This window comes from Limanda limanda, chromosome 5 (genome assembly GCF_963576545.1).
Source record: "Limanda limanda chromosome 5, fLimLim1.1, whole genome shotgun sequence".
Lineage (NCBI taxonomy): Eukaryota > Metazoa > Chordata > Actinopteri > Pleuronectiformes > Pleuronectidae > Limanda > Limanda limanda.
The window spans coordinates 20192199-20256445 of NC_083640.1; the positions used below are offsets into that span (position 1 = coordinate 20192199).

The 64247-nt window shown below is 41.2% G+C and overlaps 7 protein-coding genes across 8 annotated transcripts; 2 read left to right on the top strand and 5 right to left on the bottom strand.

Annotated features, from left to right (window-relative positions):
- Positions 1–5750: 5750 nt before the first annotated feature.
- Positions 5751–7568, bottom strand: ptger4a (prostaglandin E receptor 4 (subtype EP4) a). Its single transcript, XM_061071849.1, has 2 exons — positions 6786–7568; positions 5751–6296 (listed from the first exon to the last, which is right to left on the bottom strand). Exons 1-2 carry the CDS (start codon positions 7566–7568, stop codon positions 5751–5753), a joined length of 1329 nt encoding a protein of 442 aa, XP_060927832.1.
- Positions 7569–18609: 11041 nt separating this feature from the next.
- On the bottom strand, positions 18610–27760 carry mrps27 (mitochondrial ribosomal protein S27). Its single transcript, XM_061071810.1, has 11 exons — positions 27688–27760; positions 27466–27543; positions 25642–25712; positions 25481–25539; positions 24618–24732; positions 24007–24085; positions 22803–22918; positions 22425–22527; positions 22158–22300; positions 20404–20565; positions 18610–19097 (listed from the first exon to the last, which is right to left on the bottom strand). The coding sequence occupies exons 1-11, from the start codon at positions 27758–27760 to the stop codon at positions 18849–18851; spliced, it is 1248 nt and encodes a 415-aa protein (XP_060927793.1). The 3' UTR covers positions 18610–18848.
- A 3797-nt stretch (positions 27761–31557) lies between these two features.
- Positions 31558–40966, bottom strand: znf366 (zinc finger protein 366). Its single transcript, XM_061071416.1, has 7 exons — positions 40851–40966; positions 37341–38369; positions 37082–37249; positions 36265–36415; positions 35460–35651; positions 32901–33075; positions 31558–32822 (listed from the first exon to the last, which is right to left on the bottom strand). The coding sequence occupies exons 2-7, from the start codon at positions 38360–38362 to the stop codon at positions 32146–32148; spliced, it is 2385 nt and encodes a 794-aa protein (XP_060927399.1). The 5' UTR covers positions 38363–38369; positions 40851–40966; the 3' UTR covers positions 31558–32145.
- Positions 40967–42854: 1888 nt separating this feature from the next.
- Positions 42855–44867, top strand: LOC133001743 (isotocin-neurophysin IT 1-like). The gene is made up of 3 exons (XM_061071417.1): positions 42855–42974; positions 43668–43872; positions 44722–44867. Exons 1-3 carry the CDS (start codon positions 42855–42857, stop codon positions 44865–44867), a joined length of 471 nt encoding a protein of 156 aa, XP_060927400.1.
- Positions 44868–46868: 2001 nt separating this feature from the next.
- Positions 46869–47834, top strand: LOC133001679 (fatty acid-binding protein, liver-type-like). The gene is made up of 4 exons (XM_061071312.1): positions 46869–47088; positions 47271–47443; positions 47560–47655; positions 47749–47834. The coding sequence occupies exons 1-4, from the start codon at positions 47022–47024 to the stop codon at positions 47797–47799; spliced, it is 387 nt and encodes a 128-aa protein (XP_060927295.1). The 5' UTR covers positions 46869–47021; the 3' UTR covers positions 47800–47834.
- Positions 47835–49889: 2055 nt separating this feature from the next.
- On the bottom strand, positions 49890–57324 carry smyd1b (SET and MYND domain containing 1b). 2 transcript variants are annotated; one of them, XM_061072163.1, is made up of 10 exons: positions 56993–57324; positions 55640–55816; positions 54953–55166; positions 54090–54220; positions 53838–53876; positions 52292–52487; positions 51260–51352; positions 50989–51152; positions 50695–50863; positions 49890–50054 (listed from the first exon to the last, which is right to left on the bottom strand). In XM_061072163.1, the coding sequence occupies exons 1-10, from the start codon at positions 57112–57114 to the stop codon at positions 49890–49892; spliced, it is 1470 nt and encodes a 489-aa protein (XP_060928146.1). In that variant the 5' UTR covers positions 57115–57324. The 2 variants fall into 2 exon arrangements, with proteins under 2 accessions (XP_060928146.1, XP_060928144.1); XM_061072161.1 differs by lacking the exon at positions 53838–53876 and having other exon boundaries at positions 56993–57114.
- A 1355-nt stretch (positions 57325–58679) lies between these two features.
- Positions 58680–59769, bottom strand: LOC133002506 (sepiapterin reductase-like). The gene is made up of 4 exons (XM_061072336.1): positions 59695–59769; positions 59379–59607; positions 58980–59267; positions 58680–58834 (listed from the first exon to the last, which is right to left on the bottom strand). The coding sequence occupies exons 1-4, from the start codon at positions 59767–59769 to the stop codon at positions 58680–58682; spliced, it is 747 nt and encodes a 248-aa protein (XP_060928319.1).
- Between the last annotated feature and the right edge of the window lie 4478 nt (positions 59770–64247).

The following is a 64247-nucleotide window of genomic DNA, read 5'->3' on the forward strand; positions in this document are numbered from 1 at the left end:
AAGCTGCTGTGTGCTGTTCTTTAATGAAGGTGGGGTTAACCAGACGTACATTTGCCAAACCAACCACTTGATTTGTCTCCATTGAAGTCTCCCCCCACCGGAAAATTTGAAATCTGTTTGATAAAACTTAATTTGTTCCTTTTGTGTCACAAAGGTTTTTGTTTTTTAACGTGGAATTATCTCAATATTGTCAGTTTTTGTGGTCGACATCTGACAAATCTTAAATCGGCCCAGCCTCAGGGGGCAGTAATGAGTCCATTAGAGCATAAGCCACGTTCCATTTAACCTCAGAATTTCGACTTTGAAGGTAAGAGGAACCTCACCACCCCTGACTTCGAAATCCAAGATGGCGCGTCCGTATATCAACTGTTGTGAAATCTGTCGTTTTTACTGCTTCTTGTTAAGCACTTCATAAATGTGTCGTACACATAGTACTGCCCATGTCTGCGGACATTTTACTACAGTGTTAGTATGTGTGAAATGCCTTACCTGTGCTGTGCAATTCCTGTGCTGTTCCAATTGTTCCTGTGCAACTGGAATGCTACCAAGTCAGGTTATTTGGGAGTGACTTCATTCAAATCGAAAGTTGTATCGGCAAAGGAACGTCTGAAAAAACAATGCACAGCTACTTCGCTGTGCAGGACGCAACTTTGTCTTTCTATATTATTTATTCATTCTGACTAACTCGTGATGGTACTGTCTACTTTATTAGCTCACATTACCCACATGCAGCTGGCGGTTGTCTTTTCAACACTTTTGTCTAAAACACTCAACTTTTAGGTTAAGGCCATAGACTAATTAAAGCCAAGAACATGAACACGCTCATATATATCAGTCGGATAAGAACTGCCCAAAATGTGTTTGCTATGTAGGCCAACTTTGTGTGTGCAGGTTCTGAGAAGGACGAGTTGAGATTTATGAGCTATACTGTAGCCAGCCACCAGGGGGTGACTGAGATCTTTTGGCTTCACTTTTGGGGAGCTTTCATATCATCCATCTTTATTTAAAGAAAAAGCACTTGAGGTTGAAACTGGAGACAGATCGTGATTTTTATTGAATTTCAATAAACACACGGTCTTCGTCCTGTCGGCTTGTGCAGGATGGCGCCTCCTATTGGTGGTAGAGATTATATGACGTGCCACAGTGATGCAGTTCAAGTGTTTTCAGCTTTAGCGACTGCAGATGGTTGTAGGCGTGCCGTGCATTTTCTTGTAGCACCAAACCTGATGCATGTCTTATATCTTCTTACCATTTCTGCTTCTGTGTGCATTTGTGTGTGATTTCTTGTTGCTTTTTGTCATTTGTAATTCCTGAGATGAAGACATACAACTGATGTCACTGGTTTGATCTTGACCCAGAGCGTGGGAGGTGCACAGCAAGTAATAACAGATCATTTCGGCCGTTAATCTTTCAGCTGGACGCTTAGCAGTCAATTTCCTCGGCAACATGTAGTTTGTGCAAGTAATATGAATTTTCCTGGGAGGTCTGTGTGTGATACGAATTGGAAATATATGGATATTTCTTGCTCCGAAACCCACTGAAATGACCCACTGTGCATTGTGGAGAACACTTGGAAAGTATGAAAAATGTGACCCTGGTGTATACACCCACACACACACACACATGCAGTGACACACACACACACATATCTGCACTATTAACACACGCTATAATGCTTTCATTGCTTTTGAACGTTTGTCTGTCCGCTTTAAACTTGTCCCAGGAAAAAACCCATAATCAGATATGTAAATATCCTATTTCCTTCCACTCGGAGGTCTGAGCACAATAAGGTTTTTATTTTGCTGGAAACTGTTTCACTTCCCATTTACAGGAACAAATTGATCTACAAATACTTTACAAGGTGTAAAACAAAACCTTGTAAAAATCTAGATTTCTGTGTTTTCTGTGGCTTGTTGGTGGTTCACGTCATGTGGCTCAGTTTTTCCTGTTTGCATGAGTGTTATATAACAATGGAGATCAAAGTTATCCAATTAGTTTCATGGGAACTTGCTGGTGTTCATAATTCTGCTTTAAAGGCTTTGAATTAAGTGGCTCTACATAGTGTATATTTGTGTGGGATTTTCCAGAGTCAGGAGGGCGAGCTATTCCTTCCCTGGAGCTGCTCACATCGCTGTAGCTGAACACAAAGTACCAGCATATATGAAGCTGGGATTCTAACCCCTTTAACCCCCCCCCAAACCCCCAAAGGCAAAAAATGTAATTGACTTTTTCTTGTCATCTCTTGTTGGTGTTTCGTTTGTTTTGTCTAAGACTCTTTGCAGAAAATCGGATCTGATCTAGTGACAAATTATATCAAGGTTAATCTGATATTTACAAATATATTGCTTCGAAAATAAATTTGATATGAAATAGTTGCTATTAACTTTAATTAAATATATATATATGTATTTCCAAGAAATAATGTGTCCATTGCATGGAATATATTGTTTTGTACATTTAGGAACAACATTAAAACAATTCTGTATATTTATTTTTTTATATTAACTTCTCTTGACCTTCAATGATCCAAGTGTGTGTTTATTTGTATATATATATATATATATATATAAATCTGAACAAGAAAACAGGCTGGTCTTCTCACGAATTTAAGAGAAAATGCAAACTCCATGTCATACCTATTTTTTCCCTCATAGAGAGAAGCTCAGGCTCTTATAACATTCAATTATCACTTTGTGAATCTGTTCTACTTCAGCTCTGACACATTTCTGGACCGGGATTGTTTCGTGTCCTTTTCAATGGAGGGTGATGGCAGACGTCGTAGAGCAGCAGGTGTCCTCTGCTGTGTATCAATGGGCCCGGAGGTGACAGAGTGCCGTGCGTCACTGAACGACCCCGTTGATGTAAAGCAGCTCCGCAGGTTTGTAATAACATTTGTTCAAAGTTGTAGATCACTTATCCACTTAGGATTTTACCCAAGTATCACCGCTTCCCACCCAAATACATCCAAAAGTATACTCACCTCTTGGACTGTGAGTAAGAGACATTTAGAGGAGACGCTGAAACCTGAGGTCAGGGAGATTAGTCTATGCAGCTCATTTGTATGGAGTGTGAATGTACACCTGTTCACGCAGATGGTGAACATCAGCCTCATTGCTTGTCCATTTATACATTTAATTAGGTGAGGGAGAGCAAAGAGGATCAAATTGCGGAGAAGTGGGAGGCCTGTCGTAGCGTCTCACTGTCGTACGATCCCATTTTCACAGTTTAATTAAATTAATGTGTGTCGTTCCCAGAGTCTGGAGGCCGCTCTGCCACTCTGTCTTAGGCGTCTCTGCGATGTGTTTACCTTAGCCACTGCATTGCTTGTTTAAGCTTAATTGCAATGAATTGAAGCCTCAGATTCTGTTTATTGTTTCAGGGGAGAAGCTCTCTCGGCCAGGTCTACTTCCTGAGGTCCTGTTTTCCTTTTATTTTCCATTAAACTAACACGCTCGGTTTTCCTCCCCTTCTCTGTATGTCTAGCGTTAGCCATTTGACACATTACCAAGATCCAGAGGCTTTTTTCTGAGCTTTCAGGATTCTTCATTTCAAGTGTTATGCTTTTGTTTGTTTGTCTGTAGACTCTGGAAAAGCAGTAGCCGGCTCTTCTCAGTGCCATTTGCCTGCACTAATGGGGTCATGGGATGATATCACCAAACCTACCCAGGGTTAAGGAAGTATGAGAAACTTGATCATAATAGCAACTTCTGCTTTAGGTTGACAACATATGACGACATGTGAAAGGCCATGTAAGCTGTGTAAATGTAGTGTAGAAATGTACAGTGGCATTATACGTATTTTTATACCTGAATTATCTGTAATCTTTGCTTAGTTTTGACACACATAAAAATATTATGAATTTAAATCAAAAAAACATGCTGACCTACTGTAAATGTAGACTTCATTCTCAAAAACAAATTATAAAAAAATTGCATAAATCAAAATGTATTAAGAAACCTAATATAGTTGGTCACTTTGATGGCAAACGTTGCTTTTAACGAAATATCGTTGTACTGTGAAACGCCAGAGGGTCGTGTTACTCAGCATTTATATGCACATGTATATAAATATATAATCAATGGTAACATAAGAGACGAGAATGGCAGAACGTAATCCACGACATTAGGCAACAATCTGGAGTCAATTTAAAAAAATGGAAAAGGAGGCGGCGAGCGATTTTCAAAGCTGCTGAAACTGCAAACATAAAGCTCATTTGAGTGGAAAAACTCAGACGAACACGAGTTCAAAAGTTCAGTCTATTATATGTCGGTAAGACGGGAGCAGACGGTGTCAATTGACTGACATTATAGCACATTAAAGGAGGGAACATTGCCACTGTTAAAAATGCAGCTTCGCACAGAAGGGGATTTAATGGATACTAGAGCTGAACATAGCAACTGTTCTGTGTCTTTTCAAACAAAATACCAAACATTTGCGGGTGTTGACGCAAGAAATTCAAGTTTTTTGTGATTTTCTCTGTTTTATATCATTGGAAACTGAATATTTGTGGCTCTGCACTGACCTTTGTTGGAAATAATAAACAGTTCACAGCTCAGACTTTTCCTCGGGTTCCTGGAAGGTGCATGTGATGGGTCATTTTCACAATTTTCATAAAATTACCCAATTATGTGAGACAGTCACTGGCAGAATGACTGTTGGTGGGAGACCGAACGGAAACACAACATCCAAAAATGTTCTTTAAATATCTTTTGAGTTCTTTGACAGACACGACAAAGGTTAAAAGACATAGAATATAATTTATGTGGAGAAATACATCTGTAGACATTGTGATTTATTAACTAGAACCTTCTCTTAGAGAAGAATAATTTTATTACAGACAACATTTGACACAACATGGATCATTTAGAACATTGCACTTCAAAGTGACAGCTGTGTCGAAAAGTGCTCCTCTTAATACTCCGCACCAACCAACATCTGTCCACCGCCTTACACCACATCTTCTGTAGCTGCGGAAAAATTGTCCAACATTACCATCAGTCAGATTCAAATTGGTTTGGTGTTAATAATTATGGCACAGGAATCTTTGTCCCCTTCCAACGTATGATGGAAAACAATGTTTTCTTAATTTGAGATGACATATTTGTGTGTATTCCAGGACAGAGGAACAGAAACACTGGTATTCACCACATTATAATACTGCACTGTACATTAGTCATAGAACTAACACGACACCTCCTTCAAAAAGCACTTTACAATGGAGTTTGTTAAACAACCCGACCCTTACAATGGCAGCACATGTGCCAGTGATTACTCATAAGGATCACATTCAGCACTGTTTTCATTTACCATATCGACCACAAGCTTGTGACTCAATTATTCTAAATTACTGGCCCCATCCACTTTACTGTAATGGTTTCCACAACGATTGAACAAAGTAGCTGAAATTAAGAGGGATAGCTTTTCACCCGCGGATACTTGAGCCATGAAGAAGTGGGTCATCTCTGCTTTGATAACTGCTGTTTTGGGCAAAATGACCAAATCTGTTCCCACAGTCACAGATAGCCATCCCTGAGGTAGCTGGGTGCAGAAAGGAGATGACAAAGCTCACAGCACTTCAAGTTTCTCCGTCTCTTTCTCGCAGCATGTGTCCGACTTCATGCGAGGAGTCATTCATTATTTTTATGTGCCAACCCCATACTTCAGGGCTTTCAAAGTTAATTTACTGAGGAGTAATTCAATAGATGATCTACCTGTGAGCGATCTGAGAACTTTCTCCTGATTCAGTTAGATCAGATGCATTTCTCCTCCACTGTCTCAGACTTCAGTGACATCTGGATTGCAGGATCTTTTGGACACGGCAAGGCTGAACGGTCCCTGATTACATCTGTCCCTTCTCTGCTCTGAGCTTCAATGCTGCCCTGCTCAGAGGATAAAGAAGCTTGTGAGTTTCTGCCCGAGGAAGGTCGAGAGCCAGAGAGTCTGTCTGTTTTATGACAGCTTCCAGGGTACACCTCACATCCCCCTGGCAAGTAGAGGAAGGTCTGGGAGGTGCTGTTGACATCTCGCATAGAGCTTCGGTTGGAGAGCGAGGAGAGCTGATGAGCATCAATGCAGGGGAAGTTTCCCTGTCTCTGTTGCCCCCTCTCTTCCATTTTGCAAAACAGACACTTGATTTTCTCAATGAGTTTGAGGAGAACAGCCTTGCGCAGCAGGATGTAGATCCAGGGGTCCAGGATTGGGTTGAAGGAGGCGAAGCGGATCGCTCTCAGATCTGGGTTTTTCTCCAAGTTCATCTCAACTGGAGTTTTGTAGAGCTGGTTCAAAAACACCTGCGCCTACAAGGACAACAAGAATAGTTGCTGAGTAGATGTATGAATGCTTTAAATTGTTTGCAAGTGTGTGTTTTTCAAAGGAAGAGTGGAAATGTGGATGAGTAGCCAAAGAGAAGAGTCACCAAGAGCAAGACAAGAGGATATTAAAAATAAACAAGAATATGGTTGAACTTTCCTCCCTAATTACCCTCGTGGACTTGTATCAAACTCCATGAACAGATTGTTCCATGTTCAAATGGTACATTTCCCCTGAAGAGAGCCGTGCGTAAAACGTGCACAGTGGAAATAGGAAAAGACGAGAGTAATGGCTTATAAGGGGGAATAAAAAGTTGTTTATTATCATATTTTAAATGTATTGTCTTACAACACACAGTTATGTGTCAAATTGCTTGACTAAACAGTTCTAAAAAATGTTTTAAACCTAAAAGAGCCATGCGTAAAACGTGCGTAATGGTTAGAATTAACACAGTGAGCGGAGAAAAGGGAACTTACAACAAGGGGAATGGAGCAGATGAGCACCACTGCCGATGTGCCTATTAGCAGAATGACCATCTGAATCTCTGCACCGGCCAGACGCCCGAAGCTGCGTCCTCTCCTCAGCGGATCCACGTTGCGCCCCATGTCGGTCCCCAGCGACATCCTGCGCACATAGCGCCGATGCATCCTTATCAACGCCACACACACCAGCACGTTGCAGATGACAGTGGCGAGAATCAGGATCGAGCTGAAACCTGCATACATGTAGGAGTAGGCTGCATCGCTGGTCTTGTTGCTCCTCCACTCCAGAAAACACCAGGTTTGCGGGTATTGTTTCTTCACCTGTCCGAAGCCCATGATCGGCAGAGCGCAGAAGAGCGCGTTGGAGATGTAGATCGTGAGCAGAGTCAGACCCGCCAGTCTCTGGTCCACATAATCATTGTAGAAGTACGCATGGTTTATAGCGATGTATCTCTCCACCGACATGGCACAGATGATGCTGAGTCCCGCCAGAGAGAAGAACAGCATGGTGAATCCAAAGTACTGGCACAGCGGGTCGTCCCCGGGCCACGAGCCCTTCACATAGATGGCGATGGTGACCGGACTGGCCAGCAGCGTGCCCAGCAGGTCCGTGACGGCCAGTCCACACACCAGCGTGTAGAAGGTGGTTTCCTTCTGCTCTTTGCGTGTCTTGCAGAGAACCACGATGGCGATGACATTCCCAACCACCCCGAAGATAAACATAACAGACGGAATGGTCGGCACCATGGTCCTCCCGGTCATCGACTGGTTATTCATTGTTCTGCCCTCTACACGCAGCTCAAGACGAGGGAAACAACTTTTTCTTAGCGCCAGTATTTCCAGTCTAAAGCTTGAAACTCATATGTACTGTGCCTGAGTGCCATTGTCAAATAAAATAAAAAAACACCTTGCAACTTATCTCAGAAGACAAACTTTAAAAAAGAAGCCTGCGCGCCTCTGAGCATCCTCTGTCTGCTGCTGCTGCTGCTGCTGTGGTCAGCGACGTGTCAGTGGTGATTTGCTATATGTGACTCAAAGATGTGCAAGACAGGAGTTCACTCACCAGCACAGAGAGATACAAAGCAGGCAACACACACAAGTGACTTCATTGAACTGAGGCTCTGCCTTCAAGCTTCCTGCTGGGTTCGGTCCCTCCCCTTCACTTCACTTCAACCCTCATCAGCTGTTCAGCCCGGTCGGGAGAGGCCTCGGATATATTGTGTAACACCATCACACAGAGTTTCAGCAGCACTCACTGCAAATGTGCAACAACAATGGTGTATATATTATTAAGTAAAGAAATAGGTCGTCTGAAAAACTGAATTTTTTGCTGTTAAAATAAGTATGAAGACAAATTATATTGAAATTTACATTTTGATAAACGAGATGAGTCTTGTATCCACTTGGAACTTATGATTCATTCAATGCAGAATAAATTAATCATAAATCGAAATATTCAGTTTAAAGACTGCTGTGAGAAGTTACACTTCCTAGAAAAGTAGCAGACATGAGATTTGATTTAATGATTTTACCTCATCACAGATTAAAATTTTAACATTTGATCACACAGCCATCAATATAATGTTTGTATTTCTCAAACTATTTAAAACAGTGTATTTATGGCAGTTATCTATTAAGCAGTTTTTCTTTTGCAACTGAAAAAAAGTTAATAACAGAGCTACAGAAACTTTGTTTTGTCTTTAGTACAAAATAATTACGACTCAACAACTTGTCGAGTGTATTACTGAGGATACTGCAAGTGCCAATGATAGAAGAATCCCACGTCAGTATTGTTGCAATACACCCTCCAACCACGCGTGGGAGCATAGAGCTGCTGTGCAGAACTCTTGCGCCATTGTTAAATTTGCAGGACTTTTGTATTGAAATATGTTTTTAAGTGGTTTACAATAAATTAATGGTTTTTAGTGTTTCATATTATTATTATTATTTAAAGTATTTTGTCCTGATAAGTTTGCAAAAGCATCTTCCCTTGTTTAGTGTGTCCAAATTTTAGTAACTAAAATGTTAGTTTTCCGTATTATTTCTGTGCTTTTTAACATTTATTTGCCAACATGTTTGCCTAACCAGCTTATCTCTACTGATGATGTCAGCAGTGGGCGGGGCAGACCAGTGTCTGGAGCTCCTCTGAATGTTGTCTTGACCCTGAACTAGCTGTCAGCTGCATGAGAAGTGATAAATCACCACTGACATCCACATCATCCAGCAGGAGGATGTTGACCTTTTGAACAACACAAATAAGAACTGATTCTTGAATAAACCCGGAGCTGCACGAGACAAAACCCAGTTTCCCCCCTTGTCTAGTTTACGACTGCTTTCAGAGAAAAAGCTGAACCCTGTGACCTTGAGCCCTGATGCCTGACGTCACCTCGTCAGACTGACCCTGTGTGCTTGGGAAACACACTTGTTGTTTTCTCTATTGCATTCATTTAAACAGAGAACAGGAAGAAGCCCTTTGAGATCAAAGGCACGTGTATAGCCTTGAAAAAACAATATATATTTAAGTATACCAATCAAACATAGACTGTATAAATAACACATGTGTCCTTAACATGTCAACCCTTTGACAAACACGGCTGTTATGCAATGTGTTGTTGTGTGTATGTGCCACTCTGTGTGGGCAGATTACAATATGATTTCAGCACCCTGTTGTGTTCTCCTCTGTGTGTGCGTCTGGTTCCCAAAGACATGCAGAATATGCTGTAAGTAGATTTGAAAGATTATGCTTCTCATGAATGTGCTTTTCCTGGATTTGTTTGTTGAAGTCAGATAACCTGCAGCGTGATTGCACTGTAAACTCAGAGTAATGACCACCAGCGCTGCCGAGAGAATCCATTCTCCTGTGAATACCACCCGGGCTCGTGTTCTGCAGATGGACAATCGCGCGGCCGAGTGTGGGTCTTTCTGTGTGTATGTTTGTTTTGTATGTTTTGTTTTGCTGAGCAAAGAGAAATCAACGTCCCAAACACACCATTTCTTCCAGGGCTTTAATTCCTGGAATTTCAGCATTGTGTCATGGAAAGGTTTTGTTGGCTCTAAAGACCCCTGTAACCCCAAAGTGCTGTCAATTGGTGGAAAACACTCTTTACTTTTTCTTCTGTGGTAGCTGGCACGGGTTTAGCTCTGTTTCTATGAACAAGAGAGAAAATTACACTGAGGGACAAGAGCTAGATATACAAGTACAGATGTGTGGCACACTGCACTGTATTTGTCACCACGTTCAGGAATACCTCTGGATTAGTTCCCTCACAACGTTGCATCTGTTTCGCTTTAACGCCACTGCTGTTTCGCTCAGATTAGGGTTTGCCACAGGCCTTTTGGTTTGGTTAAACAACTTCCCTGTGGAGTAGGACATGGTCTCTGTGGACAGGTACAGACACACCAAGGAAAACCATCTTCGTATCGAGGGTGGGGATGTGCAGAACGTGTGCAGGGAGGGACATGCCACTTATACACACACACAATTCACAAGCGACATAATAACAATCTACATTTTTGTGAATGGAATCCCTCGGATACAGGCAGGTATTTAAAACTTTGACAACCAGAACGACACTCGGCAGAACACATTCCTCCTCCAAAGCCAGACAGTCCTGTTCAATTCAAACAAGCTGCACCAAATTTAGCCAATTCATGTTTATCAATCCTCTAAATGTGCAAGATTTTTTTCCACCAAGATCCACAAGTTATTCCGTGGGGAAATGGTGAAAATTTTGAAAAAGACTCCAGGTTCTTGGATCCATGCACTGATCTGGACCCACACCAAGATGTAATGTGTTCTTTCCTGACCCACACCACATCCTTCCACCTGGTGGTAATCTGTTCAGTAGTTTTAAACCCTGACTTACTGACGAACAGATGAAGTGGGGTAATAATTAAAGCAGCCATGGAAATCACTGTGAGGTCCATTTAAAAGCCGTTTGAGCTTTTGACTGTGTCACATGGTCATCATCGGCTTAGGGATTTCACACTTTATGGCACATGTTCAAATGTATAGTTTTAGCTTAACTCTTTCAATACTTCTCGTGTTTGTTAGTTTCCAGTAATAGTTAGAATATAGGCTGCCTATTAATGAAAAGCAGATGATAAAAATAATGTTATTTGATTGTTCAATTACTTCTGACAGTAGCAGCTCTGCACAGGGACAGGAACCAGGGCTGGAATAGATAACTTGTCTCTGTCCAAAGCAGATAAAATCCACCTACCATCACTTAAAGATCAATAATGTTTAACAGGTCACATCTTTATTTGTGTTCTGCACTAAAATTAGAATCTTGGATGGGAGACTGCAGGAAGATACTGGCTCCAGCTTCACATTCACAAAGACTATTATTATCAACGATTTCACTCTGGGCATAAAAGGAATATTTCCCCAAATGTTTCAAGCTGTTTAAACTGTTATTCATACTGTAGTGACATAAATGGAAACGCCTAGCTAACTGGAAGGGTGCTAAGAAACATATAGCCTGTTAATAAGAACAACAAAGCAACAAAGAGTTTTGACCGTCAAGCCTGATATTTCTTTTATTTCAAGCACGGAACTGGTATTTTTTCAAATAGAGTTGTTTAAAGTTATTTGAAATCAAACCGTCTAATCTCTGGACTTTATTCCCAGCGTCTCTGAGAATAAGTCCAGGTGGACGGGTTGTTGCCCCCGAGGACTCCCCGTCCGCAGCTTGTTTTTAAATGTAGAGTTTAGAGAGAGTTTGGATGTTTATTCTGGGCTCTGCTAGATTTGTAGATAACATCCGTGTGCAATCCCGCTCAACATAACAAAGCCGCAGCGCCGAGAATCAGATGTAAACTGTTTGAACTGGCACCGTCACTGGCATGTGATGCCAACATGAAGACAGAAACAATCTGTCTGCTTTTTGAGGTTATTTGCAGCAAGCGTCCTATCGAACTGTGCCATCCACTTGCTTAGACAGTCCATTCGGTCATCACATTCAAAAGGATCTATTAACCTTGAGTGATCTGAGCATAAACCATACATCTAATGTCAACATTGCTCTTCATACAATTGTTGAGATTCCCGTCTGGCACACGTTAAACCCAGAGAGGACAGTTTGTGCTTCAGGCTGCAACAATAAAAACATGTGGCGTTTGCTCATTCAAGTCAAAATGACAAAGAACGCTCTCATGCACTTTACTCCTAACATTAGCTTCACAGAGAAACTTCCCTGATGTTCTTCTCTGACAGTTTATCCATCAAGAGGGCCTGTTGCTCATCATGGCAACGTTCAAGTAACAGCCACAAAATGGGAAGTTGCTTTAAACATCCAAATTCATCCAAACAACTCAGATTCCTCGGAAAAAAACGTCCCTCACAAGTTCACCAGTGGCTGGAGACGTTACGGTGGGAATCATTAACAGGGAGCGAGAGTCAAAGCTCCATTAGGAATGCTTTCTGCTAATCTTTGCAAAACCAGAGGACCTCAGCTGCCCATTAGAGCACAATGGAAAAATAATAAAAAGGCTGCAGGATGTTCTTCTGCATATGATGCATAAATTAAAGAAAATGGTGTAAAGCGACTGGCAAAGAACCAAAACAACTGAGAGAAATGCGACCGACGCTGCATCTCATTTCATCTGCTCATTTATATTCTATCTACTCAGTTTGTTTGGACACAGTGTTTGTGATATCCTACTGGGTCACTAATGGGAACATTGGGTTCCATTCCATTCGTAACTTATACGTCAACAACAAGGACGCAAACATTTATAACATTTATACATATTCAAATTTTCCAGATGTTACAGACTTTTTCTCTCGTATGAGACCAAAGTCTGAACCAAGGTTTGTGTGTTCGTCACATTGTAAACATCTGTTCCAGTTAGTTTTGGTTTCACCTCCTAATTTAAGGAGTGAACTAAAGACCTTCGGGTGAAATGCATCCTGTTGTCATTACCTACGTGGGTTGCGTCCACCTGTACTTGACATTGTTTGGTTTGTAGATGAGCTTGTGTCTGGCTGCTGCAGGATGTTGTTAGTGATACTACTTCCAGCATCACGTTCTTAGGCAAAGACTGCAGCAATCCTGCAAACTACCTCTGCTTCTTTATCGTCTTCTCTGGTTTAAAGGGATGATTCACCCCAAAATGAAAAATTCACTCATTATCTACTCACCACTATGTCGATGGAGGGGTGGGTGAAGTGTTTGAGTCCATACTTCTCCTGTGGTGTCATTCAAGTATCCACAAGCCCCAAAATTCAACTAGAAACGGTGTCATTTAAAACAGGATTTTAGCCTAAACGTCCTCTGCTATCCTCCCCCTATGCAAATAAGTATTTTCACACTCCATTTAATGCAGAACATGGTTCAGTTTGATCCGGACTGAGTCCACCTGTTTTTTGTCGGACTGATCTTTGGTCCTCTGGTTTAGACCATGGTCCAACGTGCCTTTCACACATGTTAGTTACAGTCGGACTTAACTGGAATGAAATCATGAAGTCTGGACCAAACAAAATTGGTGAGAAATTGCCCTGTGAAACATCTTCTTATAATCCACTCTGACACTAACAGGTGGTTCCAGTTGATTATTCTGTTGCCAGATAAATCTTTTTACTATTTTGAGTGCATGACGCAGCATTCGTGCTCTAGCACCCGACAGTGGCCGGGCCTGAGTTGTTTCTGGTGCAGTTGTCAAAACCACAACAACCAGGTCCCACTTGGGACATGCAACAACAGCTGGCTTTCATGCTGAAATGCAACAGGATAGAAACCTCAAAGCCAGATGAACACGTGGGTTCACCAACTGCTGCTGCCTCCTCTCAACATCCTCATTTTGACATTTGACGGCAGACAGGATCTAGGACCTGTGCTTGTTATTAGCATATATTCAATTCAATTGGCTGGTGCCTGAGCTTTTGTGTTGGAAACACAAAAAGAACACCAAAGAAATTTGTGGAAACACAACGCGCCTCCTACAATGTATGACGTCACATCAGCCAACTCAAAGCGCATAAACAGCATTTCCAGTGAGGCCTCCAACCCAGTGACTGCTGTGTAAGTCAATGGTAAATGGACTGTATGATACTTCATATACAAATGGGGAAGACTGGAATCAAACGGCCAACCTTCCGACTGGAGGACGACCGCTCTACCCCCTCAACCCCAGCCGCCCCAGTGTGTTAATACTGACAGATATGAACATGCTGTACCCTGTGAGTGTGTTACCTAGCAGGAGAGGGACCACAACCTATTTTCAAACTCGACATATTAGAGTTCATACTAGGGCAGAGGAAGTGCTGATGTTCCAAAAGGCGCTGAATTTCGACGTCACAAGCAACAGGGTCACACAAGCAGATTCATATACAGTCAAGTAAATGTTTGAGTAAAGTGCGGAAACAAGTCTGCTGATATTTCCAGCTTCTCCTCAGTGTCCTGCCTCATGGAGCTACAGCATCAGGCCAGTGTGACAGCTGAGATAAGTCCTGCCAGAACGTGAAGTCATCACTAAACACTCAGACACGTGTTTTAACCACATGTTGGGTCAATACTCTTTGACGAGGCTGCGTAGATAAGTGTTATGGCGTCGTCTGGTCAGAGGTTGAGAGAGTACACAAGATGTTTATTGGTTGCAGAGCATTGAGTTAGTTCAAGGAGCCGCCTGTTGATCCGTCATGTTGATGTCCGACTGTCCACATTGCACCATGTGGTCCGATGGAGCTGCAGAGTCATCTTCAGATTTCATATCACAGCAAGTATCAGATGCCAAACGGATCAGTACAATTTTACCGAAGTGGCTGTCAAATGGTTGAACACACACACACACACAGACACACACACACACACACACACCTTTCCATCCTCGAATTTCCACGATTTTTGTAACTTTCTGAAACTGAAATTGAGACTCTTGCAGGTTTGTGGAGGGTATACATTTTGCACTTTTTAAAAATGTTTCCAAAATGTCTTCATATTGCTTTAGTTGATTTCCCCTAGAATTGTACAATTTGGTGACTCTTGATTGAACTTAGAGGAGCTGTCGGGCCTTGGTGGAGGTCGAACACTCTATCGAGGGCCGCTCTAGTTTTAATAGACTGTCTATATTTGCACGAACTTCATTCTGACACTCTTCAAGTGTTCAACTGAACGCAACATTACAACATTTGTTTTAGCAACCGTTGTCCAAACGCGTGTGCTCTCATCCCCATTTTTACCAATAATTACATCTTTTCACTTCTCTTTCCGCTCCACCTTCATGTGAGGCCATGAGCAACAGCTGTAAACACTTTTTGTCACTGACAGATGTGTTGCATCATGGTGAGCGGGTTGACAGGTTTGGATTGGGGCCAGGATTTGTGTAATTCCCCCATTTCAACTTCACACTCTTGCAACCGACCAGAAGAAAAAAAAAAACTCACATTTGAATTGATAAGTGGTTTCACATGTCAGCTTTAATAAAGTCCTGACAACATGTGGCTAAGGAGATATGTTAACCAGTTGTACCAAAAACACCTGAAGTCACGTTGATACGACAAACAGAGAAAATGTGTTGTCCATGGATACAGATTGACGGCTCCACAAAAGTGAAGCCAAACCATCTTGATCGTCCCCTAGTGGCAGGCTGCACTGTAAGACGTAAACCACGCCCCCCCCACATTATTGGATAGGACATGGACCAAAACAAATGTTACAGTACATGTTAAATCCATTTTTCCCAGATGGTTTTCTGCCATTTAAGGGAGTTCACGTTTAAAAACAAACAAATTTGGTTTTGATTAGTTAGTTGATGCTGTTATAACGAGATGAGACAGCTGATGAGATGAGAAGACTGACAGCTGAGACTGACTCATGATTGGTCGAGGGTATATATCGGTGGGAATATGAGACTGTGGCTCCAAACCACTATCACTACTGCACAGACTCTAGCAACAAATTAAGTCAAAGATGCAAGATAGTCTAAATTTTTTTCGTTATTTTTGTACAACATTGGGAAGTTGACAAACAAAACAAATTCAAAATAGTTTGAAACTACTCACTTAACAAAACATTCATCTGTTAATAATGCGAACTTCTAAAAACTCCACTTTCACAAGTCGACTCAAACATTTCAACTGTTTAATAACGTGTACACTCATCAGCTGCCGTTGACAAAATAACAGACAAATGAATCCGACAGCACATAAATCCCTTGTCTAATTAGCGCTGAGCGTCTGTCTAATTTATAACAGTTTAATATGTGAGCAGCGCACCGTGTGTCAGGACACATAAAAGCCACATATATCCTCAGAGCAAACAGACAGACAAATTAAACGTTATTAGTTTTTCACTTATCTGTTCGAAATGTTAAGATATGAGGCGGCCGACCTTGATGAGTAATGAAAGATTAATAAACATGTTTCTCTGGAGACTCTGCTGCTGTGGGCACGTCGGCCAAGAGCAACACAACCAGCACGCATTTCATCCTGCAATCTGCTCCACAGAGCGGGAGACAGATACTCTGCGGTCTGCCATCTCTGATATAAATCACTGTTGCGAATCAGAAATAGGAACCGAATCCTGTTGACCTACGTTAAAAGAGATGGAAAACAGCATAGTTTGTGTTTGAATGACAAGGAGAAACTGCAGCCATGGGAAAGTTAAATCTAGGGGTACAAAAAAACATGAACATACTGTTCAGTGTGGATACAGAACACACTTAGCACAGAACGTCAGATGAGGATGTGCTGCCTTGGTTTTATCTGCTCTAACCAGCTGAAGTTCTTATTCTGCAAGGCTCTGTGGTGGAGATAAATTGTTGATATAGCAGCAGGTGTTCTGCGTCCACGCTCCAATGCATCAACCACTTTCTTTTTCAGATTCTACACAACTGAAAAACCCATGAATACCCACACGCAGACACACACAAAGAGCTATTAAAACACTTACAGGGCTCTGGGCAGCTGATGACCAGTGACGTGGACGTCAAACTTCCTGACACCTCACCTGACTGAGTTCATCACCAGTGTTAACATACCTGTCCTCGAAATGGCGGCCAAAACCCAGACGACAGCAGGAAATGTAAACAGCCCTTTTACTTTCAAACCAGTGATTTTAAATTGAGAACAAGGACCGAATGACCCTGTTTTATTATTTCAGATTCGTCATTTAAAGCGTATCAGTGCGAGATAAAGATAACACACACAAAACAAGGCCTAGGCATTTGCAGCCTGTGGAGCAAAGCTGCTATTAAATAAAAAGTACTTGTGGTACTTTTATTCATGGTATTAGCGGTTGTGCGATGCCTGTGTAGACTCAAAATCCAATATTCAATATTTTCCCTTTTCTGCCATAAAACAACTAACACTTTAAAGGTCAAGTCTGGAAGTATTCTCTATTTTTCTTGAATCAATATTGTCTCATTGGCTTTGATTTCTCTGTGCAAATAGAGCTCCAATAACAACACACAGGGAATCACATAATGCACTGGGTTTCATGGTCCTTCAAAATAACCAACTCACATAGAGTAATTAATCCTGCACACATTGTACTGCTGCAGTAATATTCAGTTGAGTATTTGAATTAATCCGCACCTGAAAATAGTCCTCACACCAATGTATGATTTACTCTTGTTCGGTTACTGCCTAAAAAACTGCGCTGACCTGATTTGTAATGTAAAATATAACTTTACGACCTATTTTTCAAGATTTACGTCTTCAGCATGAGCAAATCACTTCAGGGATGTTCGGTCAGGTTACGTCAGAGAGTGAGTAACACATCTTTGGAAATTTTTTTATGGGATTTGACCTGAGCCTGACAAAACGGCTTCCCTTTAATGTCATAATTAGACCGTGCTCTTTAACATGTAAACAGGATTATGAAAAGAATATAGTATTAGCAACTCGTGTAAATAATTAAAATGACAGCTTAAGATACTCAGTCAATAGTTGGATGAATTGGGTGAATGTAGTAAATTACTCTTGTATTTTTAGAATCCATTTGAAGCGAGGTAGTTCCTGGTTTACTGTGACATCTGATAAATCTGGGACTGTTTCACTAAACTTGTTTCACCTGCTTTTCCTGCGTTGACTTTTAAAAACATCTGCTGTGGAAGATAAAAAAAAAAAGCTCTCCACACATCACAGTGGCGAGGAAACTTTGGTCGATCACAGCAGCCAGGACGGAGCCTCGGGTTCACAATGGTTCTTGTTTCAGGATTTTGTGCCATTCATTCAAACTGGACTGCATACCAGGCTGTTTCCCAAGATCATGTTCTGAATACTGAATAGCGAGTGGATTGAATGCATTATGTCCAAAACCACAACAGCATTTTCTTCTCCAAAGTTCTATTATCTTATCTTTCCTGCAGACTCTAAACAACACAGGCTTTTGTCCATTGGCCGTGTGCTGTTTTTACTGATGAGTGCTGGACGTGCATCAGCTGACATGTCAATATTTTAACTTCTTCTCTCACTTTGCGTGTTTACCTGGATCTGCACTGCATGATGCAAGTTTTCCTTTGTGAATGGAAATGTTTCTGGTCACGAATGCATTCCTCTCGTTCCATGCACAGAGTTTGGGTTTTCTCTAGACGGGTGATCAGCAAACGTCTCTTGTGTGCAATACCCTTTATTCCCAGAGATGCTTTTGATTGACAGAGACACACACAGTGCGGGCAGAGAGGAAAAAGGGGGGCGGGGGGGCGGATGTGTCGCGGAGAGCTTTCCCCAGCTTCTCCTTTTTTTTTGATTACATGAGGTCACCACAACCACCGGGCTTAACAATTGATGGGAGCGTGTGATCCAATAATGATATCATCCCATAGTCCTGGACAGAAATACAATAAAAGAGAGAAAGAGTGTTTCTGTAACAACTTAAAATGGAAATAATTTTTATTGTGACATTATTCATACGTTTAATTAGCCTGATTCAACTTTATTAAAACGGAACAATATTTATCAGATAAGAAAAACAAGAATTGACCATTTCCATCAGTAACTAGTGAAACGACCAGATGAAATATGTCACAATTTTATTTGTTATCTCCGACGTATAAACAACTTTTCTGTACATGCTCTGAGGACAGATCTGTGACGAGGGTTCAGCTCCGTCTTCATGCCTGCTGAGCCGCAGCCTTTGCAGCCAACCTCTCCTCTCTCTCCTGGTTGGCCTTCTCCCTCTGCTCCTTCTCTCTCTGGATCAGCTGCCTCTTCTCGGCCTCCCAGGCCTGCAACCGGCTCTCGTACTGCTCCAAGTCGGGTTTCTCTGCGGCAGCCAGGTTCTGCTGGGCAAACGTGCTCACCAGATCCTGGAGGGAGGCAGAGTCCACTTTACCCCGAGTCTCCAGCTGGCAGCTCAGTTCCTGGGGAGGCGGAGAAAGAAGAAAAAGGTGGAAGGCGTCAAACAGTGACCTCATTACATTATTTAAATAACTTTGGTGAAACTCCCCAAAGCCAATAAACTCTATTTAATACATTTCAAATGCTCCAGCTTCGACATTCCTGAACCCCACAAAAAGAGACAGATTTCCTTAAGTCTATAAATACGTTAAGGATTTGGATATTCACATAAAGACACATTTCAATTTAGAAATCAGTTTGAATAAAACAGAAAGGTTTTTTTGACATTTTCACCAATTTCTCAGAGAATAACTCGTAGATTTTTAAGGAAAGAAAATCTGTCACATTTAGGACTGATATCTACAAGTGTGTATAATCTGATGCAGCCTGATTGAATTTAATGGAATTTGGCCTTGTCACATGAGCTCTAATCTCTGTGTTCTCTCTGTGATCAAGACAATCCAGCCAACACTCTCACATTAAACACATGTCACAATTTAATGATTAACACATCAATATCTCAAATAAGGCAGGGAAGAAGAAAAGAGAGAAAGCTAATAAACAAGGATAAAACTGCATCACAGGGAAGGACATCTGTCCACAACATGCATCAGATCTTCAGAACAAATAAAATGCATCTGAGTGGGTGCAACACTGAATGCAATTAGAAAAATTCCTAGGAAGAGTGTGGTAAAAACACTTTGGCAGCTCCCTTAAATAGCTTTATTTCAATGAATTGGAGAGATGTGATGAAAAATGTCTCTTAATCTAATCATTTAAAAAAAATCATCCCTCTGGATTTGACAATAGAAACAAAGCAGGATAGAATCTTACAGTGATGAAGCTTCATCTTTGCCTGCAAATCACTTTCTAAATATAATCATGGACGTTTTATCATCATAATCAGCTCAGATTGAATCTTTTTCTTGATTGTGTGTTTTTTCATCCATGATATATACAGCTTCTCCTTTAAGGGTAGTGGGGGGGTGGAGCTGGAGCCAGCCCCAGCTGAGACTGGGCGAGAGGCCGGGTACATCCTGGACAGGTCACCAATGTATTACAGGGCTGATGTACAGAGACAGACCTAACCCCAACCTGCAGGTCACAGGGAGAACTGCAGACTCCACACAGTAAGAACTAAGAACCTTCTTACTCTGAGGCGACAGTGTAAACCACCGATGTGCCGCCCGTGTGTGGTTGTTATACTAATGCTACAAGAAAAACAACCATATGATGCTATGTAATACGATTCTACTGAAAAATCTTAAGTTAGCACCCCACTTATGACAGGAAACAGAGAACCCCCTGCAGTGAGGGACAAACACCCACCTTGAATCTGGTGATGTACTGAGGAAGCTTAGCCTTCTCGGCCAAATCATCTTCATCTCCAGCTTCTTCTTTCTTGTCCTCCTCTCCTCCTGACTCCTCTCCAGAGGAATCAGAGTCTGAGCTGGAAGACAACTCCTGCAGCAACTCTCCCATGTGGTCCAGCTGAAAATAAATTTAAATGAAAGTTAGGATGCTCTGTTTTCAGTGCAGTTTGAAATCTTCAGAAATAGATTTAATAGTAATAATCAGTTAGTGCCAGAAGCCTTTTCCTGTGTTATCAAATTACCTGAGCATCTGATATTTTGCCTTATTTGACTGGTGACGGAACAGGCATACAATGATGAAAGAGGGTGAACACTCTACATGACAAGTCGCCTCTTCTTCTCAGAGAAAAGGTAAGATTAGCGCTGACCTGAGGCGGCAGTCGCCAGTCGCCAGCACCTTCATTTCAGATGTAATATTTCCTCTGTGTGCTGTGCCGTTATCTGCTTCGTCTACATTATTACCGTGCCGCCATCTCGCTGGCTGAATTAATTCCTGACGCGGTAATTCTCACAGACATGCTTGGCGCTCCAGGCCCCTCAGAATCTCATTAGACGGGAACAAAGCTCAGCTATTGAACTGGACAGCGCCGGGCGGATTAGAGGCGCTACAGCCGGTCGCATGTGCGTGCATACATGTAAAAATAACAGCAAAATGACAGCATGTGTGTTCCATCTCAGTGGATGAAGACTGTCACACACCACACCTGGAGAGTCACAGAGGCCTGTCTCTTCACATGATGTTGTGCAGAACCACGATCACTCTTTGAGTCTATGCAGCATTTTCACTCATTGGTGTGACGATCTCTCACCAATAATCAAACACTTTGGGAAATGTGTTTGTTTGCTGTCAAAGCCACAGTCTGAGGAGCAGATCAATAACAAAAGTCCAATGAGCACCGGCTGTGATGCTGTGTGGCAGCGTGTTTGTTGATCTGTGCTTGTATGAGCCATGTTTGTGTGTTATGATGCACTGTTTGTACTGTGTTATTCTCTTCTGCCTGTAAGATAAACCCTGTATGATGTCACTGATATTAGGAGTTATGTGTGAACTACTCAGAAATAAGCCAACTTCCCGACACTGCATACACACACACACTGTTTTTTTCATTCATTGTTGTTGACGTGTTTAGCTAAGCTTAGCACAAAAAGTGTAAACTGCTGACCTACTTATATTAGAAAACAAAAATATGGTTTCCACCTACTCCAAAGCCTCCACTTTTTCTTGTTATTTTTTATCCTAGTGCAGTGGCAGGGATATGTCTGTTTGGATGGGGGTGTTTGCTTCTGCTGTGGTGATTTTCTTTCTGAATCTGTAAAATAGAGCTGCAGTAATTGAGCCACGTCAAAGTAAAGACAGACTGCTGGACTCAGTCCACAGAACCCTGAAGCTGCTGCACATTGAGCTGTTCTCCTGTTTATTCAAAGTTCAGTGAAGACCGACTCAGAACAAAGGACCTCAACCTGGGGAATCAGTTGTTATTGGCGTTTTCGTGAATATTTGCATTTATAAGTCTCAGCCTCCACTGCTACAGATCCCTGGTCACATGCATTCCACATACAGATGGACAGAGAATTCTGATATTGCACCATGCAACTATTGCAGCTGCATTGATTTAGTGTCCTTATCATACACTGTGTTAGCCCTCCAAAACAAATAAAACTAAACATAATCAACTTTGAGATCAATTATTTAAATGTCTATGTCCTTACCGTGTCTTTGGACAGCTTGATGTCATCAGAAGCAGCAGCTACTCGCTCCATGACAGCCAGCGCTCGGTAAAGATAGCCACGACCCCAGAAGAGAGGCATGCCTCGAAACACGGCGTGAATGCCCCCTAAAATCTCTACTTTGCCTGGATGGGAACATAAGATGAGAATTAATGAGACATGGAGCATAATGAAAGCATGTTGGACCAATCAAACATTGCAAAAATACAAATAAACAAGGTAATAGTGGGGGGAAACTTCCATACACACCTAGGAGAGCATTTCCAAGTAGCTGAGCGCTTAGGCCAACAGTGTTGTCCTGCTTCAGTCCAGAAATGAGCAGCGACGCCCCCATCGCCCGATCCTCTGACATCTGAACACAGCGAGGAACAAGTGCACACATTTCATCTGGAGGCAGATCGGTTGGTTCTGCTACAAACATTCAAACACTAATGACTTTCAGGAATCCATTTTTCCAAAATGAATAAAGCCCTCATACATCACTCTGAGCATCAGCAGTCATTCAACATGTCGTTGATGACTTTACCGGAGGAGTAATGCACTGCATTCCCGCCAAGAGTAAGAATATTCTGCTATCATTTATTTTCATAACGCCGTCCATGTTGCTGCGGCTGCAGTTTCACTCACAGTGAGTTGTGGTCTGGCTGCGAAGTAAGAGCCCAGAGCGTAAAGAGACAGAATCTGAGTGGAGGGAAGGTCGAAGGCCTCCTGGAGCATCACCTCTTCAACCACAGAGCAGGCACCTGTACCACAGAAACATCATGTCAGGGTCATTCCTATTGTTTTCTAGGGTTGTTGTCATGGATTTTCTTTATTTCTTTCTGTCAGGCTGCTGTACTGGATAATGTTTCCATCTAAAATAACATTTCAGTAATTATTCCTAACCTAACTGTAGCTAACATTACAATGTTTTTTAGGGCAAGAGGAGGTAAGATTCAGTTTAACCCTGGTCAAGTTAAAGTGATACTGAAACCTTGTGTTCTTGATGAAACACTTACTGGCTTTAATATCACCTGTATTATCAAATTTATAAGTAAAATAATCAACATTTATGGTTTAAACATGGCTCATAATGCTACCTAGTATTTCAAAAAGTCTGAACCTTGCAGGGCCAATGCTTCGCTAGAGTTTATGCAAAAATGTGTGTGAAAAAGGTAACACCCTCCAATCTGAGGAGGGCGGCCCCCAGAGACCGCTTGTGTGTGTGAATCTGGAAAGCTTTCCTGGGAGAGGAACTTCAGCCAAAACTTAGGGATGAAGTTACACAGGATAAAACGACTGTTATTCTATAGTTTTCTTATAATCGAGAAACACTCAAGCCAAGTTCCCCTTGTAATTTTAAACAACTTATAGGAATATAAGCAAAAGGAAATGCAGATAAAAGTATGTTTCAAGCATTACTGTTGAGTGAATATTAGGAGTAAGTTCATTGTCAGGTGACATCTAACTACCTTAGAGGAGGAGGACAAGAAGAGATGATCTACCAACAGTATGGATTTTGTGTGTAATCTTGACTGAAATAAAAAAAACTACAGTGCCCACACACCTGGAAACTATGTGATGGAACTATGTGCCTTCATTAGTGGAAAGACGACCCTGTTTACTGTCTAATGTCAGAAGTAATCAGGCTTCTCCTTTACCTCTGTCTTTTACAAACAAGGAAAGAAATGTTTGAAATATGATTTTAGTGATTTGACAGGCGGCTCCCACTCCTGGCAATATTCACAGTCAACAACAGAGTGTTTGGAAAGCCGCAGCGGCTTGTACTTCATTTCAGCCGCCTGTCTGGTTTTTTCCCCCCTTAATCTTTCATGGGAAAAATGTTACTTACTTTTAAAGTCTCCATCCTTAATGTAAGGATCTATGAGTAGATTGAAGGTGAAATCATCTGGAAATATTCCATACTGAACCTACACACACACACACACACACACACACATTGAATATTCACGCCACATGTACAACAACTCGATCTTTTACATTATTTATCCTTCAACATTGTTTACTCCACATGATTTGGTAAAGACGGTGTATATCATGCACAACAATAACAACTGCAGATTCCTACAGCATCACCGACACTGACACCAATCAAAACAACAGGCGGCCATAACAGAGTATACGCCGCTTTACCTCACTGTAAACACATCAGCGGCCAGTTGACGTCTCTGCCTTTGGAATAATGCAGCGATTCCCAGATAGTACGACTCATTCAAGAACAGTACACAAGCTTGGGAAACGTCAAACACGTTTGATGTTATTTGTGCTGCTCAGATCAGTTTGAAAATGCATCTGGGTTGTTAAGATGGGATCTATAATCGCTCATCCTGGAAGATAACCGCAGCTGTCAGCCCTGATCAGAGCCGCTGATTACATTTCCTCTCTGGTTTTGACGATGAGCCTCTTCTAAATAACAGAGGGAATAGAATGTGATGCGTGTACCTTGTTTTTAAGCGTGTACAGGGACTTATCCCTGGCCCCGTATTTTAGACACTGCCTGACCCAGCTGTGAACAGACCAGTCTCGCAGGTACCAACAGTTTGGACTGTGACGAAACCTGGAGGAATAAAAAATACATATATAAACACATATATGTACGTGAATGGCACTCAGTCAAGCACATTCCTCCGCCAAACCCCAACATTCCCCTGAATCCAGTCAAACTGCACCAAATCTCCCACACTCACAGATATCAGTTCCAAAAATGTGCCTGATTTTTTCCCCATGAATTATTCCCTGCATCCGCACAAAATTTTAATGGGTTCTCTGACCGACTTGCTTAGAAACAAACAAACAAACCAGCAAACACATAAAAAGGGCTGAAAACACAGAAATCTGCTCACAGTTAACAGGAAAGATGTGAAAAAGAAAAGAAGTGACATGCAGCTGTAATCAAACGTCACAAATGTTTAATAAACCATTTAGCTGCAGAAGCACCCGACTTCATCCGGAAATATTAACAATGTTTGAAAAACCAAACGCAGTTCAATGTGTTTTTTACTACGAACTTCCCATAGTGGAGAAGTTGTTGTTCAATTCTTACTCAATTATGAAAATGTATGTGCCGCGAACAAGGGTGCGATTGGGAAATATCCTAAATCTCGTAATCAGAAGAATGGGTGCAGATTCCAGAGGAGGGAGTAAACAGGAAAGTCTGGAGTTGCCCCGAACAAAGAAAAGCATGTGACCGAACATAAACCAAAACAGACAAACCAAACAGACAATTCATTCCAAAATAAGCTCACAAGTTGGTACAGTGACAAAGACCTGCAGACGCAGAAAGAGTCAAAAGTAATTCCTCTTACTTGTAGAGGTAATACTCTGCTTGTTCTACTTCCTCCCGAGATGATATGTTGTCAACGAACTGAAACGCAAACAGCAAATATGAATCGTTACTGAAAATTCAAACACATTTGTTGGTTAAACAACAATTTAAACAGTACGTTTCCAGGTGGACGCAGCTTACCCGTGACACGCTCAGAGAGCTAACTGGGAGATTCTTGTCGTATGTCCTGTCCATCGTAACAGCCAGTTGAGCTGTGAAACAACACACAACACTATTATTACACAGTTTAACATGTAAGAAACAAGCAATAATCTAAATATTAAGAATATAAAGTATCCGTATGGAAAACACCTGCTTGAACAGATTTTTAAAAGAAGGATGGGACACGAGCCACGAAGGAAACCATTACATTTTGCCGTGGATCTGGACAAAGGGGCGGTTCCAGGAAATGTTTGTCTCTTTCTTAAACATTGTGAGATTCAGTGTTTTATTTCACATTTTCACCAATTTGCCAGGGAATAACTTGTGGATCCTGATGATTAAATTGGGCATATTTAGAGCTATTTAAGTAGCTTTAGTTAGTGTGTGGAATTTGGTGCAGATCCAAATAAAAATCTAGAGCCAGCAGATGGGATTTCATTGGGGGGGGCCCTTTTCAGTGTTGACTGTACAGTAACAAATACAGCTGTAAATCTGTAACTCAACTAATGTGTAGTTGAGATAATGTGGATTCAGAAGGGATCAACAGTTTGTATGTATCTTCAAACACCTACCACTTCACATTAGATCTGCCCCGTCATTAACACACTTTAGATCACTACTAAAAACACACCTGTTCTCCCAGGCTTTCTCCTCGAGTACGTTTCATCGCAGCTGATTTTATTTAACTTATCATATATCTCATATTCTGTTTTATTAATATACATTAAGAATTGTTACAATTGTGTTTGAATTACTTGCACTATGATGTATTAGGTCGTTTTAGTGTCCTTTTATTGTACCATTACACCTGTAAAGCACTTTGGTCAACCAAGTTCTTCTTAATGTGCTTTATAAATAAAATTGACCTTGACATTGACAGATTTAGTGAGGTATTAAACTGTTTAGCCTTTGCAGACACAGACTCTTTACTTTATGCCACTCTGGTTTAATATGTCATGGAATGCTTCATCATCAGTTCATCTCGATTGAAAGAAATTAAAATCTTAATTTAAAGTTAATTTGATATGGGCCATGACGGGCTGTGATAATCATATGTGCTGAAGGCTTATTAATCAGTGAAGCGTGCTGCTGCAGTGTTACACTGCCATCCTGTGTTGATCACACGCACACACAGTACAAGCTCCACTACAGCACAGAGTCAGTCAAGCAACATTGGATGTGTACTTAAAACGTAATTTAACCAACAATAAGCTGCACTCTTAAAATGTTACTTACAGCTTATTTATTTATTGAATAACGAAATATGTGATTGAAGAGGAAAATGCAGTTAGGAATCTGACTGGTCTTTAAATTACTATTTTTCTTTTCACTTTGCATTTAAGCCTGTACCGAAAAAATGAAAAAGGTTGGATATCCAATCAAAGATTAACGTTCTATTCATTTAGTGGCAGCTTCCTTCACTGACCTTCTAGACTAGAAACATCCTCTGTAACACATGTCCTGCTCCAGGATTCTTTCTGTGTACACACTTATCCCCCACATGAGCTTACGCAGGCTGTCTATCACCCTGTGTCTCTGATCTGGACAGAAATCCCCCCCTCTGTGGGAGGACACCCATTCAGGGACAGAACCCCTGTGGGACTTTAAGACAGAGAACCAGTGAGGACGATAAAGCCAAGATCAGGAGAATGTGAAGGTGATAGAACACATGTGCTGTGGACATGTCAACATGGAGCAGGACCACAAAGGAAACAATAGAGACAGGTGGTGTTCCTAATAAAGTGCTCAGTGGGTGATGGGTGAGGGGGTGGGCTCCCCCCCTCCCTCAGGTGGATCTCTTACCCAGGTTGTGAGGGTCCTTCTCCCGCGCCTCCCACAGGCTGGTGTCGGTGTAAGCTGCGGAGAGCAACCATCTTCTGACTGCAACACACAAACACCATCAGGTCACACACACACACAGACACACACAGGCCCCGCGGGGTGGCGGACAGGCTGTGTAAGAGCGGGAGGACATGCACTGAGGGAAGAGCCTCAGCTTCACGGGGGGAGGGAGAAGAGTCTGACCTGAGAGAGCCGGAGAGAAACGCTTCACTTTGACAGCAGCAGTCACACAGCGGCTCAACACGGAGGACGCCATCTTTGGACGGTACTATGTCTGAGGCCGGGGGGTGGAGCGCGGCGTGTTTCTGTTTCCTCAAAAGTGACGTCACAGGGTCATACCAAGTTGGAAACGCGACGCAGAAAAAGCATTTTATCAAAACTTTATTGAAGACGGTGGTGATGGTGGTTGAATATACTGTTATTTGATTTCAAAATGTTTGTGCGTTTACCATCAAATTAAATGAAGAAACTAAAATGATTCACATTTAAAAAACAGATATAAACTTACCCTGAATGAGTGAAGTTGGATATCTTGACTTCAGCTTCTTTATCATATGAAATTCACTACATTCATTTTCATTTGACTTATAAAACTCTTCTATACTCTCAAAACTCTCAAACTTCTACAGGTTCGCTTTCTTATACTTAATTGTTAGTAGAATCCAATGTATGTATATATATGTGTATGTATGTTTGTATGTATGTATGTTTGTTTGAACTGTCAATGTCATGGAACTTTAAAAAAAAATCTACTAAAGACATATTTTTCACACAAGTGGACAGTAACAGTTTTTCCATTATTCTACCCCTTTTCTCTCTTTTCATTATTTTTCTTTATGTTGCATTTGTGGAGCTACTGCAAAGTAATATTCTTTGTATGCGTTCACACTTGGCTGATAGAAAACGGACAATAGAGGGTGCTGTTTATTTAAGGAGGAGGCCGAGCAGATAAGACAGAAGAGAAAGGGAAGGAGGTTCACTTTGAAAACCCTAGAAAAGTGCCAATATTAGAATCCCAGCAAACCGAGGCTAAATATGTCTAAAGGTGTCTGTGAATAGCAGGGCCGCTGACCTGATGTGTCCCCTCACCTCTCTGTCAGTGAGCCAGGGTTTTGTTCTGTGTACAGGAGGACGGTCGTCTGCTGGGATTACAGTCCGTTCCCTGGCTGCAGGTCAAAGGAGGTAACAGGTTAAGTCTGGGGTGGGACAGTTTAATGAAACAAAACATGGAAGAAATTTCAGCTCCATCTCCTTTTTCTCACTGACCAGCAAAACAGGAAGCTCTTACCTGAGGAAGTGGATTGTTCTAAACAAACAAACAAGGGCTAAGGCCGTCTTTTCAAGAATAAAGCACCAATGGAGGCGTATATACCCTTGATGCAATTTTATTACTTGGACATTTAATGTTATTGCAAGGAGCAAAACATGTTCAAACTCTTCCACTCATCTAAAAAGGTGTTTGTGAAAGTGGTTCAATGAAGTGAAGTGAAAGATTTATTTCAGTCCCCTAACTTCTTCCCTTTTTATTTCACCTCCATCGTGTTGTATAGCCTTTTTGTATCTGAGTAGATAACTGAGACAGAAAGGAATGTGATGCTGTGAAAATGTATTATACATTATGAGAAATGTCCAGCGAAACATTTGATGGGATTTTAATTAGTGACTTTTCCGACAGCAAGACTTTCCCTCTTGAATTGGCATATGAGCTAAAATGTTCCTTAATGGATCAACAGAATATGCCTGTCTTAAGTCTTCAGTGTTTTGAATTTGATCTTTAGCCCAGCTGCTGTATCTCAAAAGGAATGTGTAGTAGTTATTCTGATTGCATAACATCTCAGTACATTTTGAAGGGAATGAAACAGGATGTTCCACCCTGAAATATACAAACCGATTTCCCATTGTTTAATATATAAGGAAACATTAATTAATACTTCACTCGGAGTAACTGGGGTTCATGACAACAATTTCTAAAACTGAAAACATTGACTTTCTGTATCATTACACTCTGGATGATCAGGTCAGGGTGGGGCTATAAACACATAAAGTGTGTCCATTAACAATTTATTTGTCACAAAGTGTAAGGAAATTGTATAAAATGTCTATAATTATATTGCAGAATAGTCCCAAAATCTATATATATTCAAATTCTAGTGATGTGAAACAAAGGAGTTTAGATTAAAATCAGATAAGATTATTTTCCTTTCAATTAACAAATCGAAAGATAATCTGATCAGCGCTTAATCAATAGATATTGAAAGCTAAATCCTCTATATGATAAGAAAATAAATAAATAAGGTTTTCAGCTGCATCAGATAGCTTAATAATAACAAGATTGTAATTTTAACTTAATAGAAAAGTTATAATTACATAACTATTAATAGAAAAATTAGTTTTTTCAAGAAATGTTGTTCCTGCCTCTTAAAACGAATTACACATTTTTTTTCATCCCAGTGAACCAAATACCTTTAGACTCAGTCTGTTGCTTGAGCAAAATAAGAAACATGAAGACGTCACATTAGACTCAGAGAAACCGACAGCTTCAGTTTATCAAGAAATCTACAAAGTAATCAGCAGATTAAAGGATAATACAAATATAATTATTATTTGCTGCCTTCCTGTAATTAAAAGCTCCTCGATGCTCAAATCATGAGGTTTGGATGATATGAATTAATTTCTTTCCTAATCCGACATTTTCTTGTCATTGTGTCGACATCATTTTGTCATGGTAATATCTTCCATGTTGGTTTTCATTGCAAAGCAGAACCGTTGTGTCTTACCGCAGAGTTCATTTTTTCCATCCCTTCAGTATCTACCTGTTCAACTGTGGATTCTCATGAGCGCTAAAGTTTCACTTCATTAAAAACACACAAACCAATAAAATCAACATCTGAAACATCATCTTTCACTGTATCTCTGTGCTTGGGTCAGTTTTCCACATTATTCAGATAAGATAATCCAACGTCAATGAAAAATAAACACCAGTAAAATACTAATAAGTAGCATGCAATACTTATATTGTTAGGAGACCGATATATAAAATATAAATGAAGTAAAAACGAATATATACAGTGTGAACAGAATATGTGCAGTTTAATGATTTGCACTTAGCCATTGTATTTCACCAACAGAGAGAGTATTGCACAGTTGAAAAGTCCATTAAATGTGCACGTGGTCCACGGTGGACTCAACACGGTGCTCAGCAGAAGAGCTGATTCTAGAGAAGAGACGTTGATAAAAAAAAAAAAAAAACACATTTATTCACTCTGTGCGGTTCCTCTCTGAGCGAGAAGCAGGGATTGACATGTGAAGGTGAGGAGAGGAAAGGAAAGGAGAGGAGGATGTGAGAACTTCCTCAAACTGTTTGCAGTTTCGCCCTTTAGGACACGGTGGTCGTCACCAGTAGAAATGGAGAAGCTGCTGTTCTGCATTTCATCTGACAAGAAATGACTCTTTCACCTGAACCCGCGGTTCAACAGTGACAAGAGACATATACCATGATACCAAAATGAGCCTGGTTTTATATCCCTTGATAGAAACACAGCAAATCATACTTTAAAGTATACGTTTTCCTAAATACCTGAAAGTTATATGTGACATTGATGAACTGTAGGATAATGTTTGTTATTCTACTGTGTTATAAAACGTTTTTTACATTCCACTTCTATTTGCAGTGGGGGCTTCTGCATTGAGCAGAAACAATGCTTTATTCTGACTCATAGACATATGAAGCTTTTGTCTGAGACACCTACTGTGTCCGTCACTGCCGTTTGATCACAACCTAAAAGAGAGAAGGGGAGAGGTGTTTTCTCTTCCTCTTCCTCTGCTTTGAAAGAGAAGCAGGAGGAGAAAAGCACGTTTTTTTTTTTAAACTCACAGCAATCATGTCGGGTTTGCTGAAGAATGTGCGAGACAGTGAGAATTGAGATTTTATATCTGGGCAGAGAAAAAAAGAACAGACGCAGGGAGGTTTATAAACATCTGAAGACACAAACAGAAGACTCACTGCACAGGTTCATTTATTTAAGCATTTATTTTTCTCTTTATTTAGCCGAATAATCACTTATCATCACTGTCGTACATTAAAAACACAGCCATTCTCAAAAACTAGCAAAGTTATGTAGAAAAAAAATCTAAACGTTAGACATAAAATAAAATCACAGTTTATTTCATCAACCTTTGTCATATAGAATGTGATGAGTTCATTTCCCCCCAAATAAACCTAGTCGTTAGATTTTAGTATCTCATATTTACATACAAATTAAGTTAAAGTTTAATCAAAATTGCGTATTTGTGTTAACACTGCAAAAATATTTGTAAAAAACAACAATATTAAATATCTTAATGCGTTTTATTCATTGAAAGCTACGTCCTAATCACAAGGTTCCACTCAACCTTCTGCTACGTGATATGTTCTCTACATGCAGTTTGATTCACAGCTTTTGTATTTCACTTATTTTCTCTGTTAATAAACATGATATGTTCACATTTCCCTTCCAGTTCAGAGCTTTATTTTTTGAGGTTATATTAAGAGACCTACTCACTTTCCTCTCTCTCTATGGGGAGTGTCTCCTAAACATCCTGTCTAAAACATCAGCGTCCCTCAAAACCTGCATCTTCCTCTAATTCTTCCTCTTCTTTTCCTCATTCTCTCTGCTCCTCTTCATCCTCTGCGCTTATAAATTCACCTGCCTTCACACTGCTCTGGTTTCTCTCTGCCACATTGAACTGTTGTTTTCTTTGCTCTGGCTCATCTAACTCTTGGTGAAGATCTTCCATCTCTGAGTCATACGACTGTCTGTGGCGTGCGTCATGGTGGTACGCCTCCACCTCCTCCTCCTCCTCCTCCTCCTCCTCCTCCTCCTCCTCCTCCTCCTCCTCCTCCTCCTCTTCACCTGGCTCTGAATCAGAGTCTAAGGAGGTTTCTGACTGCAGGAGTCGGACCTGGCCACCTCTGGGATCCACAGATGCTTCTTGTTCTTCTGCTGCAGCCCCAGTGTCATGAGTCAAACTTTGCTGATATGTCTTTTTCTCGTCTGGAGATCCCTCTCCTCTCTCCTCCAGCTTAGGGCTGTACTGCTCCTCGCCTGCAGCCTCGTGTTGGTGCACCTCCGGGCTGTACTGGCTCCTTCTGTACAAGCTATCTTCATCCTCCTCCTCCTGACACGAGCTCCCCGGGACGCTCTCGCCATCAGACTGGGCGAGACGGAGGCTGGGAAGGCCCGGCGGCTTCTGGGAAAGGTCAAACGGCTCCTCTTGGCTGAGGTGGGTGAGGAGGCCCATCGGAGCGGTCAGGCAGAAACGGCCCCTTTGCCTAAACACTGAAACACGAGAAAAGGTGATTACATAAAACATGTTGCACGTCATAAACGGTGAAGTGCAGATGTGAGGATCCTTACATCTTTCATTCAGCCCTCTGTCCATGACGCCATGTTTGACCTTCATGTGTCTGGTGAGGTTTCCCTTCAGCGTGAACTTGCTCGGGCAGTAAAGGCATTTAAAGGGTTTGCTGTCTGAGTGCAGATGCATGTGGCCCATCAGATTATGCATCCTGTTGAACTCCTTTCCACAAAGCTGGGAGAAAAAAGTGTAAGACCAGGTTTTGTTTTTAACATTTAAACACAGTTATAACAGAAAGAGTGTTGTTTGTATACTGAATGGTTGCAACTTAACAAGATTGCAGGTCCATGCTTGAAGAAACATTTCAAGATTTTTTATAAATATGATAATTTGTTAGAGGATCAATACCAATCTCATGCATGAATATGAAATATGAGGCTGGAGCCAACAGCCAGTTAGCGTAGCGTAGCATGACAACTGAAAGCAGAGAGAACTAGAATGGAACTCAGAGCACATACCTCCGCCAAGGCCTAACTGTTTCCTTATTAAACCACATTTAAATTCACAACAACCAAATCAGTCCCCTAAAAAATGTTTTCATCATGATCCATGAATTATTCTCTTATTAATAATTGTTCTCTCCTGACTCATACCACATCCTTTCACCAAGTTTCATGTGAATCAGTAAATTATGTTTTTTTTTATCATGCTATGAACAAAAGAAAATGAAAAACAACCTTCTAGGCAAAGGAAGAAGCCACATTCAGGTTCACTATATATTATTATGTGTGTAAGATTCTTTGTCACTATGCATTTACATATAAGCATTGTACTGTTGTAGTGAGATAAGATGCCGTTCAGGGTACAACTCAAACATTTCTCCATGAAACGCACTAGAGTCAAATCAAAATGTCTGTAATACTCAAGTAGAGTACTTTTACCTCAAAACTGTGCTTACAGAGTATACCTCTGGAGTTACTGTACTCAGTTACTAACAACCTGTAGTAAACACTTTTTAAGAATTCAAGAGAAATACGCCACAACCATCTATCTATTATCTATTATTGTTCATTCTCTGCAAAATCTCCTTTGTTAGATGACTAATACTTTCAGAATGCACAGCTACACGTTACTTATCATGAATGAATGTGCAGGCACACACACACACACACACACACACACACACACGCACACACTCTTTCCCTCTATCTTTGTTTTCCTCTTTTCCTCTACGTCTTCCTCTCTCGCTCTCTCTTTCTCTGTCTCCTTGACGCACAAGAAAAACAGAGAGAGGAGAGAGAGAGAGAGAGAGAGAGAGAGAGAGAGAGAGAGAGAGAGAGAGAGAGAGAGAGAGGAAGCAACACGGAGACAGAGCCAGGAGGAGAACAGGGAAGGGCAACTCCTGCGCTGTCCTTCCTCTGCATTCTTTTTTATTAGGGTGGTCCTTTCCTTCAGGAGGAGAGAGGGACTGTAAACTGTCCAAGAGGACCGTGAGAAAACAGGAAGCTCCCTCCAGCAGCAGAGAAAGCGAGATGAAATCTATTTGCGGGCCCCATCCTCCGGGGAGGCTGGGGGGCCATTGTTAGAGAGGCAGTTTGTGCGGCGATATCCTTCCTATGGACAAGGAGGCTCCCACTGCCAAAAGCCTCTCTGCTATCTGGTCATCGTCTCAGTCGTCACACCAAACACCAAGGTCAAAACACACGCTGCAGAGAAGTGTCGAGGCCTTTAATAGCCGCTAAATATTTCAGGCTGTGGTTATCAATAGATATGATTTGGTTTTATGATAACGGCAGCACTATGAGTGTTATCAAAACACGTCACCGTAAAAACAGAGACTTTGAGGCTAAGGAATTTTTTCTTTCTTGCAAGAGTCATTTGTGCAATCTATGAATATGGTTACTCTACTTTCTGTTTAGGTTAATATTCTATTTTTGTTGTGTCCGCTGCTACTATTATTGTTTTCATGCTTTATTTCTATACATTTTAAATACACATTGGAGAGAGAAGCCTCTTCTAATTTCACCGTACCTGAGTATGGTGACAATAAAGATCTTGAATCTAAACAGTGAAAATGGGGAAACCGTTGGCCTGTGTTGGTACAGTCCCCCCCCCCCTTTTTTTACACTTTGGTCTTTGGTGGCATTAAACAAAAGGTTAATTAGCTAATACTAACTGCCATTTGCAAGTGTGTTTTGAGCCCCTATCTGCAGGAGAACATGTTTAATAGAATTGAAATATAACTGATGAGGTGACCTTCAGAAAGAACTGGCTATGGATTAGGGAAATGTGTTTTGGGTTAGTGCTCTATTAGTGTTTCATGGTCACAGAAACGACAAGTCGGATAAGGTTAAGGAACGATTGCCATTAAAACAAAGCCACCATGTTGACTGCCAATGGGAAATGCTAAAACAAAAAGTGTTCCCCCCCATGTTCCACTACAATGTTTTATTGACCCACCCAGCACCTCCCTCTCCTCCCTCTGGGGACTTTGGTGTCTTGTGTGGAACATATATACGGTCACTATAGGGTTCAGCTACTTGAACATTTCCTGAAATTCATCAGTGACCAAAAGAGGAACTGAAGGTAAAAACTCTGCCGTGTTATATTTGACTAACCTTGCACTTATAGGGCTTGATGTCCGAGTGGACGATCATGTGAGCCTTGAGAGTCTGTTTTTGGACGAAGCTCTTGAAGCACATGTGGCACTGGTAGGCCCGAATGTTGGTGTGGATGAGGACGTGGCGCTTCATGTTGGCCAACAGGGTAAACTCACGACCACAGATGCGACACTTATGCTCTTTCACGCCCTGGAGAACGAGAGAATGTGGAAGTATGTGGCATGAGACACGTAGTTGACAGACATCTGCTTTCTGATTGCTACCAGTGTTGGTCTGCTACACCTCTTGAACCTTCATTTAAGATCTTAATTTTTCATTTCTATTGGAAAGACCAAATATTCCAGATATTCCAAATATGTCAGGGTTTAGAAGATTTTCACTAGATGCTATGGTTCAATCACAGAACATCAAATCTTGAAATGCTCCAGTGGACAGTTAACACAGTGAACACTAAACAGTAAAGCAGTGTTGAATAAAACGTGTTTTTCCAATCCTAAAGTTCCTAAAGGGGAAATAAAGTGAGAAAGCTGGATGTTATTGGGTAAAATAACATCAGTGGTCGGAATTTAAGGTGTAATCGGTTTGAAACGGCCGCCAAAGAAACCTGTTAGAACAGAGTCCAAACTCTCTCCGCCAACTTCATAATCCAAAATGTAAACAAGGAATAATGGGCGAGTTTTAACGTGACAGCAAAATTGATTCCAAAATCCGTTGTTTTGCTTCCAGTCTCTGTCAAAAAAAAAAGAAGAAAACATGGAGAAAACACAGCATCGTTTCTCTGGGTTCTCCTAATGAAACCTACTTTGTGAGTGAGAGTGTGCTGTTTCAGGTGGTGCGACTGGATGAACTCCATCCCACACTCGCTGCAGATGTGTGGTCGGATGTCTTTGTGTTTCATCATGTGGTTCTGCAGCTGACTGGGATACTGGAAAGTCTTCTGGCACTCTGCGCACCTGCAGGAACAAGAGGTATAACCTCCTTCTATACAGTCAAATAAAGAACTGAAATGTTCAAGCAATAATTTGAAATGTTCTCTTATTCATTTTCTTACGACTGATACAACTCTCATATCTGTCGACTGTGAGATTAGTTAGGCTAATAGTTAAGCTGGTATGGGTCCGATCAAAGGTAATAAATCCATCTGCAATCAGCTATAAAGCTCAATGATTATCATCTTTTATCTCCTCTGAGATCTGAACAAAATCCAAAGTGTAAAAGAACACGTTGCAGTGTCACAACAGGGTTTTGGTGCCAGATTATCTCTTTGCCTGGAGCAGTAACTTCTCAAAACCTCCTGACCTCCGTCTGACAGAGAAAGAAACAGAGCAGCCCATAAAAAGCTTTACACTTTGGTTTTTGTGTAAATAAAATGAAGCTAGAAATGTGGTTACATTTTTGGGGGGTTTTGTACAGATTAGACAACAAATAAGATGTGCATGTTAATAACTGATTTTTAAAGGTGCAATTAAACAGACTTCCCCATTTCCAGAACAGACGTAAGAGTGGTATCACTTGTCCTCTGACTCTCGACAAGAAAATGAACAAGGCGGTTTCAAACTATTGCTTTAAAAGCGCACAATCACATTTCAGCGAAAGATAGGAATCGTGTTTCTGCTCACCTGTACAGGGTGGGTCCCCGGTGGGCGGTCAGGTGCCTCTTCAGCTGAGCGAGTGTGGGAAAGTCCAGACCACACTCCACGCACACGTTCTCCTGACCCTTCTCGTGCTTCAGCTCGTGGGCTCGCAGCTCGCTGGGGTAAGCGAAGCCTCGGCCACACACGCCGCAGCTGGAGAGGCCGGGATTCAAAGTGTGTGTGTGTGAGAAGGAAGATTCAGACAAAAATAGGCAGAAATACAAAACCTGACGCGTGCATTCACCTGTATGGCTTCACGTCGCTGTGCTGCATCATGTGCCTCTTCAGGTGGCTGGTCTGGGTGAAGGCCTTGTGGCACACCTGGCACTTGTGGGGCCTCATGCCCTGATGCGTGAGCAGGTGAGTGTGCAGGTGACTCAGCTGCTTGAAGAGCTTCCCACACAGGTGGCATCCGTGCGGCTTGATGCCATTGTGGCCCAGGATGTGCGTGACCAGGTTGTACTTGGACGTGTACGACTTGTCACACATGCGACACTTCCATCGCTTCTGGTCGCCTCCGACATCCACATAGTAGCTGTCATCCACGTGGACGTCCAACCCGAGCTTCTCAGCGCTGGTCGCCCCGCCTCGAGGAGCTCGGTCCCGGGTACGATGACCGGGTCGGAAGCCCTCTCTGGGGTAGAAAGCAGCGGGGGAGAGGTGCATGACAGGGCCGGGCATGAAGAAGGGGTAAGGGAGGAGGCTGTGGTGGAGAGGTGGGAAGAAAGGAGGATGGAAAAGGAGAGGAGAGGGAGGCCAAACTGGGGAAGGACTGAGAGGCTCCTGTTTCACCTGCACAGGTAGAGTCATACCCGGCGATCGCTGGTGAAGCTGCAGTCTGTGGAGCTCGATCATGCCAGGGTGGGGCTTTGGAGCTGGGGAAGGAATGGGGCGAAGGGGGAAAGACAAGGGGATGTGGGAGAGGTCGACTGCCTTCTTACTGCCGCTCTCTCCTGCCTCCTCCTCGCCTCTGTCAGGAGATTCACCTCCTGGGGCGTCCATTTTGAAAGGAGTTCTTTTGCGTTTTTGGGATCCCTCCTTTGGAGCGTACCCAGAGCCAAGTAAGGGAAAGAAAGCGGGTGAGCTGAACATCCTGTAGGCGTCCCTGGAGGGTGAGATGCTGGGGTAGCTGGGAGGGGAGAACTTTGGGGGTTTCATATAGAGCGGAGTTGGACTTAGGTAGAAACTGTGCTGGGGCGGTTGCCTGAGCTCATCTCCCAGAGGAGGACTTCTTCCTGGAGAGAATCTCACTCTATCGGTTTCCATCTTCTCTCTGCATTAGAGCAAATAGAGGAAGGGGTTAAATGTCTTGGTGAAAGAAACATTCAGATTCTTCTATCCACTCATTTGAAATGAAAGTCTCTAGACTAGAAGTGTGACTCCAGACAGAGCAGCATCAAATGTGATGAGTTGCCTCAAGCGATATCAGGCAGCATCTGATGGGGCTGAAGACCAATTGTTATTGCTAAGATTTTAAAAATCTGGTGATGCATTGTGGGTAATGTAGGCAGCGGATTTTGATAAGGATAGGGAACGAGTGGAAAAGGAATCTAGTGGGTGATCACGAGAGGATTAATGGGTTCAGTTTCTTACTTAATTGTACTGAATTGATATTTTTGGAATGAATCTTTGCTGTTTGGGAAATATTGGTCACTTTTACCCTTTGGGCCTGAAACTGTTGTTTAAATTAAGGGAGGAATCACTCTGCAGTTGTCAAGACGCCTCAGCTGGACACTGATAATCTTTGCAGGATGTTTTATAAATGTATCACCTTGCGTTTTATATATAATCCTAATCCGAAACGTAATTAGAAACTACAGCTGTCAAATAAATATAGTGGGGTAGAAATCTACAATATTTCCACCTGAGACGTAGAGTTAATTAATAACTAATTATAAGATGGAAATAGCTGAGCAAAACCTCAAACTTGGGTACTATTTATGTATATGAGTAAATTTACTCAGTTTCTTTCTAGCCTCTAAAACAACACATCATTTGGAGTAAGACTTGACAAATGTCCAAAGTCTCTGTCTCTGGTTTCTGGTTTCTGGTTTCTGGTTTCTGGTTTCTGGTTTCTGGTTTCTGGTTTCTGTTTATGGTATGAATCTGAAGATTTCTTTGGGAGGAATTGAACCCGGACACACGGACACACACAGGGACACACACACACACACAAACACACCTACATTATGACGTCACACACCCACACCTTTCAGTGTTCAAAATGAAACGTTTCACTTCCCCCTTTCTCACAGGTCTGCTCCTCTCCTGAAATCAGGAAGTTGTTTGTGAAACACTCACCTCTACCTCCCGCATACTTTTCGCTTCTCCATCTCTCTTTTCAGTCTGTTCATCTTTTTTCTTTTTTTTTTACAATTTGAACTCATAGCTGAAAACAACTTCTCCCTTTCTTCTCCACTAACAGTTATACATCATGTTTAACTCTGTAGTCTCAGTCTAAGTAGTCTATTACTGATGAGAATACAACTGTGATGTTAAGAAGTAAAAGAGCCGTTCATAATGTCTCTGTAGTGTGTGTGTGTGCGTGTGTGTGTGCATGCGTGTGTGTGTGTGTGTGTGTGTGTGTGTGTGTGTGTGTGTGTGTGTGTGTGTGTGCGTGCGTGCGTGTGCGTGTCCTATAGTGTAGACGACAGTTATGGATGAGGGGTGATGATACCCAGAGGGGAAGTGTCTTACTTCTGCATGACATTTAAGTTGAACTGAGAAAAATTGCGCTGAGCTAACTGAATAAATAAATAATCATCAATGAGAAACTGTTTGGATTCGTGCCAGTCCACATTAACCTGACTGCAGGGTCCACTCAATAGTCTGTTCTATGTTAACCCCACTGTTTGCTGCTAATGACACATGTGAATCATCTTTCATCATATAGAGAGCTGAAACTGAGGATTTTTCTCTCAATAATTGGTTTCATCGTTTGGCCAAAAAGGGTCAGAAAACAGTGAGAAGGGTCTTTTACAGTTTCCTGAAAAGCAAGAAGACGTCTTATTTTGTCTGACCAAGATACCAAAAAACATAAATCAAAGAAAAGCTACAGATTCTAATAATCTGGAATCTGCAATCAGCTTAAATATATTAATGCTTTCATACATGTATAGTGAAATATGATTGAATTGAAAAGATTGTGACAAGTGAGGATGAGGAAGTTTGAGAAGCTCTGTTGTTACGTGATTAGCATCCCTGCTGTGAATAGCACCCCATGGACGTTTGACATTAATTCAACTCTAACACCAACTGATCATCACTCTTCATACCTGAGACGAACAGTAAAGGCTGGGTGCTCATCATACATTCATGAGATGAAAATAAGGGGACTACAGATTAATTTACAAATTTACATTCAAACACATTATTTTGTCTTTGCAAAATGAAATACATTGCGACAGAGGAGTTTGGATGTAGATCTGTTATCAATACATTTAAAATTAAAGAACATGCACAGTGTAAAATAAATGTTATTCAGCTTCAAGATTCTGTTATAATTTGATATGCATGCTACACTTTTCAGTGTTTTCGTGCCAGTTTCAAATGTTGGATCATCTTGTGGATCATCATCATTCCTCACCTCTCCCTCCTCCGTGCACCGTGCAGAGACCCCAGCCCACACTTTGCCACACCGTGCATTCCGAGCAATCCATTAAAATCCGAAGCCCCTCCTCGCCTGTGTGCCAGTCACTGCCATGTAAGTGTGTGTTTGTGTGAGGCTGCAGCGAAGCCTGTGTGTGGAACTCACCAGTTGAGTGTGTTTTCTGTGATGCTGTGGTGGTGGTGCTCCTGCAGCTGCTGCTGTTGTACCTGTACAAGTGTTCTCTCCCTCCTGCTCGCACTGCAACTCTCCTGACAATGAGCCGCCCGTCCACGGATAGCATTTGAAGTGACTTAAGAAAGAGAACAGGAACAATCACTTTGTTCTCATTTTTCAGATGAGTACCTTCGGAGAGAAGGAAGGAAGGGAGGGGAGAGGAAGTCAACAAGCCTAGTGCCTTCCTGAAGAAAAATAAGGAAACACTAGATAGACATCTCCATTTCTCTATGAAATAGGGATTTGTAAAAAGCTTTCGGAGAAAGACGAGATATGATTTTTCTCTTTATCAAGCTCACAAACACCTATTGATAAAGATTGATGTCATATGAAAGTAAATAAAAGGTCAAGTGTCTTTTAAAGTTGGGATAAAACAACATTTAAGCTTTTGGACAACACAAGAAACTTTTGGGTGGAAAATATTCAAGGTTTTCTATTTTGCACTAGACAAATTTGATTGTCAATTGATATGTGCATAGTTTCTGTCATGCAGGGGCTGTGCACTCTAACTTTGACAACTGTGCATATTGATGCAATCTTATGAAAAGCCTTGCAACAAATTCTACCTTTGTTAACCTCAATGTTCAGTTCTCTGTTTGAAGTAAAGAAAACCAATAAATGCATGACGGTTGTTTTATTCCATTTCAATGGAAATTTAACGATCTTAGTTTGGTGTGTTGTTATGCTGGATTTCAAAGTTTTGCATACAAGCTAAGTATCGCTGTTATTGTTTTCCACCTCCTGCAGAAGCATGACAGATGAAAACATTAACAGACAACGAAAAGCAAATGCATAAATAAATGGAGTGGGTCAAAACAGACACTAGGTGGCGGGAGTGTTCCTTTGTCTGAAGCATATATACAGTCTATGGTCTGAAGTCCAGTTTCCACTCAATGCCTTTAAATGGTCACTTCATGATCCATCTGTGTGTGTGACGTCTAAATACACGGATGTGAGTCCACGTCTCTGTGTCCTGATCCTTCCTCATTGCACAGAAGTTAGTGATGAAGTTAGTCATCAGACTGTTTTAATTGAGATGAGGTGGCAGTAAGCAGATCAGTGCGGAGCTGCAGTAATTGAGCTCATATCATTGACAAGGTGAAACAGTCTTTTGTGAGTTGTGGCCGATCATTAGTTGTGTTAATTAGCTCATAAAACCAATTAACCTCAGACCTGGACACACGTGAGCTTCAATTCCTGTGCAGAATTAAGAAATGCATTAACGGAGAGGACGATTTGTAGACGTGTGTGCATGTTTGTGTCTTTGTGTCGTGATTCAGCTTGTTGACAAACATCCGCTCCGCTTCAAATCCTGTGTCCAGCGATGTGGAGCCAAAATGGCCGCTGAGAAGGCCCAGATTCAGGGATCGACTTCTGCTCATGACCTTTTGAGCCCATTTCTTTTCTTCACTTGTGTCCCAGAAAAGACACTTAATAAAGAAGAACTCCTTAAATGGCCACTGAAAGCAGAGCAAAGTTGTACTTCACTCGTTTCCACTCATGGTTATTTCATCTCGCCATCCTCTTCCTGACCTCTCTGAGTTTCAGTCATTATCTCCAACATGCACGGTCACGCAGCGAGAGCCCGTCTCTAATGATTCTCTGACCTTTTGACCCGGCCCTGCCCAGTGGTCAACGTCATCTCCGGAGGTGACAGTAACTAAAGTGAGCCGATTAAGGGCCTCTAAGTGGCTTTTGGGTTTCTGTGTCACTCTCAAAAGGAGATTTGGAAGTATATAAGCCATATCGGCGCCACCATTCAACAAAGAAGATCATCTGAGCTCAGCTGAAACAACAACTTGAAGTCTGTCATTCGTTGACTTGAAACCAACAGGTGAGTAAATTCAGTTTTATCAACATTAGATTTTGTGATCGCTCAAATGACCTTCTTCATTTTTCTCCTGTGTGTCGTTGCTTCTCTCTCTCTCAGCAGAAATGACTGGAGCCGCAGTGTCCGTGTGCCTACTTTTTCTAGTGTCTCTATGTTCAGCGTGTTACATCTCAAACTGTCCCATCGGCGGGAAGAGGTCCATCATGGATGCACCACTACGCAAGGTGAGCTGCTTTTTGTAAATCAACCTCTAGTTGGCAAAAGTTTGATGGCTTTAGAAAAGTAATTTTCAATTAAAGTACATTTTTATTCAAAGATGCACCAAATCTAAATTCACAGAATTGCCTCCAATGGCTTCACAACTCACACCATCTATTTTTAAAGGTTCAGTGTATAAGATTCAGGTGAATGGGATCTATTGGCAGAAATTTTATATAAAATAATCAGTGACGTTTTCACTAGTGTGTATCATCTAAATTGTACAGTAGCTGTTTTCTTTACCTTAGAATGGACCATTTATATTGTGGGTCCTCTTTACGAAGGCCGCCATGTGTTTTTTACATTAGCCAAACACCTTTAGAGTTTTTATGACAACTGAAGGTTATCACAGGTCCTCTTGCATGTTTGGAAGGGGAGGGGGAGGTAAAGGTCTATTCAGCTGCAAAATGCAATGTCACCACTACATGCCATTATATTCTATACACTGAACCTTTAAGACCTTACTCAGATTAAGAAAAACCCCCTCAATAACTTTTAGTTAAGACAATATGTGGGTGAAATCTGTCTTAGAAGTTAAAGAGATCCAGAACTCTTCCTTGTCACATGAGTTTATGATAAATAGTCTCTATAGGCCCTACAGTAAATTGTAGTGACATCCTGAGTAACACCCAGAACAATAACTTGTTTTCCTCCTCCAGTGCATGCCCTGTGGCCCCGGAGACAGGGGCCGCTGCTTCGGCCCAAGTATCTGCTGCGGGGAGGGTCTGGGCTGCCTGCTGGGCTCCCCAGAGACAGCTCACTGTGTGGAGGAGAACTACCTGCTCACCCCCTGCCACGCAGGAGGGAGACCCTGTGGATCTGAGGGAGGACGCTGTGCGGCATCAGGACTTTGCTGTGATGCAGGTCAGGAAATTACGTGACAAAAACCTAAAAAAATCTTTGTAAGAATTAAAAAACAAAAGATCCTAACAAAGATAAGAACAAATTCACGTTTTATCTCATCAATGTGTATTTTAATGCAAGACATTTCTTAAGATGTTACATTTTACATCAAGTAAAATAAAGGGATCTCTGCCGTTCGATGGGCGATTTGTGCCGGTAGACCAATCGTTCATATTGCTGAACAATTGTAAGATTCTTCATTCAAAGTTATGCATAACTATTTGTAATCATCAATTTTCATGCTCACTGTTTCATGCAAATACCTGCCGGATAACCTGGCTAATAACAGACATTCTCAGAAGCTATGGGCTGCATGAGCTGGATCGATGTAAGAAATGGTTGATAACAGCCTCCTGGTGATAACAGCGTCCTGAACCCACTGGTGGTTAGTTGGCCCCTATCAGGCACAGATCTTTGTTGATAGCGCCCATTCCAAGGCCTGATAACAGTTAAATCCATTGCACCTTTAGCCTTGAGTGAGTCAGCAGAGAGAAGCAGTAATTCAGCAAAGTATCTTTGGGCTGAACCATGGAGCCTAAAGTAAATTCTAAAACCATGCATGTCAGAGAGGATCCCAGCGATACCAGTTTGCATCAGTTTAGGATTTTGTTAGATGCTTGAAATGCAGGTATATCGCATGAGCATTACTGTTTCAGCTACTGTGAACTCCCAGTTACTTTGCCCTTGAGTTCTGAAAAGGTCAACAATCTCAGGTCACAGTAACCTGATAAAACGTGTTGTAAATCATATCTTTGCAATAACAAACCACTGTGATCTTAGTCATGACCCCTGCTTCTTTTTTCGCCACAGAGAGTTGCACCACAGACCAATCCTGCCTTATCGAGGAGGACGGAGAGGACCAAACTGGCCAATTGGAAGGCGGCGAGCCCAGTGATATCATCTTAAGGCTCCTGCAACTGGTCGGTCACGCTTCTCCTCATCAAAGCCACCAGTGAGATGTGTCCGACTCCCAGTTTCTCACGTGCGACTCTCCGGCTGTAAAGACGAAACTGGACAGTGGCTGTAGTTCATGTCTGTGTATTTCTAAATGTTTGTCACCTTCTTCTGAATTCACTCCTCCTGTACTTCTGTGCCTTTGTCAATATATTTTTCTGTATGAAAATAGGGATGAATACAGTGGTCATCCAGATAGCTGCATGTTGAAATAAAGTTTTGAGAGAGTATAACGTGTCCTTGTGTTTTACTACACTCGTTTTTTGAAAGAATATCTTTAAAGAAATCGCTCTCTACATGACCTTTGTGTTACAAAATAGTGACAAAATATTCAAATAAGCATTGTGAGCGTGCTAGGTGAGCTTATTGAGTAATGGCGCATTCTCATTACACAAAGCAACAGAGTGCACGAGGTACGTAACCTGTGATGTCATCGCTACCCAAATGTTTTACATGTACACAAGGATAAATATTACATTACATTACATTACATTACATTTCATTTAGCTGACGCTTTTATCCAAAGCGACTTACAATAAGTGCATTCAACCCTGAGGGTACAAACCAAGAACAACAAGAATCAAGACAGTAAAATTTCTTCGAAATAAAGCAAAACTACAAAGTGCTATAAGTAAGTGCCATTTTAGTGCTACCAAAGTGTTAGTTTCAAAAGTGGTTAGTGTTTTTTTTTTTTTTTTTTTATTCAAGGTACAGTAAATACAATCCTAAATTGACACGTTTGTAAAAATCTCCATTTTAGTGACTTAAAACATTTGTATACTGCCTTCCTTTGAACATGTAAAGAACATGTCAGCATAGATCTTATTACATCACTTTATTCCACAATCACCAAATGTACAAAGCCCACGGCCATATTTGTCTTTCAGATGTTCAGCTTTGCATAATCCTTGAACAGACCTCCACTGGATTCTAAAGGGATCCTCAAATGACGCTCCACGCATTTTTGTGGCGGCTCCACTGACACAATATCCCTGTTGCAACAGTTATCTTGAATGGTGGTAACCTTTGATCATTTTTGTTATCTTCACAGTTGAACAAGTTCTTGTTCTGCGCGAGGGGTGAATACCAAACAAATTAGGCATAAAGAGAGCAGCTCAAGGACATTAAGGCTCGGGAGAAACACTGATGATGGAACAGTGACACTGTGCTGCACTGAGTCATTGTGTGTCTTGATCTGCTCAGTGAAAGATAAATAGTTTTTTTTTTCAGGAGGCTTATGTTGAAAAGTCCCATGAGTAAAGTACATTTGTGATGAAAGGTAGACTATAGTTCACACTGTGGAGGGGACATGAGGGTTTTACTGTCTGTTAAAGAAATGCCATAAAAAATAATTTTTTCTTCTTACCTTCGCCCCGGATGTTATGTTTTTTGTGTGTTTGCGAGAAATATTTCACAAAAACACTGGAACAGATCTCTTTGATATTTTAGTGCGGATCCAGATAAGGGAGTGGATCCACAATTATTATTATTTTTGAGAACTCTAAACATTAGAAGATTAAGGGGATTTCCAACATTTCCCGGACTGGATCCTGAATATCAGGCATATCGATTGAATTTAAGGGAACTGTTGGGCCTTGGCAGATGTGCTGCTCCTACTACTGCATTGTTGTGTCATGTCATCTGTAACTTCATGTTTCAGCCCTGCAGCCCAATCACTTAGAGACAAACATAAAAAAAAAGCTAGATTTCATCATTAAGATGCTCAGCTCACAGAGGAGGAACCGAAATCAAAAATTTGCAAGAGTTGGGAGAAGGAAGGAAGGAAGGAGGGTAAGGAACGGGAGAAACAGAAACCTTACGCCCTGTCAGCACTCGATCATAACGTATTTTTGCACAAGACAGATTCTCAAAATACACACACACACACACACACACACACACACACACACACACACACTTCTTCCCTCTGGCTCTCAGGTTACGTAACTGCAGTCTGGTCACCCTGTACCTCTCTTTATCTCTCCCTCTCTGTCCTTATCGGTGTTGGCGGTGGATCCTCTGTGAGCTCTGCTGGATACAGTGGGTTGGAGCTGACTTAATTGTAGGCACCTGTAGTTAATGATTGCAGCGCTGGAGTTGGAAAGTATAAAATAGGCTGACAACCTCGCCACACTTCACCTTTACCGACCGTCACCATGCCTTTCTCTGGAAAGTACCTGCTGGACTCTCAGGAGAACTTTGAGCCTTTCATGAAGGCAATTGGTAAGATTTTTAACTTCCTGAGCAAAGGTTCATCACTGTTGACTCAGATGCTTGTGATTTTATCTATTTTTGCTTGTATAGTGCTCAAAAATCATTTTTTAATGGGAAAGTACGGTTAAATGTTCCCAAAATGATCTTAACTGGTTGTTAACTGGTTGCTAACTGGTTGCTTTCTGTCTTAGGTCTCCCTGACGACCTCATCCAGAAAGGCAAAGATATCAAGAGCATCTCTGAGATCGAGGAGACGGGCGATGACTTCAAGGTGACGGTCACAACTGGGTCAAAGGTACTCGTCAACACCTTCACCATCGGAAAGGAGGCTGAGCTGGAGTCCGTCACTGGGGAGAAGATCAAGGTGAGCCAGAACAAACGCTTGACTTTAGACCACATGGTTTGAGCAGAAAATGTGAAGTAGTAAATGGAATCAGACTAGACAGAGTTGAACTCTCTTTTGTGTCACTCTGCCTGCAGGCGGTGGTTCAGCGTGAAGGCAGCAACAAGTTGAAGGTCAGCCTCAAGGGAATCGAGTCTGTCACAGAACTGGTGGATGCAAACACAATTGTCAATGTGAGTAGACATGATGCACATTTCTTCTTGCGACTGACTCATCTTTGCGTTTTCACACAAACGTTTATTTTTTTCTTCCTCTTCCCTCCCCAGACAATGACACTCGGCGGCATTGTGTACAAGAGGACAAGCAAACGCATGTAAAGGTCTGCAGTGGGATAATAAAATGTAAAAGGCAAGACTGTCTTATGGTTTTCTTTTCTAAAACGGTAGAATATCAAAATTTTCTTTAGGATGAAAAGCATTCAGGTTTTGGTCTTGGTGCTTCTGTACAAAAGGCTCGTTAAAATGTCTCCTTTGTTTCTAGGAGCTATGACCCTCCTGACGTTCTCTTAATAGGACACAGATAATGGATCAACAAGACATATCTGTGACCTGGAGCACTGGGTTTAAAATGTGTTGCTTAGACGTTTGTCTCTGCAGGGTTTTCCCCCTATAGGACTTATGGACAGAGGAATGTATTAAATTCAACACATGAGCATTCAGCTTGGCAGGCAACTCTAGTGCTCTGACTCTGAACTTGTGTTCTCCCCAGTCCTGGCACAAGTACTTCACTTTGTGCTGTTGTGTTCCAACTTGCTAATTTCTCAGAAGTCAGACTCAGGGCTAAAGGACTATTGATTAGAATAGCAGTGTTAGAGTCTGATTAAACAACAGCACAACTGACCCAGTCTGGATTTCTCTAGCCTTTAAAAAACGATTACTGGAATATTTTGAAATCGCACAACTTTACGAGATGGAGCAAATAAGTGGAAGTAATTTTTAATTTTGCCATTAAATAGAGGAAATAAAAATTTGGCTCAGGCCACTGACTGAAGGTCCCCTTCCTGAGAGCGGAACTGATAAGTAACATGTTTCAAGGTGTGCATGTACTTCACATACAGAGTGGACTAACTAAAAAAAGCACTTAGGTCATTAACACCTTCACTATCAACATTTGAAGAGAGCCAATTTATCCTGTTCGGATTGGGACAGTTTAATGATTGATGGATGTTGCAGGGAAGCACAAAATTGCCAAAAGAGGTTGGAAAGAAATTGATGCAAAGATTCAGAGGTGATTTACTATGTGTTGTCTGCAGGGATATAATAAAATTAAGTGTCACGATCACTTTACTGTTTTATCCACATTCGACTATTTTTATGCTGCAAAACATTTGATAAGTGCTGCTTAAATATACCTCTGTGTGTGTGTGTGTGTGGCATTGCTGCATAACCTGTAGGAAGTGCTGTGACCTGCTTTAGCTTGAATCTTCGACTGTGTCCATTTTGTAGTGATGTAAGAAATATGAAGTGCAAATGTTTATACCCTATATAATGGACTCAGTTTCCTACAATGCATCATGAAAAATAGTGTACAACTGCTGATCACTCGCTGAGTAACATACAATTGCTCTCGAGAGGATAGAGGATGATCCTACTTGCTGCAAGATTCCTCAGTCTTTTTTTACTTTTTCCTGCAACAATACAATTTTAATTTAATATGACTTCATTTTTATATTATTATGACAACATTCTTGTCTTTCTTGAAAACTATGACAAAAGCTCCATGAGTCAAGCTGACATGGAGCAGGGTGCAGAGAGAACCTGTGACCAGCAGGTTTACTTCCCTGTGTACCGTTCAGTGAGTAGGTTTTTTGGGAGTCAGGGTTTATCGCCTCAGACATTATTCAGCTGAAAACTTTCAACAGTGGGTCTATCATAGCTGGACAGATCAAACACAGACCTAGACCGTCTGCCTGTGTTAGATTCTTCCAGCACTGATGCACCAGCAAGGTTAGCACAGCAGTCCAGGGTTCGTATTTCAAATTATCTTCCTATTTCCAACCTTGCATCTTAATGCCATTATTTGTCATTTTGATACAAAATAACCTTTAATCACAATCTGAACACCCAAACAACACAGTACAAACACACTCAAAGTTTTGATATGTAACAATATTTAATAAAAATCTGTGAAGACAAAGTTCACTTAAAAAGCTTGTGTAGTTTTTCATTTACTGTAGCTCTGGGCTTTTCCTTTATTATGATTAAGGTATAACATATACAGATTATGAAATCTGAAGATTTATTTTTATAATGTAGTACCACTGGTTTTGTGACGTGGCATCTTTTCAATGTAAAGTGTAACTGCAAAAGTGATACAGGAAATTATCTCGTGATTAATTGTGTAGACTCTCACACCAACACTCAAAGCTGTTTACAGTTAATATGACTTCCTGACTGCAACCCAATGGTTACTTCCTCCGATGAAAGAGATTCTTGATTCCCTCCTCCACAGACCTGGGCTCATGCATCATGGTCATTGGTTTGTTCTTCAGTGCTGCTTCTCTCATACTGTGGTAAACATATTCGTTCTGCTTGAACATCCTCAGCTCCATCTCTGTCTGCATTCGCATCGCCTGTGTAGATATCAGGAAAGACACATGAATGTCCACTCATTAGTTAAAGGTTCAGTGTGTAAGATTTAGGAGAAGGGATCTATTGGCAGAAATTTTGCATTAAATTAAGTTAAATTAAGTTAAAGCCCAGACTGGACAAACTAAACATCTTTTAAATTTTTATGACAACTGAAGGCCACGACAAGTTCTCGCTCATGTTTGGAAGGGGAGGGTGAGGGGTATTCAGCTTCAACGTGCAATTTCACCATTAGATGTCCCTAAATTCTACACACTGAACCTTTAAATCGAATGTACAATAAGTAGAAAGAATTGCAAGTTTGTGAACTGGTCAAATAAAACCGTTGTGTTTATGAGATACCACGACTGTTTAGTCTTTATCAAGTTCCTTAAACTATTGAATTTAGAGAAGAAAAAGTGAAGCTCTGTTTTGGGTCTATCACTGCCTGAGGGAAATAGCTGCCTAATTTTCCACTATTCTTAGCAGTCAGGCACAAGCTGTGTCTTCGATTTGGTTCAGAGCTGGTAGCGTTTGGATGGTTTTTAATGCTCATCACAATGAACAAAGCACATCCTTTAATATCTCGTACAAAAGTCGACGTTTTTCCTGCAGTTGTGCATGCAGAGATGAAATGGTGTTTACCTCCAGGTCCTTGGTGATGGGATGTGTAGGGCCGTGGGTGACCATAAGAATGGCATAGGCCTTACACACCATACTATGTCCAACCTCTATCTCGCCAGCCTGCCAGTGGTTCACTCCGGCTCTCATGGCAGCCAAACCGAGAGCAGCATTGTTTGGGTTGTAGATCTTCCTGTGAAACGGAAGAGGCTTGAATTATATGTCCATCCATCCAGTTTGAAGATTCAGCATGATCAGCATTATAACAGGATAGCATATGATATAAAATGCTCACAAGAGAATGCTCTCTGTACTCACAAGTATCCTTCCACCATTTTACGGGCGTAGTCTGCTGCTTCCTCAAAGTTCTGCAGGTAAGCTTGCACCTCACTTAGCGTGCTCCACATCCTCAACAAGTAGATGTGAGTGTCGGCCAAAACTGGTTCCGTTTTCTCGATGCAATCTCTGCAGATTTTAACCACCTAAAGCAAGAAAAGGAAAGAAACATCGTGTGGAGGTAGGATAGAGCTTTGTAAGATAAACATGGAAAAAGCCAGTCTTGAAGTCGCTAGTTGATTTGATACATTACCTCGTGGTAGTCACCGTTTAATCGAGCATTGTCCATCTTCTCCAGCAGTGAAAAGCAGTAGTCTGTTGCCTCTTTCACCTGATCCTCTGGAGGCTAACAGGTAGAGACAGAGATTGGTCACATTTTAATAGATTTAACAGCATTGCCCAAGTGATTTGAGTAACGACACGATGACAATAAAATACAAGATGAAACATCAAATATTTTTTGGGGGGGACAAAACTGTTTTTTCTTCTTAAAGTCCATAGAGGCAAAGGCCTGATTATTTAACTTTGTTTTTAACTGGGTTATTTGACCCAGTAAAGCGTCCGTCTTCATCCCTGTTAAGAACTTGAATGCTATTTTGCTAATGACACACACGATTTACTCCTTGACACACGTAAAAGACAAGTCTTAGTTATTATTGTTATAAATTGACAGCCTGTTCCAGCACATCAGTGGTTTTTACTAAATACCTTTCAAATTACCTTAAAAAATTACTGTAATATGTCCCAGCTAAATTAGTTTTTCGCTAATTAAAATCATAATTTCTGATGATAGTCCCCGGCACATGGTTTATACAAGTCGTTACCTGATAATGCAAAGCCATATCCATCAATGTCACAGAGTTTTTGCAATTTTTATGGTGGTCAACCTTTAATTTATACACAAAGTAGTAAATTATCAATTATAAGCAGTTTGGTGTTGGAAATTGGGTGAAATTATACATTATAAATACAGTTACTGCCCCAAATTAATTTAAGGTATTGAGTAAATATAGTTGATCTGTCATATTTAATACATCACTGTGTTTCAAATGTGTGTGTGAATGCACGCACACACAAACAGTTGAAAGGTTGAATCCATTGGGACCTATCTTTGCTTTAAATAGGCACTGTGGCTCTGTGTCTCATGTTACTTATCTGTGCTTATCAACCATGTCAGGGCTAAATGTCGGGAGGAGGTTTGGCCTTTTTTTTTGCCCGGTGCACCATGAAAATCCTTCTCTCAGTTCAACATCAAATCAACAGAATCATGCAGAAAGACTCAAACCTTGACTCCGTCCACTTCCCTTCCCCCCAACTTCAAATCATCCTTGATGTGGTCCTTGCAGTGCTCACATGTGCAGTCAAAGAAATATTGGGTTTTCAGCAGTCTTTGTCTCTCCTCGGACAAATTCAAGTAGTTCACGTATGAGACCATCAGCTCCTCGCCCTCTGCGATCTTACCTAAAGAACGCAGCTCAATCCTGAGGAAGAAATACACAGTTACGTCCACAAATACACACTGAAACATTTATATAAACCCTAAATTCCCCTGTCCCACACGGAGGCTGCTTTGGCATCAGTGTGACTCACTAGTTATTTAATAGAATCCTTATCTGGTTCATTTTTTCTGTACTTTATTTATGCTCTTTGATCAATGATGTGGCTTTTAGTTCAGTCAATCCAGGGTCAGATCGAAGGAAGGCATATTAGTGAATTCCAGAGCTGTAATTTCAGACTTATGACAAAGTTGAGTTAGTTAATTATGTAAATAAAGGACTTTTCTATTCTCTATGATCCATCAGAAAAAATGTCTACCTCTGCAACAGTTATTGATTGTAAATTAACAATTTGCAAATATGCCAAACTAAACCAAGTATTAATAAATGTGTGACAGACCTTTAGTAAGTAATTGTTGAAACAAAATATTAAACTCTTATACAGGAAGACATGTTGGCATTTCAGAGGAACACACAGTGCAGTCACATATGGAAACACACACTGTGACAAAACAGTAGTGTATGAGTAAAGATTAATATGTGGGGTTGAAAAGTGAGTTATCTGTGGAGAATAACGTGAAGGAAAAACCCACACCAGCCTGTTGTTATTCTTAATGAGTGAAATAAAAGTCAGAGCATTCAAGTTGCATGATCACACATTCTTTGCCCCTGCTCATACCTGGCATTAACAACATATAGTACAGGTGAATTGATCACTCAGATCACATTAGGAGGTGGTCTGGTCCACATTCTTAAATCTGTGTGAACGTGAACGGGTTGTGAGCCATTATTAAAGTGACCAACTACTCAGCTGACATACTCTTGCTGACTGAGAATGTAAATTACAGTTTAATACTATAATATAGGTTCATAGTTTGCATTTATTATACATTTAGCTATTTATTCATGCCGGCATGCCGCAATAAAAACTGACAGATTTTTTATTCTTTCAATCAAGTGCGTCAAATCTTATTTCATAGTTTAGTTCACAGATTGACACACACACAAACACACACAAACACACACACATGTGACTGACAAAAGCCTTATCCGTCCGACTGATTTACGACAACAACAATGCTTTTGGTCTTTGAAGAAACCAGTGATGTATGTGTCTAATTTCAGTCAGGAGTGGATAGGGAACATGTTTTTACCAGGAATGAACAGAGCCACTGATGTGAAACTGAGTCACATCAAACCTACAGTACAAACTACAGCACTACTGACGAAGACTGTGGAGGGAGTTGGAGTTATATGTAATGATGTATTAATTCAGTATTTAATGTTATAGTCTTAATGGTGCTCTGTTAAATAACACTTAAAGAGGTAACGCACCTCCGTTGAGAATGAAAGATAGTATTCACAGCCGATTGACTGAAAGACAAACAGGAAGTAGTTTTACACCAAACCCAACCTGACAAACACACATTCACACACTCTAGGTACAACACACCAGCGCATACACAACACTTAACACTTTGCATTTCAACTTTTCAACCAAGTTAAGAGTCTATTCCATCAACAACAACAAAAAGAACATTTAAGTGGAGTTCAGCTTCTGTGTTATTTTTGCTTGTTCTTACTTACTTGCCGTGATTGAGGATTACAGTGCAGTTGGGCCAGCAGTTGTGATTCACAAGGCACAAATTTGGGAAAAGCCCGACTCCCACTGCCTGAAGACCCCTCTGGTCACTGACTGTAAAGCCATTGCAGTTGATCTGGGGGAAAGAGGGGAATAATTGTGCATGAACACATAAAATATGGGAGAAAAATTTACATATATTGGATATATTAGATATTACATATATTATGCACAACAGAGTCCAGATTTCAAAAGACTCTTTTCAACATTTTGCTTTGCTTTGTCATAAGACTTAAACATTGTGACCCATTGCACCTCCTGGTTTAAGCCCAATTTTGAACACAATTTCAAGGAGGTTATAAAGGTCACTGCCTCTGGTGGGTTCATTCAAAGTTTATTTTGGTGAATAATGTCCTTGTTGCTGTATTTGGCTTCGGTAACTGTCATTCATGTGATGTGCATGTCATGGTGTTAAGAATCTGGACATGTTGTGAAGCACAAGATGTTACTGTTGAATTTACAATATGGGTTTGACAAAGTTTGACGTTCACAATCAAACTGGTACACTGTGTGCCAGCTTGGAGTCAAGTATTCAACTTGGGCTGTAAACTCAGGTACAAAGAGCACATCTGAATTGAGCTCAGCTATTTTTTGCTATGTCAGCTTCTAAAAACTAAAGCTCTGGTGATAAAGATAAAGAAAGAAAATGTTATGACGTGTTAACAAAGACACCTGAACACATGACTGTCAGATTTGGAGAGGTGGGGCAGATTCCACCCACTATTGTTTGTGCTTATTCAGTGAAAGAAGCTTCCCCCGAGTTGGGACACAACTTTGACATATATGCAGTGTCCATATTTAGACGCACCACTCCAAAGAGATGGGAGATGTCGTCGATTCTGTGCTGTTTGCTGTTGCGGGGCCAGTAGTCGAGGAAGTTGTGGATGTCCACTTTGAACTCCTGCATCTCCTCCTCCTGCATGTCGGATATGTGATCCTCCAGCTCGTCCAGTGTCGTCAGCTGCATGTCAGACACCACGCTCCCTTCCTTGTCCATTCGCCACAAGATGCGAGCAACCAAGCTGGCCACAAAATGAAAAAGAAGACATCATGTGACTGCAGGGGCTTCAAGGGAATCGGACAGACATCATCTTGAGACAAATTTTAAATTCTACAGTAACTGAGGCTGTTATATAACACAGTAATGACAATTTAAAGCAAGTACATAACAGTGACACAAAAACAAACCTGGTGCAACTCAGAGATAAACATTAACCAGTCGTTAAACGGTTCTATTCTCACTTTGTTAAATGTGGTTCTTTGCAATTTCCTTTTGTTCTCTTGATTAAATCAAAATACTCTTAACAACCCTCTTCTTTCCAAATTTAAAAAAAATGGTGGATTAGCACAAGTCAACTACAGAGAATATGCGAAAAAACCGCCACACACTGAAGAAAACTTTACCTGTGTTTTGTCAGCAAAAAATGTATTAAAAAAGTTTCAAACAAATATAATATCTTTCATTCAGTTCCTATCTCCCTCTCCCTCCCCTTACCGGATGTTCTCATTGGGTACTTTGCCAAAGGATTTGATGGCACCGCACTCTTGCTTGTGTTCGGCCCAGCCGGCTCGCTGGCAGGTTCGGTCACAATAATGTGCAAACTTGCACTGGCCGCATTTCTGCAGCTTCTCTTGTCCGCGGAAACAGCTGTGGCAAATACGCTCGCTAAGACTGCAGAAGAACAAAGGTAACATTCAGATCATAAAAAAATCAAAAGGAAATGGAGCTCGAGATTACAAGTTGGTGTTAATATTGTTAAAAGTATAAAAAAAAAATATTACGAGCATTGTGGGTAGAGGCAGTAAAAATCTGTCTTGATCTAATTTTCCACAGTTTCTGTGCAAAAATTGTAGTCCTTATGTCATGTTTCAAACACTGGTGTTATTGATGATATTAATGAAACATGAAAAACAATATTGGATGAGGGATACACAGGCTTAATATGATCCACAATCGCATTATCTTTCCTCCGTATCTGATGGTTATCTTGTCCATTTCAAAATGCATCCCAGTGATGCTCCAGACGACGCCGCTCATTTTCAAAGCCTGAGAAGTGAGCCCAAGGTTCCAGCTTGTTTCTGATTGTTCCGGATGAGATGAATGTCGTTAAGTGTTTGCCTCTTTTATCAGGTTGCTCACACTATTTTAAGTTAGTTATGTTAGGATGTTGTTAAATTACATCACAGGAGGAATACAGCGGTCAGGGTTAGTAAAATCAGATTCCATTGCCCTTAGAAACAGGAAAATGTTAGAGGACAGCTGAGACCCAAAAGTCCCCAACAAGAAAGTGAGAAAAAAAGATCATGTATCCGCCCTCTGATCCAGAGCCCCACCAAAGTTGTGTAATTGTGTGGCACTGCTTACTGGTTGAGTAGTTTTTGTGTAACCCTGCTATCTAAAAAACACTTGCGACTCTTTGCTTTCCTGGCTTCTAAATGGTGGAACGATCTCCCCATTGACATCAGGACAACAGAAGGTCTACACATCTTTCACTGCAGACTAAAGACACATCTCTACCGACTATACCCAGGATTAAAAACCAAACAAATATATGTTTAGTCGCACTTATATGCCACTAACATATAGCATTTTGACTTTCTTGAAGCAAAGCGTACTTACTTGATTCTTGTTGTTCTGGGTTTGTACCCTCATGGTTGAATGCACTAACTGTAAGTCGCTTTGGATAAAAGCGTCAGCTAAATGAAAGGTAATGTAATGTAATGTAACAAACAAGCCAAAAAACATTAACATAACCTTCTTGGCAGGGGGAATCATAATCCATATATAAACTGACCAAATCTTAACACATTCCCAACCACACTCACACAGTTTGAGTCTTCACCGTACCTGTCGAACACAACAGCCGAAAGACTGGGCTCTGAAAAAATCACATCTCCAGCCCAAAACTCCTTGGTCGCCTTCAGACCCCTCCCTTTTCCAGGTGAGTTGAATATTGCCACGTTCTCCATGGTCGCTGCACTGGTTCCTGAGATGCTGGCCAGTGAAGGTGAGCTGAGAAGAGAGGAGCGTGGCAGCGGTAGGAAGAGGCTAAATACAGCGATAGGGTAGTTGAGGAACTTGTAGACCAATCTGTGCCCTCTGTGCTCTTCAATGACAACTGCACATTCCTCAACCAGGGTACTGAAATAGCCCTCCACCTCTTGAACTGTACCAAGAGAGACAGACAAAGGGGTTGGGGGTGTCACATTAGTTCGCCGTCATTTGCAAACAGATGTGTCAATAAAACCAACAACCTCGCTAAAAAGTAACACGTTTTAACTCATTGTCGTTCTCTATGCTCCTGTCTTTTATTTGAGTTGTGCTCACACTTTCTGATTTTTATCCTGTTAAGTGACCCCGGCTGTGATTTGGTAGGTGCCTGATCCCTGGTAGTTATTTCTGTCCCTCAGTTGTTGCTGTCAGTCAGTAGTGTGTGGTGACGTTGGACAGCTGCGAGAGACAGAAGCTGAGCTGATCCATCTTGCTGCCTCTACTGTGTTCTAGTGCTTTCTGTCCCTCACCAATTTAGGGTTAGGTTCAGGATAGGGTTAGGGCCTTTAGGGTTGGGCATTTAGTTGTGATGGTTAAGGTTAGAGTAAGGGGCTAAGGAATGCATTATGCCAACTATAGAGACAAGTGTGTGTTTGTTTGTGTGTGTGTGTGTGTGTGTGTGTGTGTGTGTGTGTGTGTGTGTGTGTGTGTGTGTGTGTGTGTGTGTGTGTGTGTGTGTGTGTGTGTGTGTGTGTCAAGGTTTTAGGTGAATTTGCCACGCATTGTATCGATTTTATATTATTTAATGACTGAAAATTACAAACACTACATGTACATATTCATGTAGCTATTCAAAGTACAAGCAAAACAAGGATTCTCCAAATACAAAGGTCATTTCTAGATCATGTATTAAAAAACACAGTGATTTCACTACACAGCTGGGTTTAAGATAATTGTTAATTTATTAATAATTATAATTGAATAAATATCACAATGAATTTACATCAACATCAACGCAAAACTGTTTACAATGAACAGAGGAAAATAAAAAAGCATTTTCCTTTGAAAACAACACAAAAACATGAGTGACATCATACATGTACAAGAAAACAATGTGTGTTTCAAACCAATCACATATTGATTTGTACTGGGTGGAATGAAGTTTATGAAAGATCTTGTTTATTCTTATGATTGCTGGACCCTCGTGGATTCCTATCGCTTCAACGGCAGCGAATCTCCACTGTTTCACCATTGTGCTGGTTTATGAGCCCAGAAAATTCTGAACTGAACAGTTCAATTGTGAAGAATCTAACCAAGCTGACTGTGTGTAGCTGGTCAATATTGACAGAAGTACAAGTATTTATATGTTAGCATGTGCTCTGCTGCTTTGCAACAAGCTTTAAACAGGTCTCCAGCGACAAAGAGTGGCTGTGTTGATGGCCTGGCTCTAATACTCACAGTTCACCATGGATACACACACACATGTAAAATCTAGTGATATACATTTGTTAATAATGATTCTTCATTCTCAATTATACGAACATCACACTTCAAAGAAGTCCAGGTGTTTTCCTGAGGGAAAGTCATTGTCATGAAGCAACTTAACCAGTTTGACTGCAGACTCCTGGCAGGGAAGCAGACAATGACTGACGCCTGTCAACCTCAGAATATCCTCCTGCATCTCTGTGTCCATCGGACCTGAAGGAAACCAGAAAAGATGGAAGCATTAAGATTGGAAACTGTTTTGTCAACTGGTGCTCCAAAGGACAAACATGAATTAGGTGTTTAAATCTATAACAGATTATGGCTTCACTAAAGCAGTCAGTGGTAGTTTCTTTGTTACCTGGTGAATAGCTGAGGACCTTGACATGTGGTTCCTCTTCAGCCAGAACGCTGAACATCATCTTCCTGGCGGCCTTGGCGGTGCAGTACAGAACCCAGGACGGTAAGGCCTCTAATGCAAATATTGACGAGACGTTCACCACGTTCCATCGCAGGCCGGCTCGGCATGGAAATACCTTCAGGACTCCTGCAGTCAAAGCCAGAGCTGAACTGACGTTAAAGGACATGTAGGAATTCACCATTTCAAGATCTGTGAAGTTCTCAAATCCGGAAATCTTCCCCAAAGAGCCTGAGAGAGAGAGAGAGGTAGAGAGCAGAGAGCGGATACATTTTGACATTCTATACAAAAGAAGCATTAACCAGGATCTCCACGAAACAAAGTCCCCCATTCAAGACTTACCCGCATTGTTGATAAGGAGCACATGATCAAACTCATGTACAGCCTCCTGATTCACCATCCTCACTGTTTCATTCACCCCTTCTCTGGTGCCCAGGTCGACGGCGATGCAGTGAACAATCAGATGCTGGTTCTCACTGGAGCTGTGCAGCTCTTCCTTCAGGTCCTGCAGCAAAGTCCCAGAGCGAGCCACCAGCAGGAGGACGGAGCCAGGCTCGAGATAGTGGGACACCTGCAGGAACACAAGACATGTGTTTTTATTTATTTCTGTCTTTCTTTCCTTCCCCTCTTTCTTATTTACACCCAGTAAAACACTTACTTCATGAGCCAGCGCCCGTCCGAACCCTTTAGACGCTCCAGTGATGATACAGATCCCTCTCCCAAAAGTCGCCATTTTGCTGAATTCTTGCAAAGTTTTAAAAAAACTGGAGGTCGCTTAAAAGAAAAGGGAATTTGAAGCGAAAGTGAAGTGAGAGAACAAGTGCGTCCTGCTTTTATCAGCTTGTGAAGAGGACATGGCCACTGAACTGTTTATATAATCAGGCTTGCAAGCAGAACTAATGTGATTCATGTGTTATATTTCAAAGTGAAAAGAGAATTGTGACCACAGAGAGTGGAAATGGAACAACCACAGATTTAAAGGCTTTAAAAATACCTTTTAGAACTGATATGACTTTATCTATGAAGTAGCTTTGTGACTAGCATTATATAAATATGAATACAAATAAGCACTGCATAAAATGACACAATAGTCGCAATATTTAAGATTTTGTGCAAGGTCATTTCAATTTAACTCCTCTGTATCTGTCGTCTCCCAGATAACACTCATGTGGATTTCAACTGCTCATCAGAGGCTCATTTGGAAATGTCACTTGCAGCATTCAGCGCCGTAGACTAAAGGTGTCTTGATGGGCTGTGGTGGAAATCTGAAATAAAGATCGCACAACAGACCCGTGCCAGAGATTGAGAAAGTATCTATCTCTGTGAAAAGTTAGTTTAGTTTATGCTCATGATGTTATCTGGTGGGAAGGAGAACCAGATGTCCTACGCATTGATACGGTCGGTCACTACAACAATGATTTAATGATTGTTTTGCATTTAGAAGGAGTTAATCAACTTCATGGAAGCTTCTTGCAGCTTCTCACTCTTAAGTTAGCAGAACGAGAACAAGACACCATAACTTCCATTACAGGGTAGTCTTTGAAACTGTAGGAAATGGAAATTATATTGATACAGAATTTACTTTAAAAAAAAACAACAACTCAGAATTAAGATGCCTTGTAGTGAGTAGCAGTTCACTTGACCACCTCTTAAGAGTGGGAACAAGGCCAAACATGAGTAAACTCATAAATCCATGGATTTCATTGTGAATTCCTGGGGAAATAAGTTCTATTCACCGATGACAAAGATTCTGATTTATGGCCGTAACAGACTGACAGAAAGAGAATGCACGCTGAAGTAGGATAACTGCATCCAATTTACCAAGAAGAAGTCCCATCTGTTCTCTGGAGACAGAAAATTACCTGGTGAACATGATTTCACACTAAGGCGGGATAAAGACCCCCTGACACATCGCAAAGCTTTCAAGGAAATACTACAATGGTGTAGAAGACAAGAGAATACCAAGGAGGTCTGACTGTCATGGACTGTAAAAATAACAAGGAGCACAAGGAGCCCAAAGATCTCCTTGGAATGATGTCAACATGGACAACATGTGCATGCTGTTGCGGAGAGGGGGGGGGGGGGGGGGATACCAGTAATTGAGATATCCTTTACTTTTCTGCTTTATATTACCTATTATTTTGTGGTATTCTGATCATTGATGCACAATTAAACTTTCAATTCAAGTTGTTTAGCCTCATTTTACTAACTGAATATTACACTGAAGAACGAAATAGAACAAAAACATCTTGACACTTTTAGAGCTCTTTGCATGGGAGCAGTATTTTCTTCCAGACAGCATGACTCTTGATTATCTTGCAAGTTAACTACTTTTCACCTCCAGGCTGAGAGAACATGACCCATGACTCATGAACTGCTTGCTGAGTTCCTAATGCAAATACAATGACATTATCAGTGACTTTACGCAGCTACACTTTACACAGGCATTAGCCGAAAAGCATTGCCATACGTAAATTCTACAAATATAATTGTACGATCATAAATAAATAAATGATCGTTTTCCTGGGAGTCTGGTGATACTGTTGTCAACAGTCCTAAGGCACCAAAAATCAAATGACCCAGGATTTTTGTCATGCACTCCACCACGTGCACTACAGGGTCTTGTGGCAGATGTTTTGTGAGTCTTGGCCTGTTGGTTTTTAAATAAGAGTTTAGGAACCGAACTTAGAAGCCTCAGTGGAATTTTGCAATATACCTCTGACATAAAAACTTCAAATGTTCATATGGGTGTCTCTCTATCATTTCAAGCCTTTGAAAACATGAACTCATGTGTTTGTTGTAGAGAATTTTAAATTTGACCCACTTTCGACTCACACTCGAATCCCTTGTGTGCTCCTATTCACGCGTGGACAATGCTGCTTTGATTCTGCCTTCGTAGTATCAACTACAACAATCTTTTTACTACACTGTCTTATTCTCGGTTGACAAAATGTTTGAAAAATGTCAAATGTTACAAAGGCCATTCATGCCTGAATCTGTGTCTTTCCTCGTAATAGCACTAGGGTTGCAAAGTGGCGGAAACTTTGCAAATATATTAGCATGCTGATTGAGGATTGTTAATCTGTTCATCTGGCCTATTTCCATTCATTTATCCATCAATTGTAAAATATGTTTACAGACGATTGCAATTGTTTGGCTAACTATTTATATCTCTGGTATTGCATTAGTGTTTTTTTACAAACTGTTTTCTCATCTTATTCTACAGAGCAATGCCACGTGCACTATCTCATGTGTGGAGACATTTCAAACCCATCCAATGTAGAAGGAAAGGCTGTGTACATTTGCAAATATTGTTAAGACCTATGTTAAGAAAGACACACCGATGCAGAAGAGTATAGTAAAGTGCCCAAAGTTTCCTCAGGGCTCATATCAGCTTATGACAAAACAAAGTGTTTATATTTATGTCTGTATATGACAAGGTAAATACAGTTAGTATAAATTACCCACAACATTTCCAGTTTATTCCCGTTAATTCCCGTATATTCCCGTTTATTCCCGTTAATTCCCGTATATTCCCGTTAATTCCCGTTAATTCCCATGGAAAGTTTCCAACTTTGAATATTCCCGGAATTTTGCAACCCCTTAATAGCACTAAGAGAGAGGGGAACTGGCAGTGCTGGAAGTGCATCACAGGGAAGCAACCAAATGCAGTACATGGAGGAAACGTAGAGGCATTACAGCGCCCCCTAGTTGACAAAGGGAGTCAGAAGATTTTGGAGAAGGAAGAGTCTTTCCCCTCTGCAGGGTGTCGGCAGCGGGACACTACTGCTCTCTCATGGACAAACCTTACAGCTGCAGTGTAGTGAGTGTTTTCCTGGTCACCTGTTTCTGGGATATTTAATTTATCTTCCTCAAAGAGGGAGACTGATTGTTGGTTTACTTAGCGTTGTGTACTAGTTGTGTTCTTGTTTTTAATCAACAAGACACTTTCTCTTTTTCAGGATGTCGATTTTCAGTTCTCAATGGAAGAATCTGAAATTTCTTCAGGTTCTTTCACTTCACCCCTGGTTTAATTACTTTGCTTCACCCTTCACCCCCTTGTTTAGGGGACGTAACAAAGTGACACATACGTTTTACAGAAAAAAAAAATCTCTTCAGAGATTTGCAAATCTAACAGTAAGTTTATTAAACTGGCTGGAAAGTTGATTTGATTATTTAAATTAATCAGTATATTAATACAATAAGAGCCTACCATATCCTTCACTAATATAGAAAGCTGGGGTTGGGAGAAACTAAATTCAACAGATAAGGGGATAACGCAGTACTCTAACTGTCCTCTGTAGAAAAAACAAAAATAATTCCCTGAAAAAGTTATCAGTGCATATCAAATTTAGACCGCTGTAACTTTTCACCTGTTTCTGTATGTTTGTTTGTTAGCCAAAACCAGGGGAGGGGTGGGGGTTGGGGAAGGAAATATTATGATTATGTTCATTCAGGTTAGATAGAAAAAGGGTTAGGGGGTTACGGGGTTAGGGAACAAATAAAAACAAGTATTTATCTAGTAAGTATCCCCGTCCATTCATCCATCCATCTATCCATCTATCCACACATCCATCTATCCATCCATCCATCTATCCATCTATCCACACATCCATCTATCCATCTATCCATCTATCCATCTATCCATCTATCCATCCATTCATTTATCAATCCATCCATCCATCCATCCATCCATCCATCCATCCATCCATCCATCCATACATCCATACATCCATACATCCATACATCCATACATACATACATACATACATCCATCCATCATTCCATCCATCCATTCATCCATCCATCTATCATCTTCCCATCTGTCCATCTATCCATCTATCCATCTGTCTATCCATCTATCCATTCACTCATATATCCATCTATCCATCTATCTATCCATCTACCCATCCATCCATCCATCTATCATCTATCCATCTATCATCTAACCATCTATCTATCCATCCATCCATCCATTTATCTATCCATTTATCCATCTCTCCATCCACCCATCTATTCATCTATCCATCTATCCATCTATCCATCTATCCATCTATCCATCTATCCATCTATTTATCCATCTTTCCATCTATCCATTCATCTATCCATCTATCCATCTATCCATCCATTCATCTATCCATCAATCCATCTATCCATTTACCCATCCATCCATCCATCTATCCATCTATCCATCTATCCATCTATCCATCT

What these genes read in the sequence shown, in the direction of transcription:
- LOC133002506 (XM_061072336.1), bottom strand. Translation starts at nt 59,769, where the DNA reads ATGGCGACTTTTGGGAGAGGGATCTGTATCATCACTGGAGCGTCTAAA. An exon ending in GACGGGCGCTGGCTCATGAA is followed by an intron (nt 59,608 to 59,694) that starts GTAAGTGTTTTA and finishes GTGTTCCTGCAG; the next exon opens with GTGTCCCACTATCTCGAGCC. An exon ending in GCTCCTTATCAACAATGCGG is followed by an intron (nt 59,268 to 59,378) that starts GTAAGTCTTGAA and finishes TCTCTCTCTCAG; the next exon opens with GCTCTTTGGGGAAGATTTCC.
- LOC133001743 (XM_061071417.1), top strand. Translation starts at nt 42,855, where the DNA reads ATGACTGGAGCCGCAGTGTCCGTGTGCCTACTTTTTCTAGTGTCTCTA. An exon ending in TGGATGCACCACTACGCAAG is followed by an intron (nt 42,975 to 43,667) that starts GTGAGCTGCTTT and finishes TTCCTCCTCCAG; the next exon opens with TGCATGCCCTGTGGCCCCGG. An exon ending in AGGACTTTGCTGTGATGCAG is followed by an intron (nt 43,873 to 44,721) that starts GTCAGGAAATTA and finishes TTTTCGCCACAG; the next exon opens with AGAGTTGCACCACAGACCAA.
- ptger4a (XM_061071849.1), bottom strand. Translation starts at nt 7,568, where the DNA reads ATGAATAACCAGTCGATGACCGGGAGGACCATGGTGCCGACCATTCCG. An exon ending in TCTGCTCCATTCCCCTTGTT is followed by an intron (nt 6,297 to 6,785) that starts GTAAGTTCCCTT and finishes TTGTCCTTGTAG; the next exon opens with GCGCAGGTGTTTTTGAACCA.
- znf366 (XM_061071416.1), bottom strand. Translation starts at nt 38,362, where the DNA reads ATGGAAACCGATAGAGTGAGATTCTCTCCAGGAAGAAGTCCTCCTCTG. An exon ending in AGCGACGTGAAGCCATACAG is followed by an intron (nt 37,250 to 37,340) that starts GTGAATGCACGC and finishes CGGCCTCTCCAG; the next exon opens with CTGCGGCGTGTGTGGCCGAG. An exon ending in TCAAGCCCTATAAGTGCAAG is followed by an intron (nt 33,076 to 35,459) that starts GTTAGTCAAATA and finishes TTTTTCTCCCAG; the next exon opens with CTTTGTGGAAAGGAGTTCAA.
- LOC133001679 (XM_061071312.1), top strand. Translation starts at nt 47,022, where the DNA reads ATGCCTTTCTCTGGAAAGTACCTGCTGGACTCTCAGGAGAACTTTGAG. An exon ending in GCCTTTCATGAAGGCAATTG is followed by an intron (nt 47,089 to 47,270) that starts GTAAGATTTTTA and finishes TTTCTGTCTTAG; the next exon opens with GTCTCCCTGACGACCTCATC. An exon ending in ATGCAAACACAATTGTCAAT is followed by an intron (nt 47,656 to 47,748) that starts GTGAGTAGACAT and finishes TTCCCTCCCCAG; the next exon opens with ACAATGACACTCGGCGGCAT.
- mrps27 (XM_061071810.1), bottom strand. Translation starts at nt 27,760, where the DNA reads ATGGCGTCCTCCGTGTTGAGCCGCTGTGTGACTGCTGCTGTCAAAGTG. An exon ending in GAAGGACCCTCACAACCTGG is followed by an intron (nt 25,713 to 27,465) that starts GTAAGAGATCCA and finishes GTTGTTTCACAG; the next exon opens with CTCAACTGGCTGTTACGATG. An exon ending in TCAAGCTGTCCAAAGACACG is followed by an intron (nt 20,566 to 22,157) that starts GTAAGGACATAG and finishes ATTTATTTTCAG; the next exon opens with CTGGACCACATGGGAGAGTT.
- smyd1b (XM_061072163.1), bottom strand. Translation starts at nt 57,114, where the DNA reads ATGGAGAACGTGGCAATATTCAACTCACCTGGAAAAGGGAGGGGTCTG. An exon ending in TCGGCTGTTGTGTTCGACAG is followed by an intron (nt 55,817 to 56,992) that starts GTACGGTGAAGA and finishes GTTCTTCTGCAG; the next exon opens with TCTTAGCGAGCGTATTTGCC. An exon ending in ATCTTTCATTCTCAACGGAG is followed by an intron (nt 52,488 to 53,837) that starts GTGCGTTACCTC and finishes TTTCTTCCTCAG; the next exon opens with GATTGAGCTGCGTTCTTTAG.